Genomic DNA, 72,089 nt, shown 5'->3' on the forward strand with positions numbered 1-72,089 from the left:
AACAGATGCACCTATTCAAACTGAAGATTTCTGTGTATTTCAACATGATTTGTATTGATGAAGCTGCAATGTCAGATACATGAGAACATATAATCAGAGATAGTGTAAGGGAATATTGACAGTACAGATGCTGATCAAACATATCAGAATTATTACTAGTAACAACAGTATAATTAGTAAAACAATATCATGAGCGTATTTGATAATACATTAATAGCAGACATGTCAGAAATACTAGTACAGTGTGTCAAATCACAACCATCCTTATAAAGGCAACAGAATTACAATTGTTCAAACAGATCACTAGCTATTTCATTCACTATTTTTGTACTGCCAACCTTAAGATAGTATGTAGATTATTCTTAAGAAAGACATAGGATTATTGCAAGAATCAAGATCGAGGTTTTAACACAGCTTCTACAGGCGATTATCAATAACATCAAACTTATTCTTAAACAGCAGACTCAGGTTCAGTAGAAGTTACTTTGATAGGTTCAATCAATGAGACAAAACTCTGCATTTAAAAGTGCAGTAGACTGATTAAAGGAAGATAGAGGACTGACAGAAGGATGTCTCAACTGATAAAGTTCTCCTGCAGAACACTGCCTGGAAAGTTTGTCCTTAACAGTGCAACAATCAGAGTTAAATTCTACAACAACATTATTATCCTTAGTGACTTAGATATACTGAGCGATTTTTAGTGATTCTAGGTACACACAAACGTTTTTAAGTGTAAACATTTAGATTATAAAGAGCTAGGTAAGGAAGTAAAGCCAATGTGAGATATCAAGGACCTCACATGCTATCTGTAGCTGATCAGCTCCACCATAGTTTTTGTATAGTCAACTGATTGAGGTCAGAAATGACATGATCCGTAGCCTCGGAGTCCATATATCAAGCAGGATCTTGAGCAGTGGTAGGAATTTGATGCAACGGTATAGTGATGAAGGCTGTGAGTTAAATGGGGAAGGTGTGAGAGGCAAAGTAAGTTTGAGTTGGTGGTGTGATCTGCTGGCTTGGAACTGGGAGGTTTTGTGGTGGTGAGGTAAAGTGATGTGTTGATGGTTAAGACCACTATAGTTGCCATGTGGTTGTTGTATTGAAAGAGACAAAGCCAGGTTGTAATGGTGGTGGGATTGCTGTAAGAGATCTGTGTTGTTTGATTGTTTGGATTGGTAAAAGATCATTAAGTGCTCACTGGAGTTGAAGATCTATTCTCAATTAAGTGATTAGTAGACTGAACTGTGGAGATGCACCATTTACAAACACCTAGGGATGATTATTTGAGTTGTACTAAGGAGGGACACCATTGTAATTAGAATTGTACCTGATAACACTGCACAACAGTGTGTCCCATTTACTGCACAGTTGACAAATCGATCTGCCCCTACCATTTCCTCTACCTCTTCCTTGTCCAGAACTTATAAATCCCGTGGTTGATAGGAGACGATTGAAGCACTATAAGGATTTAAGATGCTGGTTGAAAAAAAAGGCCATAATGGACAGAGGGACATGGAGCAGGTAAGGACAATGTTGAGCAAAAGATGGACTGGATAAGTGTTTAGGGATGGAAGAAATTGATATGAGGAACTTGAAGTGTTTACAGGATCATTGTAGGATATTGGTGTTGATAAAGGTGGCTTAAGACCAGTATTACTCACAGTAGCAAAGTGGACAGAACTAGCAGAAAAATCAACAGAATTAAACTTTTCTAAACTCAGTTTACTTCTGCAACAAGAACTGTGCTCTTGAAGTGTCACTTATCAACTTGGATTCAAGCCGTGAAGTTCAAGTTAACCACTACTGCATCAAATTCAGGTCCAAACCGTCTAAACATACTGGAGTACTTCTTCACAGTGATAATGGACCACTAGCACTTAAACTTCTGCTATATTTTTTTCTTACATACTCACTAATGCTAAATTGCCTTTTTGTAGTTTGTAATAGGTTTTTCAAATGTAGAGCTCTGGCTTAGATCATTTAGGAATTTCGCTCAAGAGCAAACCAAATCTCATATGAGAGCTGACATTTGATATACAACTGAACATGCATTCAGAGATTGAAGCAAGTAACCAAGTAACTAAAAACTGTCAGTTCGTTCCAAGCAATATACGTGGATTGACTTTGTTTTGGTTAGGTTGTTTTTGACAGGCACTTTCTATTTCAGAGGAATTTTCACTTTCTGATGAAATAAAGGTTGAGGACACGGAATAAACATGTGAGGTGTTCTTCCAGCTCATGAGCTCCAACAATAGAAAGAGCTTGCACCTCCAAAATCGATAGTTATCTCGCGTCAACTTGGATAATCACTTGTAAGCTTGAAGAGAAGATTGAGGAGTGTGAATTAGTGGAATTTTGGGCTTATTATGCTATTTGCAGAGAGATAACACCAGAAAAATCAGCCATTGACGTGAGTCTAGGCTCTGATACCATGTGAAATTGAAAGAAAAGAAGATAAAACTTGATTCTAAGCTGAATAATTCTTTGTATTTGATGATTAACTTGTTACAAACATTGTGGCTGTCTATATACTTGAAGAAAACAAGTGAGAGAGAGAGTGAAGAAGAGTAAAGTTAAGCAGCTCACCACACTGAATAATCGTTTTGAGAGAAGAACTTTTACAAATAAAGTGAAACGAACGTTTGTGAAACTTCTAATCAGGTCCTCACATTGAGAACTTGCAGTTCAGCCATGAATCTTGGTCAACACACAGTCCAAATTATAATGAGTTATATTTCATTCAAATGTATTTAGCTAGCTAGTGGAAATGAAATTAAAGCATACACCCATCCGGGGTGTCCAAATGGTGGGGAGAATAGAGATAGTATGGATAGATGTATGATCTCAAGTTCGATTTTCATTTAAGCATCTACAATAGTAGGGGCTGTAGCGTGGATTGTTGCGTAGTCTCTCCCGATGATTGTCTGATGGATTGTTGTGTTAGTCTCTGTATTAGTCGAGGTATGTAGCTGGTCATGACACCTTTTGGTTGAAAAAAATAAAAATAGTATTTTATGTAGGATAAACAATCTGAAATGTATCATATTATAATGTTAGAATAAAATTTACATAGTACTTTAAACAGTACTAAAAAGATTTTTAGGCAACTAATAGTGGTCATATATAGTTGATGTGAAATTCTAATAAGTAATATCATTTTAATGAAAACGAAAGCATTTGCTTACATCTAATTAGATGTGATTGAATTGGGAAATTTTGAGCAAATACATATATATGATAACTTTATAATTGAAAAAAAAAATGAATGAAAATTTGGTAATGACCTTTATATTATACAAAAAGGATTCCGTCTCTCGAATTTGGGACCAGATTTTGACACTCAAATATATATATATATTGTATTTAAACAGAAAATACAAAAAATTTAATATATTCAATTATAGACAATTAAATTAGAAGATAGGTTGATTTTGAAAGCTTCATTAATTGATATGCTTCTTGCCTTTATGTTCGATATATTTTAGTTCAATGATAATGATCATGAAACCTATTTGCGGATCATAACACCTCCATTTTCTTGGGTGCCAATCAGTTCTTGATATATATATAATTATCACTAAGAATTCAGCCTATAAATGGTGCATAGATTTGTACATACATATAGAGACAAATATTGAGATCTCATTAACCCCACCATTGATTCTCTAAGCTATATGCATCAAAAACATCCATTCTGCTACAAAATATAATGCCAAAATGACAATGAATCAAGTACCATTTTTTAATGAACAGGGGTACCAAGCTAGCTTACGCATACCTAATAATTTCTCAGGATGCGAAATATTGTTGGGAGAAACTCCCGTACCTACCCTTGTTAGCAACCGATGAGAACTCAAACTGGAGATCATGTTAGACTCTCTTTAGAGACTATGTTAGATTCCCTCTTCTCTTCCTCAAGGGATCAACTGAAAGACATGTAAATTTCCTCTCTTTACATCAGGACCAATAGTGGTTAAGCTACATTGTTAATTGCACATTATATTATGTTTTCTATTGAATCTAAAAATTATAAGAAGCTGAACAACAAGTATATATCCATAACTAAAGAATTAATTGACCTCGAAATAAACAGCAAAAAAGGGTCTTAATTTTGCCCAAGCTTCCTGTTCTAGATTTCTCAGGAAAGACTTGGAGCCCGGAACACTACTTGGTTCAAAACGTGTAATGATGTTCGGCAAGCTCTTGAAGACTATGGCTGTTTCATAATGGAGTACAATAAACTTCCACCGAAACTTTGCGGTGAAGTTTTTGGTTGCTTAAAAGACTTGTTTGATCTCCCCACTGAACCCAAAGAAAAACAGATATGAAAAACCCTTAAATGGCTACGTCGGCCAAATTCTAAGCTTCCTCTCCATGAAGTATGGGCATCGATGGAACATTTTACAAGCAACTCAAAACTTTTCAAAATCATGTGGCCACAAGGAAATATCATTTCAGGTATCATTTCACTTACATTCTGCTTCTGATTATGTGTTCATAGGGATGGAGTCACAAGGGCTGAATGGGGGCTCAAGCTCCACGCTTGGAAAACTCAGTCAATTTCTTCTATTTTTGTTCTCAAGAAAAGGCCCCTTTTCTGAAAGTAGTAAGTCTTTATGCACAAATTTTCCGTGTTTCGATAATTTTTTCTTCATTCTAATATATATTAAGTTTGTTTTTTTTTTTCCTTTCTTGACCAGTAAAACGTGCATATGCAAAGCTGGCGGCGGAGGTTAGATCAAATGGTGACAAGAATGGTGTTTGAAAGCTATGGGGTGGAGAAGTACTATGATTTCTAAGAACTCAATCACTTACCTCTCGAGTCTTGAAAAATAGATCCCCAAGGGGGATGAACCTAATTGTGTTGTTACTCACACTGACAAGAGTTCACACCATTCTCATCAAAATCAAAATCAATGGTCTGGAGATTGATAAAGGGATGGCCAGAAAATTAATGTTGACTTTTCACCTTCACATTGTGGTCATTGCTGGGGATGCATTATGGTGAGTCAAAATAAAAAAAATAATTTGTATAATTTTTTTTAAGGATTCATGTTGTTTTTTTTTCTTGCATAGGCATGGAGCAATGACAGGACATTCTCCGAGCCATCGAGTGATAATGAAGGGGAAGTTGACAGTACTTCTTGCGTTGTTTCATTGGCAATGGAATTGTGGAAGTGTCCGAGGAGCTTGTTGATGATAAAACACCCTTTACAATACAAACCCTTTGAGCATCTCGGACTGCTGCGTTTCTTTCGCACAGGATGAAGGCTACAAAGCCAAGTGCCCCATCAAAGCCTATTGTGGTGTTAATATTTCAAATCTTCAGTAGTTATGTGATCAAACATGAACTCTGTTATGTATTTTTAAGACGGAATGACAAATACTAGCATTGTGTGGTACCCCGGTAACCTCAAAGGTCCTCTAAATTGGCCATATAATGATTTGAAAAAATAAAAATAAAAATAAAGGATTATGGCTCAGTTGCCAGGTGACTGTCCTACAATTTAATGTTAAATGAGTTTTCTAGATAATATTGGATTTGTTAAATATGTGGTTCCTCTTTGCGAAATATCAAAAACCATGGCTAATCTCTGTCATCCGTAATCAATTATCTGGTGAACCAGAAGATAGAAATATATAATGTTGGTCTTGTAAGATTAATATTTTCATTAATTAGAGGTCCCATATAAAAATAACACAACTATTCATGTGTGCTTGATGTGTGCATGCTTGCATAATTTAATAATTGTGAAGACACATGTTTGAGGCCAAACCTAGAGAAATGACTCCAAACATTGGCATGAATTTGACTAGTTTTCTGATTAATACTCCATCTGAATTCAGATTAGATTATGAACATGATGACTATATATCTTAAATGAATTTGTTTCTTTATTTATTTTTAAGTGATGAATGTAGTGTTGCACATTTGTGGCATTTGCAAATGGCCGTAAGACGAACTCAATAGTGGAGCTGTTGTTGGGCAGCGGAAGATCTTAATCGGTTCAATATTACCAATTTACGTTGAATGTACACTAAGATGTTTGACCTCAAAATTTAATATGTCTTGACAAAATCAGAATATGCAATGCTAAATGCACAATGTTGATGCAAGATTTACACTAACTAGAATGATTCGATTGACTTTTGTGCAATCGGAACGGGTGTGTGCGTGATTAAAGATAACCAGCAATTGAATGAATATGAATACAATAATGTAAAGAACACAAGAAGTTTTTAAAGTGGTTCGACAAGTTTGGATTTTGAGCCTACGTCCATTGTCTTGCTTATTTGCTTTGAGAGCTTACAAGAAAATAGTATAGTTCCTAGATTAATTTGCTAACCCCTTCTCCATCGTTGGAGGGGGTCTATATACAAGCTTCTTATAAAGGAAAGAGCAAAATTAAAGGGATTATAATTAAGATTGAATTTCAACTCTGATATTCTCGCGATTAAGCACTAAGATCACGCCATTATTGTTGTTGATCTGATCCCTTCCAAAATATCTGAGATTTATGCCTATCTGTGATCTGATTGAATAACTGTTAGGATTGGTTGTGACTAGCTTATGCTGGGTCGAGCTATATCTCGACGAGCTTATGCTGGGTCGGACAAGTGTTGACCCGAGTTGGTTATAAATCGGACTATAACGTCGTGTTCTCCGAGCTTAATGGAAAAATCATATACAAAATCTGCCCCCTAGTGTTCGATGCTCATATCAAGCTTCAAAGACTAATTGCTCGATTTGATATTAAGCTCGATCTTCACAAGTTGCGCGCTAAATGCAGATTTGATCAATCTTCATGAGTCGGTCTTAATTTCAGTTGATGTGATCAAGACTTAACAAATTTTCTGCTGTGTTATTCTCGATAAACTTGGAATTTGAATCAAGGGGCATGCGAGTAATTTTCATGTGGTCATGTCGCATTAAATACAGTCGGCTTTTGCAGTTACTTTTCATCACACGTGGGCCACTATAGCTGTCCACTTGCGAAGTCGAGGTGACATGCATCAATGGTTATGATTGTAGCAGTTTGATGGTTGATCGCCCCTCGCAGATGATCGACACGTGGCCACATCAAACAATTAAAATTGCTTGACGAATGGAGGGCTGAGATTTGTTGTAGATCGACGGTTATAGTCAAATCCCGCCTCTTCGTCTCCAATGTGCACCACTATAAAAGCGAGCATTCTTTGTTAGAACACTCACTTGCAATATGTTTGAAGCCTTGTTTTACTGCTTTTACTATGTCGTTGCTCTCTTGATTTCACGGCGTTTTTTCCAGCTAGTTCTCACCACTTTTACTTTTTGGTAAAGCTCATTTCTCCTCTTTTACTTGTTTTAATGTCTTTTGCTATTGAGAGTGGCCATTGTCATGGCCACATTAGGCTTTTTTAAGGAGTTTTTTTTAGTATTCCTATCGATTTTGGGTTTAAGAAGGGTATAGGAAGGTGGCCACTGGAATCCTGGTAGCTCGATTGTGTCTATTGATCGATGTGAACTACCTTGGGTGCTTGAACTAAAAGCAAAGTGTAAATAGGTTGCCGAATTTTTGAGCTCTAACACTTGATCGCTTCTGTTTCAGGTACCCAGAGGCAAGCTTCCATCATGTCCTCCTCCAACACCTACAACATAGATTGACTCTTCGATTCCCAAATGACCTTGGCCGTTCGCGGGGAAGTAGTATTTGAAGTTTCTGAGGACTTTATCATGAGGAGTTCGGACTCCGACGCTGTGGGCTCTTTCGACCATGCTTCTGTAGAGACTCTTCCACCGAGGGAGTCTCTGATTCATAGGCCTCGGAAGGAACCAAGTTCCTTGATTGGGGCCGAGGATATTGAGCACATAAAGGATGTTTATGTGACTCAAATTCCCTTGAGGGCTTCGAGAGACTTTTTCCCAAAAGAATCCCCTCGTAGGTTGGCTGGCAATTTCTAACACCCTCTCGAGGTGTGGGATGTCTATTCCCCCTCATTTTTTTATTACAAACATCTTGAATAGGTTTGGCATTGTTCCCTTTCAATTGACGGGAAACTCGTATATAATAATAGTAGTCATGTACGTAGCATACCTGATAGCTGATCTAGGTGAATTGTCTGTATAGGAGCTCATCCATTGTATAGACCGAAGAAAAGTCAGGACCAAATGTACTACCTCTCAAAGGCAAGGAAAATACTTTCCAACAGTCTGGTCGAAGTCCCCAAGAAGATTACACACTAGGACTCACAATATTTCTTCTACAAGTTTGGGGTGACTAGTACTTTTGCCTCGGAAGCTAGTAAGACTCCAATCTTCGTGTGACCTAAAGAATTTTTCCTAGTCTAGCAAGTGAACTAACTTGACATTCTTTTTTTGCAGTAAATTAATGTGAGCAAAACTTCCTCCCTAAAGCGAGCTTAGAACAACTTTAGAGTTTCAGAAATCTCCTTGACAGTGACTGCGAAGTTACCTAGCTCATCACGTTTTTTTCGATTGACAGCATATAGCTTTTGCATTGATGGAGCTAAATTTTACACCATTTTTTAAAAAGGTAAGTGCTTGATAGCTCGCTTTTTATTATCTTACTTTGTTAGGTCGCTAACCACTTGCTTTTCCTATATAGATATGTGGGCCAAAAAACCCAAGGGCTTGAAGAAGAAAGCACTAGCCCATGGGTCGCCAAGAAGCTGTTGATTATTCAGGTGAAGAAGCAACCCATGGACACTGTCGAGGTGGCTGGGCAAGGTTCCTCGCGACTAGTCCTTAAGCATAGCAGCGGTGAACTTGCCCAGGTGCCAAGAAGCCTGCAATTGCCTCTAAGGCAGTCTGGGAGAAGGGTGCCCCCAAGTCCCTAAAGGGTTTGGTAGAGAAAACTCCTGAGCAAGCTAGAGGTTTGGGGAAGAAGAAAATTTCCAAGCAACAATATGGCTCTGGCAAGAAGAAGATTCCTCAGTAGTAGGAAGGCTTAGGCAAGAAAAATTCAACTGAGCAACAGGGAGGTTTGGGAAAGCAGAAAGTTACTGAGCAACAGGACAGCTCGGGTAGGTTGGTGGCCCAAAAGGCAGTATGGCCAAGGGCTTGGCCAAAAAAAAGTCCATTCCCACGGGCAAAACCTTCATCCCCATGGGAAGTAGATCAAGCTCACCTCTGCAAGGAAGTAGAGGAAAGGTGGATGAGGCAGCTCGAGCCGTGCTCGATGCATTGATCGATGGGCTTCTAGAGCACATAGGTGTTGAAGCCTCAACGGCCAGGGAGGCCATCTCACTACAGACCTATGTGACGCTTAAAGACATCCCTCCTCATGATTAGCTTGCTCACACTTATGGTTACGTCACCAAGGTATTGATAATTCGCTTTTCTTTCTTTACTTAGAGGCTTTTTCCTTTTATTTTTTGCTAATTGCTTTTTCCTAACCATTTGGGGTGGCAAGAAGTAGAGAAGTTGCAAGAGGATGCCTTGGTTAGGACTGAAGTGGCGGAGAAATAAAGAAACTCATTGCAAGCTGAGCTTGAGCGACTGAAGAATGAGGCTGAGACCTTTGAGGTTAAAGAAAGAGAGTTCTCAATTCATGAATGGCCTATCGGATTGATCCCCCATATCATGAATGGCCTATCGGATTGATCCCCCATATCATGAATGGCCATGGACTTGTCAAAGTTGTCAATTCTTGGGGTGGATCTCGTAGAATATCTGCAAACCTCTGACATTTGTTGCACTTGCATACAAAGTCTGCCACTTCATTAAAGATTGATGGCTAATAATACCCCTGGCAGAGTACTTTATATGCCAGAGATCTGCTCCTTGCATGATTCCCACAAATACCTTTGTGGATTTCCTTCAAAATGTATTCTGCATCTTCATGATCAAATACATCGCAAGAGCAGAGAGTTGTATCCTCACTTATACAACTTGTTGTTGATAAGCGTATATCAAGCTGATTTTGCTCGAAGGATCTTGGCCTCATTTCTTCCTTCAGGCACTGTCCCATCTTTTAGGTATGCAATTATTGAATCCATCCAACTATATCACTATCCCGTTACCAAGACTGGTTCTTGTGATGTAAAGATGCTATGACTCGAAAGAAATTTGATAGGAATACACTTAGTTTCTTCTTTGCTCAAAGCTGAAGCTAGGTGAGCTAGATCATCGGTCATTGAGTTCTTTTCTCTTGCAATTTGCAAAATAGTAAAGGTTTTGAATTGCTTGAGCTCAAATTTTACCTACTAGAGATAGAACGTTATTTTGTCCTCTTTTGCCTGATATTCTCCAAAAATCTGATGGACAACAAGCTAGGAGTCACTATAGATCTTGATTGACTTGGCCCCTATTTCTTTATCAACTTCATCCTTTAGCGCTCTAGACCATTTAACATCCATAGATCTCCTCTTCTATCTTATTGGTCAAGCCCCTGATTCGATGTTCAATTTGTGGCACATTACCTCGGGGTTGATCCCCACCATGTTCGTATGTACCCAAGGGAGCACATCAAGGTTTTTCTTTAGGATCCTCACAAGACTATTTGACATCTCGTCTCTCAGAAAGCTACCAATCTTGAACACGCGAGTTTGGTCTTTCTTGCTAACCGGTACTTCTTGTAGCTCTTTGATTGGCCATACAACGGGCTTTTCTTTATGGATGCAGGGATCTATGGTATCTTCCAAAGGTCCAAGCTTTGGCTCGGACTTAGCTATGACGTTCTTGAGAGTGGCCATTTTTATGTAGCATGAATGACCCAATTATAACATTCCCAAGAATCTTTCCTACAACTCTTTATTTTTGCAACCCTGCTTGGAGTTGGAAATCTCATTGCTTGGCAATGCATCGAGGTGATTGTGCTCAGGTCATCCAAGATCTGCTTCTCGACAATGACATTATAGGTGGTCGAGCAGTCAACCACTAAGAACTCTACCATCACTGTCCTCATCTTTGGCTCTTCCGCAAGAGTCATAGGCAAGTTGATTGTTCTCTTGGGGACTAAGCTATCCCTGGTGAATCCATACAACGGTGATGAACATGCCCTCAAGTCTCGTTCGGTGAACCTCATTTCTCGGAAAGCTTCCAAGAAAGAGATGTTCACTATACAACAATTGTCGATCATTACCCTGAGTACTTTGACATTACCGATCCTTGATACGATTACAATTGCATTGTATTTGTGGCGAGAAGATTCTTCACACTCTTGCTTGGTGAATCCTATCATTTTGTTTTCTTGCTTGGGCCATTTTGGCAGCTTTTGCTCACTGTTCATTATTTAGGGGGCCAAGTTTGTCCTCGCTTCTCACGCATATTACTCGTGAGAATGCCTAGAGCTCCATGCAATATCAGGTCTCCCATAGATCATGCCTATTAGTACCTCATTGTTTGTCGGAGTTTGTTAGACCTGATTTTTCTGCTCCCTTGATTTTCACAAGTTGGTGCCTCCTTGACAAATTCTTTGAAGTGGCATCTTCTGATCAGATCTTCAATAGTGTCCTTTAGAGCCCGACACTCATTAGTGTTATGTCCAATATCTCAATGGTACTTGCAATATTTTTGATGATTTCTTCTACTAGGGGTCCCCCTCATCCTTTTTGGCATGGGCAATTTCTTAGCCTTGCGGGAGACCTCATGGATGTGAGCTACATCTTGGTCAGAGGGGTGTAATCTGCATACTATGGAAAAGGTTGTTTTTCCCTACGGTTTTCTATTTTTTGCCTTTTTTGGAACCTATTTCAGTCCCTATCATTGTGGTCTTGGCCCTTTCATTTATTTGTTAGGTGATCTTGTCGCTTGTCAAGGGCTCTTCTAGGTGAGCTTTTGGCTAAGGCCGCTAGCAAGCTTTCCACTCATTGATGTTTGATAGCCATTTGATAGAACTTGGCCAGATTCACATGATCTTCACTTTGGTGCTTTTTCCATAGCTCCGTCTTCTGGTGCATCCGCGACCTTTTCTTGTTCATTTTGGAACCTTGTTAAATACGAGGTCAGATTTTCGTCTCTCTCCTAATGAATATTGCTCAAATAGCTAAGCGGCATTGTTAGCTGTCTCCTGGCTTGGAATTGTTATAGGTGTAACGAGGAGAATTATTGCCAAGACTTTATAAGGTTCGCCTTAAGCCTCTTGTACCACCACTTGGCATCCCCTACTAAAGTGACCGCAAAACAGTGGCACTTTGCTAAGTCATAGATTTAATGCAGCTCCATCAGGTCGTTAAAAGAGTCAAGGTGGTCTTTGGGATCTCCTTTCCCATCGAACTTACTCTCTGGTACCCTAAATCCCTGGGGGAGTGGGCTTGACAAACTTTCTCCATGAATGGAGAACTCAATATCTCTTCTACCACATTGTTCCGACAGGCTCTTAGATCGTTGAGCATTTTTTGCACCTGATCTAAGTCCTCATCTAGAGGAGTACTATGGATGCAGGTTCTCTTCAGCCTTACTTCGAGCAAATGAGTTTGGAGATCAGTTACTTGTGAACCTCCCCTATCATGCGCATTAATGCACGAAGTATAGTCATGATGGCTAGGTTGGTAGGTGTCATCATTTTCATTAGTGTGCTACATGCGACGTTGGTTAAAACTGAAATGTTGGTCATTGCCAGATTGGCGCACATGACTTAACTCACGAGGTTTAAGCTCGCATTTGGCGTGGGTTAACACTGGCACGCTAGTGTTAGGGATATCATCGAGCAGGTTGAGTATCCCTTGGGCGATCATTGCCTTCATTCTCCCCTATAGGTTGTTTGCATGGTTGCCTCCTAAGGTTAGTTTGCATGTGGGACTCGCGTTCGTGAGTGAAATATACCCTATGGTATCAGGGGTGTCGGTCACTCCTTGGTGCCGATGAACCAGATTAGTTGTTGGCTGAGTTCCGACCTATTAGGGTAACATCCATGCAGTGTGACTGGTCGAGGTCCCGGGGGGCTAGTTGCTGATTTCTTAATTCAGCCACATTCTATTTCACCACCTGTGCAACCATTGTTCTTATCATTTCCACTAGCTAACCATTCTTGGGATTTGACATCCCATCCCTTGCTGATTCCTAGCCTGCTGCACTGGCGGCATTGATAGTCGACGCCAAGCGGCGTCTTAATGCACCTCATGGTGGGTGATTTCCATATTATTGTGGTTTCCTGTGGTGGTTTGGTTTTTGATTTGGTACGAATCGTTGTAAGCCTTAAGTGATCAGGTCGTTGAGATTGTTTGCTGGAAATTTTGAAAGTAGGTAGGGGCCCTCCTTCTAGTGTCAAAATGTTGATGCAAAATTTACACTAACTAGAGTGATCTAATTGATTTTGATGGAATTGAAATAGCTGTGTGCATGATTAAAGATAACCAACAATTGAATGAATATGAATGTAGTAATGTAAAGAACATAAGAGGTTTTTAAAGTGGTTCAACGAGTTTGGATCTTGAGCCTACGTCCACTGTCTTTCTTATTTGCTTTGAGAGCTTGGAAGAAAATAGTATAGTTCCTAGAATAATTTGCTAACCCCTTCTCCATCGTTGGAGAGGGTTTATACATAAGTTTCTTACAAAGGAAAGAGCAAAATTAAAGGGATTACAATTAAGATTGAATTGCAACTCCTATATTCTCGCGATTGAGCGCTAAGATTGCACCATTATTGTTGTTGATCTGATCCCTTCCGAAATATGTAGGATTTGAGCTTATCTATGACCTGATTGAACAACTGTCAGGATTAGTAGCTCATACTGGGTTGAGGTATATCTCAACGAGCTTATGCTGGGTTGGACAAGTGTTGAGCCGAGTTGATTATGAATCAGACTATAACCTCACGTTCTCCAAGCTTAATGGAAAAATCACACACAACACACAAGAATGGGAATCTAAAGGGTTTCACAATTTATCTGTATTTACTGGTAAATAAAATTGTGGGACAAGTTCTTGGCTTTCAGCATGCAATGAAATTCTATGAAATTTAAATTAAAAAAATAAAAATAAATAAAGGTTATATAAGCTTCAATTCATAATCCCGTTTTGGTTGTTCCATGCTCAAAATTAATTTGGGTTTACATCATTTCAATTAAAAATGGAAGCTATTATATAGGAGAAACAAAAAACTGTTACATCATTTTTTGATTAGGTGACCTCTCATGGTTGATAAGATAAGCCTATCATTAGAGATATTGATATTCCATTATTCAATTTCAGCGTGTTTGGTATGCATTTTGTAAAACCAATAACTTGAGACTTCCCAACTAATTGCATTTTTGTGTATAACAATGTGACGCAGCAAGTGAGCTTACTAGTATTAGACCAATTTCACGCAAGAGTTTGTCCTGTGATAGGTTGACCGCCTTTATAGACCTCTTTGTACCAGTCTCTACTTAATCTAACCGAAAATAATATTTGATTGAGATCATCTATCCTGATCTTAGCTTCATATGAACAAGTTGGTGATTGATAATTATTAAATATATATATTAAAAAAAATATATATATAATAGATGCTTTTTTGATACATAAAAAATGAAATAGATTACATTATATATATACCAATCAAATTACTTCACTACGGTAAGTCTCAATAAGTTTCAATCAAAATAGCTCGGTCTCTCAAATTTTCGATTGTGACTAAATGATTTTAACATATAGTGGTCCTATTTTGCATCAAAATAGTGGTCCTAGCTATGGATTTCAATCAGGCTACTGAGTTCCTTTTCATATGATCTCATAATATAATGCTTAAATCTTATTAGGTAGAATATGGATCAGAAAAAGGCCATCAGAAACATACAAAAAATTTATTATAAGATCACGGAATCGGCATATATTTTTCAATTCGGGTTTTTATATATGACTGCAGTTTGCACCGGTGGTTGTATAAATCTCATACAACAATGTAAACATATATCCCTCGAAGCCAGCTGAAATAAAACCAAGAAAATTCATAACAATCAAGATTATGGGATCGCAGTCACAGCCCAAGATCCCTGTTATAGATATGTCAAACGAAAGTTTGAAGCCAGGCATAAGCACCTGGCTCTCTACATGCAAAGAAATACGCCATGCATTTGAAGAGATCGGGTGTTTTGAAGCAATTTATCGTGAAGTTCCTTTGGAACTTCACAATAATGTCTTTGCCACAGCTGCAGAATTATTTGGTCTCCCAAATGAGATAAAAATGAAGAACAAAAGCACCAAGACATACTTCGATTACTTCGGACAATATGCTTCCCTCCCACTCTATGAATCCTTGGCCATTGATAATCCAACAAGTCTTGAATCAACTCAAAGTTTCACCACCCTCATGTGGCCTGCCGGATATGAAGGCTTTTGGTAAGATTTTTTCCACAAAGTCATGATAGCTTTGTACTAATGTAGGAAAAATTTCTCAGAGAATTTGGTTGATAATAATTGAATACAGAAATTTAGAATTTCACTAATCTCATCGGATGGCTTCTTTTTTGCTATTTTTTCTGTTTTTATTTCTTTGAGAATTTTCCTTTTATCCAAGTCTAATTCTTCTTCATTAGGATTACAAATTGTTTTTCTAGATATAATTCTAATAAAATGTTTTCTTGTTTTGAACTAGTGAAAGTGCTCATTCCTACGCGGAAATAGGGGCGGAGTTAGAAAAAATGGTGATGAGAATGCTGTGCGAAAGCTATGGACTTGATGATGAGCATTATGAATCTTACACTGAGTCAGCTAATTATCTTCTTCGTTACTTCAAATATAGAACTCCGAAGGCGAACGAGACAACGGTGGGCTTAAACCCCCACACAGATAAAACCTTGAGATCCACAATTCATCAAAGTCATATTAAAGGTTTGCAGATCAGAACCAAGGATGATGAATGGATCGATGTTGAGCCTTCGCCCACATCTTTTCTTGTCATGGCAGGCTATGTACTCACGGTGATTCTCAGCCTATCCACTCCTATTTCAGGATTAAGAATACTTATGAGCTTCTCTTCTTCACAATCTATTTGATATATAAAACTATACCCCAACACCAACACGGCGTCGACATTTTGCAAATATGCCAGCATCGTTAAACGGCGTTGGGGTGTTCTAGCCATAATGTATATCCCATTTCTAAACCCCACGCCAGAACGCATCAGCGTAAGGTAGAAATGGGATACCCAGCACAATCTGGGTAAGAAGTATATGGCCTGTTTGATATATTATTTAAAATAATATTATATTATGAATAGGACATGATAAGATTTAATCATATAAGATATGATTATGAGAATATGTTGGGTACATTTTTTAAAAACATTTAGATTATTTTTTAACCCTCTATATTTGTTAATTTAGCTAACACTCCCCACAATAAAAGTTTATAAATTAATAAAAACACCCCATCCATCCAACCGATTGCCAGCAATGGTCGCCGATCTGACCTTTTCTGGCTAGATAACCGTGTATCTAGCCGAAAACAGCTAAATCTACGGCCATAAACTGGTGGCCAGACCCATGGTGGATCTGGTCGGAAATGGCTAAATCGGTCAGATCCGACTGATCGTGCATCGTTCTGACAGTGTCGGCCAACAGTGGTTGCTTGCGGGCAACTATGGCTTGGGTGGGTGGAGGTATTTTTGTTAATTTATAAACTTTTATTGTGAAATATAATTGTTAAATGTTTTAAGTTAAAATATGATTAGATTTTAAATTGAGTAGTCAATATTAAAACAAACACATTTTTTACTGTTTAAGATAGGATAGTAAAATATAATAAAGTTTGAAAAGTTAAACAAATATCGGGATATTTATTGTCGTCAACAACTTAGTGTCGGCATAAAATGTTTATTTTGACGGCGGAGTCCGGCATACAAAAGTGGCCTTGGGGCATGAATGTTTTACTGTAATGTGTCAATACTTAATTAAAGATGATATAGATGCAGAATATAATAGCATATGAGTTTTAATTAAATTTATTTTTTGTTTTAGGCATGGAGTAATGACAGAATACGACCTTGTTGGCATAAAGTCAATATGACTGCAAGCGAAACGAGAATATCAATGGGATTATTCTCTTTCATCAGTGGAACTGTAAACATACCTGAAGAGTTTGCAGATGACACTTGGCCTTTGCGGTATAAGCCGTTTAACCATTTTAGGTACCTTCGTTTCAATTCTGAAGCAGAGCCTAAAGGATTGCCTTCTACTCTCAAAGACTATTGTGGCATGTGACAGACCTTTTTTTATTTAAAAGAACCAATAAGCTATGCTTATGAGGGCTGATAAAAATTTCAGCACAAGATTATTTGGTGCAAAGTTTGTAAAGTTTGTGAATTGATTATTAAAAGCTTCTTATCTAGAATAAAAGTCGTGTTGTGTAATTTGTATGCACATGAACATATAGAAAATTTACAGGCTTGTCACTATGTTTTAATATTATTTTTTCTGGTAATTAGGGTATTTTAACTAGCTTGAACGTACCTTAACTAATCTTTGAGATCTATTGAACCTACAAGCTTAACGAGTCAGGTAAATCATAAATGTGATAGGTAACCACTATATTTTAATATTCCTTGATTAATATGTTTAGGAGAATATTGTTCATACATAAATTGTTGCAAAAAACCGATATGGCCACTATTTATGGAATACATGCTTGGTGTTGGAAAGCTAACCTAAAATCCCAAACATTAAGCAATAATCTCCACAAACCCAAAATATAGAAAAATTAAATAATACAATAAGTAAACAAACAACACAATGTAATCAAATCGCCTACATGAATAAGTGATGACGTTGATTTCGCTACATAAGGAAAATTAAGTGTTAAGTTACTATATACTCTCACACTCCTCACAGTAGCCAAGTACTATAAGCTTGCTGAATCCCAACCCAAATTCAGTCGTACAGATATATTGAAGAACACAAACTTTAATCTCTTTCACAATAAGCCTCTCAAGTTTTACTTTGTTTCTCCATACTGTTAGCCAAAGCAAAGTGGCAAAGGATATAATATAGCCCTTTCAATAATGCTAAACAATCCGGAAGTTATCCCGAAATTCCTATACCAAGTAATGTATAATCTTATATATTGTTTAGATGTAAATGAAGTAGTGATTCTAATTAAAAGAGGGCCAGAGATAATATATAACATAAATTTGAGGCAATTTATAATTATAACCCTTTTCTAGATCTTATTCCCCTCCATTTGGTTAACAGTTAACAAAGTAGTTAAGTTTTGAAGATCAAAGTGTTACGGACAGAGTTGACAATATGAATGTATACTTTTTTCTTGGAATATATGTACATTGGCCGGCCACACGGCTCTTTCCATAGCAACCTTGTTTCAGTTGTAGAGTGAAATTGACAACAAATTTGGCTTTTCTCCGCATTTCCAAAGCATTAAGATTAGTACTGGAGAAAAAATATTAGAACTTACGGAAAAGAAAAAAGTTACCAGTTTCAAAATGCTTCCCAAAATTCCTGTTGTAGATTTATCAAAGGAAGACTTGAAGCCTGGAAGTGGTTCTTGGCTTTTAGCATGCAATCAAGTTTGTCATGCACTTGAAGAGTATGGCTGCTTTGTGGCAGTTAACAATAAATTTTCTGTTATGCTAAAAATTAGAACTCAATCTACCAAAACAAACATCAAACACATTCCAAAGAATCTAAATCATACACCAAAGAAGCAAGAACACACAATCAAGAACACCAAGGATTTTACCATGGTTCACTTATTTCAAAATTGAGAATAAGCCACATCCACGTTGAGCTCCAAAAACTTTTGGGGCTCACTGCACTAAGAGATTAGAAGTTTACAAATTACAAGAACAAATCAACTCCAAATCTTTACACACTCAATCAATCCCTAAATTCTAACTGTAACCTTTAATCACAAGAGAAATACAACCTAGCTTCTCTACCCTTGAAGGAAGCTTCACCTTCAACTCAAGATTACAGAAATCTAAAACTGATTACAAGAAAATTAGACTCAATTAGAAACCCTTGTAGAGTATTATTTTTTATCATAAAGAGAGAGCTGGAGAAAAGATGCAAATCTGGAATTTTTGATGTCTTTTATAGCTTTGACTTTCTTGGACAAATGGCAGCCATTAGATTTCTTTAACGAGCAAAGGCCAAGATTAAAACTTCTACTTCCTCAAACGTCACTGTTTTAAGCTTTATTTAACAATCTCCACCTTGAAACTCAAAACTCACCAACTTCAAAACCTTATCAGTGCAGCTAACCCATCCAAGTTCTCTTCATAGCTCAATTGCTGCTCTAATTTACAAATAGCATATTCAAGCAATGCTTGAACTTGGCAGTTGTCACCACCTTTGTCCCATATCTGCTAGATTATCCTCTGTTGCTATCTTCTTCAGATTTATCACTCCCTGCGCCACTAAATCCTTGACAAAATAAAACCTCACGTCCATGTGCTTGGTCCTCTCATGGTAGACTGAATTTTTACTTAGATATATTGCACTCTAACTGTCATAAAATACCATCATTGCCCCATCTATCAATTTCACCTCCGTTAGAAGTCCTTGTAGCCACAATGCTTCCTTGAATACTTTTGCCACTGCCACATATTCAGCTTCTATCGAAATAGGAAGTAGTTGACTTCCTTGAATCCTAGTCACCTACAAAATCAGAGTCTACAAAACCCACAAGATCAAGTGACTCACATCTTTTGGAATATTCTAAACCAACATGAGTTGTGCAATTTATATATTTTAGCAACCATTTTAGGGCAGACCAATGTCCTAACTCTGGGTTAGACATGAACCTACAAAGTAATGAGATGGAAAAAGTAAGGTCAGATCTTGTACTTATCATAGCATACATGACTGATCCTCTTACATTAGCATAGGGAACATTTTCCATTTTTAACAAATCAGAATCAGATTTAGGATATTGAGACTTACTTAGGATAAAATGACTGGCTAAAGGCAGATTTGCACTCTGAGACTGAGCCATACCAAATTTAGAAACTAGTTTTTGCAAACAAGCACTTTAATGTATTTTTAGCTCATTACACTTTCTATTTCTGGTTATAACTATCCCTAAAATCCTTTTAGCACACCCTAAGTCCTTCATATCAAACGCAGAATTGAGTTTTTTCTCTAATTCATCTGTTTTAGACTTAGACTTGCTAATTAGAAGCATATCATCCACATAAAAAAGAAGATACAAAGGCATGTTATCATTCAAGGCATAATAGAAACAATTATCATATTAACTCCTATTAAAACCAATACTCATGATAAAAGCATCAAATCTTTTGTACTATTGCCTAGGGGACTGTTTTAAACCATATATAAGGACTTGTGTAGCAAACATACATGATTTGGAAGTCTTTTATCTACAAAACCAACAGGCTGCCTCATGTAGAATTTTTCTTCTAAATTTCCATGTAAAAACGCAGTTTTTACATCAAGTTGTTCTAGTTCTAAATCATGGCATGCAAAAACAAACACATAAGTCTTATGGTCTTATATTTCACAACGAGAGAAAAGATATCATTAAAATCTATTCCTTCCCTTTGTGTGTAGCCTTTGGCTACCAATCTTGCCTTATATCTAGGAGGATCAGAGAGAGATATACCTTCTTTTACCTTGAATAACCATTAGTTTCTGGTCTTTGGGATTTGGAACCAATGATTGGGTTCCATTTATCTTTAGGGAGTGCATTTCCTCCTCCATTGTAGTCTGCCATTTGCTTTTGTCCTTGGATTTGATTGCCTTTTCATAGGTGACAGGTTCTTTCCTTTGCAATTCAGCCCCAGCCACCAAGGCTATATATATAAGCTTAGCATAAGAGAACCTCGCTGGTGGCCTGATCTCTTTTCTAGTTCTGTCTCGGGCCAATTGGTATTAGGCTAATGAATCATGTTGAGAAACCTCAGGATTTTCAACATGTTGTCATGATTCAGATCTGGTGCGACGATTACAGTTCCTGGATCTTCCTGTTCAAGTTGGGTTATTAGAGGCTCCACTCAATTTGAATATTCTCGGGTGGTTCTTGACTTATACGGTTACTGCTTGAGGTACTTGCGCCATTATCAACAGATTTGCAAGGAAAAAGATTCTCATTGAATATTACATCCCTACTAATTATAATCCTCACTTCAGGTTCACTCCTCTCCCATAACCTATACCCCCTGGTTTCCTATTGATAACCTAGAAACACACACCTCAATGATCTTGAGTCTAATTTTCCATTAGTGGTGTGAGCATATATTGCACATCCAAAAGCACTTAAGTGACCCAAGTTGGGTTTTCTATTTAATCACTTTTCTTTAGGGCACATAAATTCTATGGCACTTGAGGGACTCCTATTGACTAAGTATGCAACAGTGTTTAAGGCTTCCTCCCAAAAGATTTTAGGTACGCCAGATGTAAACAACAAACATCTAACCTTTTCTAATAAGGTTCTATTCATCCTCTCAGCAACTCCATTTTGCTGAGGAGTTTTCCTAACTGTTCTGTGTCTCAGAATACCCTAGTCACTATAGTAGTTATCAAACTCTAAATTGTAGAATTCTAACCCATTATCAGTCCTAAGGGCTTTGACCTTTCGGTCAATTTGATTCTCTAACAATAGTTTCTAACTCTAAAACCTGCCTAAAGCCTCATCCTTAGTCCTAAGCAAGTAAACCCACAATTTCCTACTGTAGTCATCAACTATAGAAAGGAAATAACTATTGCCCCCGTGTGATGTTATCCTTTCAAGCCCTCACAAATCAACATGCAAGTAATCTAAACAATTTTTAGCAAGGTGAGATCCCTTTTGGAAACTCAATTTATGTTGCTTACCCACTACACATGTTTAATAGAAGTTAAGAGTTTCAATGGAGTCCTTACCAAACAACCCCTATTTGCTTAGGATGTCTATGCCCATCTAACCCATGTGGCCCATCCTAGGGTGCCACTTCTCTGTAACAGTCAGGTTAGTAGAAAACAAAGCAGTATTATAACATTTAGAATCATGGTTCCCACAGAAAATATATAGTCCATTTCTTTTCACTCCCCTGAGGACTATGTTGTTATTCCTATAGACATTTAGGCACCCATTCTCAGCTTTATAACAACACCCATACTCATCTAGTGTTCCTAGAGAGATCAAATTCCTCTTTAAGTCTAGAATGTATCTAACCTTAGTCAATTTAATGTTTTTTTTCCATTTTCAAGCCTTAAGGTTATACTACCAATTCCCTGGACTTTGTAGGAATTATTGTTTCCCATAAACATAGTTTCTAGTTCATTAGCCTCAAAGTCTTGGAACCAGTTTTTATTATAGGACTCATGTGGAATGAGCATCTTGAACCTAGTACCCATTCATTTACATTATCTGATTTAGAGACAGTAAGGGCCTCTAACTCTTCGATATTGGTTTTAGTGGATGCTAGGTTGCTCTATGTATTTCCCTGCTTCTGTTTCTTAATCCAAGCAAAACAAAATTTCTTTAAGTGTCTTGTTTTATTACAAAAGAAACACTTTCTAGTCTCCCCTTTTGCTTTATGATTTTTTTTACCCTTCTTTTTATTCCTATGACCATTTTCAAACTGTGTGTTACTACCCAACATGCATGCTTGACTCCCTTTTTCCCTTCACAAATAGATTGTTACCACTCCTTTTTTGCACTCTAAGTTCTAGTTCCCTAGCTTTTAATCCTGAGATTATTAAATCTACAATAGGGACAGTTCCAGTGTATTGTAATGCATTTTTTACAACCTAATATTCCTCAGTTAGCGAATTTAACAATATCATGGCTAAACTGGAATCTCCAAGTTCTTTATCTATACCCTTAAGCACTAGGGTCATTTCCAAGAACTCATCAAGATTCTCATCAAGTGTCCTAGAACTATCCATCTTGTAAACAAATAAAACACCTTTAAGATCTTCAAGATTAGGTGCTGATTGCAAAGCATAAAGAGATTCAAGCTTACGCTAGAGTGTGATAGGTGTTTCAAAGCCATCTACCTTCCTAAAGACCCTGTCGAAGAGATTCATAATGATGAGGTTATAGGCTTCCTCATCCACCTCAGCTTTCTTTTTTAATTTTTCCTCTGTCCACTTTGTTGTGTCCTTCTCCAATGCAATTGCTACCTTATTGTGAGATAGCAATGCCTTCATTTTCTTCTTCCAGCTATTAAAATCGATATTCCCATCATATTGGGTGATCTCAACACGTATGGTAGTCATTCTAAAGACTCAGTGTTTGATTTAGGATTTTACTGAGAGAAACCGTAGAAATTGAAAACGATTTCTAACCCTTTTCAAGAGATTGAGACATTGATTTTAGGAATTTCTAACCCTGGGTTGCAATTGAGACTCACAAACCAAGAAGCCACAAAATTAACAAACCTTAGATTTCAAGAAACCCTAGACCTTGCTCTGATACCACTGTTATGCTAAAAATCAGAACTCAATCTACCAAAACAAACATCAAACACATTCCGAAGAATCTAAATCACACACCAAAGAAGCAAGAACACACAATCAAGAACATCAAGGATTTTACCATGGTTCACTTATTCCAAAATTGGGAATAAGCCACATCCACGTTGAGCTCCAAGAACTTTTAGGGCTCATAGCACTAAGAGATTAGAAGTTTACAGATTATAAGAACAAATCAACTCCAAATCTTAACACACTCAATCAATCCCCAAATTCTAACTATAACCTTTAATCACAAGAGAAATCACAACCTAGATTCTCTACCCTTGAAGGAAGCTCGACCTTCAACTCAAGATTACAGAAATCTAAAACTGATTACAAGAAAATTAGACTCAATCAGAAACTCTTGTAGAGTATTATTTTTATAATAAAGAGAAAGCTGGAGAAAAGATGCAAATCTAGAATTTTTGACGTCTTTTATAGCTTTGACTTTCTCGAACAAATGGAAGCTGTTAGATTTCTTTAACAAGCAAAGGCCAAGATTAAAATTTAATTCCTCAAACGCAACTGTTTTGAACTTCATTTAACATTTTATTTAGGATCTTGCAACAGAGTCTTTGAATCAACCAAAGAGTTGTTTGATCTTCCTTTAGAAATCAAAATACTAAACGATAACAAGAAGCCTTACCAAGGCTATATTGGGAAAAGCCCTCATTTTCCTCTTCATGAAGCTATGCGAATAGATAATGTAACCACTTTTGAAGAAACCCAAAAGCTTACAAAACTCATGTGGCCCAACGAAAACGATCCTTTCAGGTAAGCTTTTAATATACACTTCATTAGATTAATTTGTACCGTAAGTTCATATATCTGAATTTGAATATATAAATTTTTAATGGACCCTCTTAACCTGATCCAACAAATAAAGGTTTGTGATTAGTGAACCATTAGTAATAGGAGTCTTGCTCAGGATTAGGGTTACCAATGTGAATTTTTAAAGGGTGAATTTTTGTTTGTTGGCTTTGTTTTGGTGACGGTTGTCTTGTATATGGTTTGGAGATGGTCTTGTGTAGACTTTTGTTTTTGTCCTAACTCAGGGTTTGTCTTGTGGTAAGATGTGCATTGGGAGATAGTGTCATGTATAACTCTTTTGTCTTGTTTTTTATCCTCCCAGGGGCTTGTCCTGTTGTAGGTTGGTCGCCTTTCGAGACCTCTTTGTATATTCTTTTTCTTATTCTATTTAAAGCTTAATTACCCAAAAAAATAAAAGTTTGTGATTATTAATCACAAATAGGAATAAAATAGACAAATGGATTCTAATACCATAAATTAATAAATGACATTGCAGAAATTGCAAAAGATCTTTAAAAAACTCAAGAAAGCTTAGATCACCAGGAAACGATCCTAATTTCATAATTCTTTCCACTTGTCTGTCTAACATTTTTTTGTCTTTTTTGATCAGCAAAATTGTCCACTCGTACTCAAAGTTAGTGGAAGAGTTGAATGAGCTGGTAATATGAATGGTTTTTGAATGCTATGGTGTTGAGGAGTACTGTAATTCCCATATTAAATCAAAAAGTTACCATCTTAGATTATTGAAATATGAAGAGCCTAGGTGTACTTGTTGAATATTTTTGTCAAACTTATGGTGTTTGTGTGCATAGTTGTTGTGTGTGTGCACACTGAAGTTAGACATATGCATGCTGCATTTCATTTCGCATTTTACTTCGTGTGTGCACACACTCTTGTTTTGTGCTAACATCGCATGTTTTACTCACTTTGCACAAGTTGTGTTTTTTACTTGATAGCTAAGATATTTTCTTTGCATCTTTTATGCTGTCATTTGGACCATTTACAAGTGTCCCAATATCCTTAAGTGGTCCAAGGAAAACCAAACTTTTTCACTTTTTGATTGTGGTCCCAAAAGGTAGATGGAATCTTTTCCATTTTTAGACCAACATGTGTCAGCCTTTGTCTGCTGACTTGGCAAGGATTGGGGAGCACGAAATTGGCCTTTATCATTATTGCTCATTTGTAAAGCCAACCTTTGATATTCTATTTGTTTGTACTCTAATTCTTTTTGCACATGTGGCGTCTTTTTTATATTATCTTGCCCATCAAGATTTATCTCTTTCATGGTTTTTGTGTAAGTTTTCTCTTTATAGTTGTCTGCCTCTCCTCTTATGGCCCTGAAAAGTTGGTGAGTTTTTGTTTGTGGTCACAACAAAAGATGAAAGAGATTGTCTGCCATTTGTCTTAAAGAGATTGGTCAAGCAAGGATTATTTAAACCCATCTTCTTCTTCCTTGCATCTTCGAACCTGGTTTTTTCATTGTTTAGTTCTCTGAAGTTTTAGAAAGCATTTCAATCAGGTTCCCTTTGTTCATTCTTTGATGATCATATCTTAGCTTGTTGAGGAGTATTTATTTGGAACATAGTTCCTTTATTGTGAGCTAAAAGGAAGTTCATCTCCTTCCTTGTTTGTTTTCTTTTTGAACTTGGATATTATTTTGTTTGTGCTCTGAAATTTTCAGAGAGTTTATTCCTTGCTAGGTTTCATGTATGCTTTAATGCTTAAATCATTTTGTTCATCTTTGTTTATTGTTTATTGCTGCTGGAACTTGCATGGTTCCTACGCTAAGAGCTTGAAAAGAGTTCAAACCCTGGAACCTGGAGGTGTTCTTTGGCGAGTGAAGCTTGGGTGGAGCTCAAACATTGTCCGGGAGTGTTCTTGGTGTGCAGTGATCCTAGAAGCGATGAAGCAATAGAGATTCAGAGGGTGGTGTTTAGTGTAACATAGTACAGGGAATCTCTTTGTTGTAGCTAAAATTAACTCTAAGTGATATCTTATAATGTTTATTGTTATAGTGGATTAGCTTTGATCTGAACAAGGTCCCATGGATGTAGGCTAAGAGTGGTTTTAGCCGAACCATGTATATGCTTGTGTGCTTTATCTTAACCGCTTGTGGTTGTTGATTCATGCTTAACTTGATAACCATTAATCAACTTGGTAAAATTTTCTGCTGCACTTTAAAAATGGGTATCTAATGTTGAATAAAGTTCACCAACTCTAACAGTATTATAGTCAACTGGTTCTTCCTCCTCACGAAGATATAACTTTCACCAGCATATTACGTCAAAACCATGTTAAGGGTTTGGAGATAAAAACAAAAAATGGCGAGTGGATCGGTTCTGAGCCCCACCCTTCATCCTTTATTGTGATGGCCGGCGATGCATTCACGGTGAGACTTGTGAGAGGTACGAAGAAAACAGGGAAGAACAAAGAAAAAAGAGATCTGAAATTCTTCTATATTTTTAACTCATCAAAAGAGAAGTACAGTAACATGATACTTATAGTAAAAACAGAGCAAAAGACGTAAAACAGAAACAGAATACAAAACTGTTATAGAGACGTAAAACAGAACGTAAACAGACTACAAAACTGTTACAGCGGTAAAACTGACTTAACAACTTTTTAACAAACTTCTTAAACTGAATTAACAGCTTTAACAACTTCATTAATCAGTTTACTAACATCCTCCCTTAAACTAAACTATCTTAACTACCATTCAGTGTTTTACTGACATCCTTCTATAAACCAAGCCATCCTTTTTATCATGCATACTAACGTCTAATTCTGAACCATGTTAGCAGCAACAGTCTCATTAACCTGATGCAGCAGTTCTTTTAGTAAACTGATCTGATGAAGCTTCAGTATTAAACTAGGCTGATGCAGCACTAGCATTATCTTACAGATTCACCATACTAACTTGATTAGCAATAGCACTCTCATTAAACTGATCTAGCAACTCTTTTAGTAAACTGATGAAGCTCCCGTATTAGACTGATCTAACAGAAAAAAAAAAAAACACCAGTATTATCTTACAGAGTTAATAGAGTCAATTCTGAAACAGAGAGAGTTGATAACTCATATTTCTTGGTCAGGAGAGATGACTTTAGAATCTGAGGTTTCCTGTGGAAGAGAGGAAACAACCGTAAGTTTATATCTGAGAGCTTCAAATCTCGTAGTGGACAAGGATTTGGTAAAAATGTCTGCGGTTTGGTGCTCTGTAGGGACATAGCAGACTTTTAGCTATTTGGCTGCAATTTGTTCTCTGATGCAGTGCATATCTAACTCAATATGCTTGGTTCGAGCATGGAAAACTGGATTAGATGCAAGTGAGTTAGCACTCTGATTATCACACCATATAACAGGAACTTCAGGAAGATGCAGACCCATTTCAGTGAATAAATTATGAAACCAAGCTATTTTTGTTGCACCTTGAGCAAGAGCTTAATACTCAGCTTCAGTAGAAGATAGTGCCACTACTTTTTGTTTCCTGGAGCTCCATTGCAGCAAGTTAGATCCAAGGAATAGGCAGCAACCGCTGGTTGATCGTCTGTCCTGAATACTTCCTGCCCAGTCAGCATCAGTGAAGCATTCAAGATGAAATCTTTGTATTTTGGTGAACTTGACACCAAAATTTGAAGTGCCTTTAATATACCGAAGAAGTCTTTTGCAAGCTTGCCAATGAAGTTGAGTGGGAGCTTTTAGAAATTGACTTAATTTGTTGACAGAAAATGCAATCTCAGGCCGGGATAGTGTGAGATATTGTAGTGCACCAATAGTACTCCGGTAGAGAGATGGGTTGTCAAATGGCTCACTATCCTCAAATGTTAATTTGTTTCCTAATGCCATTGGAGTGGAGCACGGTTTGGAGTCTGACATTCCAGTTTTAATCAGTAAATCCCGTGCATATTTGTCTTGGCTCATATGTACTGCTGAACCTGTTCTTTGAACTTCAAATCCCAGAAAATACTTAAGAGAGCCCAAGGTTTTTAAGGCAAACTCAAGATTCAGTTTGCACACAATGTCTTGAACTAACTTATCATCACTTCCTGTCAATAATATGTCATCAACATATACAACACCATATATAACCTGATTGTTGTGTCTGTAAATAAATAGACTAGGATCAGCAACTGAACAGAGAAAACCCCACTGCAAGAAGGCATTTTTGAGCTTCTCAAACCATGCCCGAGGGGCCTGCTTAAGTCCATAGAGTGCCTTTACCAATTTACACACATGAAGAGGCTTTTTATCATCAATGAAACCTTGTGGCTGAGTCATAAAAACTGTCTCACTAAGCTCTCCATTGAGGAAAGCGTTATTTACATCAACTTGCTGAATATCCCAGCCATATGTGATAGCCAAGCTTAGAACAACTCGAATGGTAGAAGACTTTATAACGGGGCTGAAGGTTTCAAGATAATCAATCCCGGGGTTTTGTTGAAAACCTTTTTCAACAAGTCTAGCTTTGAACCTTTGAATAGACCCATCAGAATTTTGTTTTACTCGAAAAACCCATTTACATCCAACTATGTTCATGTGTGATTCAGCTGGAACAAGTTCCCAAGTATGGTTGGATATTAAGGCTTTGAACTCACTTTCCATGGCAGCTTTCCAGGATGGATGAGATAGAGCTTCAGCTACACTCTTTGGTTCACTTGTATCTAGGTGCGAACTAGAAGAAACTGACATGGATATAGGAATTTTAGCTTTAGACCGAGTAACCATGGGGTGAGTATTTAATGAATGGGAATTATGGACTGTGGTATCAATGGTGGCATGAGTGGACTGGTGTTTAGGAAAGGGAAGATCTACAACAAGATGAATGGATTCAGGAGAACTAGTAGAGTTGTCTGGTAATGTAGTGGGAGAGTTTGTAAGAGGCTGGACAAAGTGTTCAGTAGGTTCAAGAACTGACGTATGTACAGATTGTGGAGAAGACTCTATAAAAGGTGAATTTGGTATGTACTAGGGGAATGTGAGGAAGATTCTTCTAAAGGATCAGCAGTTAGTGTTTTATGTGAGGGAGATTGTACTAAGAAAGACGGTGGAGCTGAAGTATTAACAGATTTGGAAAGTGGACTCGACTTTGATAGTGGAGCTATAGATGACCTTTGCTGACCAATTGTAGGAAAAGGTGGTGAAGAAAAAGAAGACACGGGTGTAGTGGTCAAGGAAGGCATGACTCTAAATGAGCTTTTATCACAAGAGAGAAATTGTGGAGATTGATTTGTTTTAGGACAGAATGCAATAGTTTCGGTAGTTGCAAAAGGGAAATGGTTTTCATCAAATTTAGCACTTTGACATATATAAATCTTGCCTTTAGAATCCATGCATTTGTATCCTTTGTGATGCATGCTATATCCTACAAACGTGCATGTGGTGGTGTAAAAATCAAACTTGTGTGAGTTATAAGGTCTAAGGTAAGGATAGATTGCACAAACAAAGACTTTAATACACTTATAATCTGGAATTTGTTTAAACAAAATCTGAAATGGAGACAAACCAGATAGTACAGACGTGGGCAGCTTATTTGTAAGGTAAGCAGCGGTTTGGAAAGAAAGCCACCAAAATTTTAAAGGCATGCTAGCTTGAGCAAGAAGAGTTAGACCTTATTCTACTAATTATTCTATGTTTTCTTTCAACCCTTCCATTTTGTTGGTGGGTATAAGGACATGGATGCCTAAAAACAATCCCATGATCAAGAAAATATGGAACTAAACTCCTATATTCCCCTCCCCAATCTGTTTGAACACATTTTATGGTGAAGTTAAATTGTTTTTCTGCTAGAATATGAAACTGTTTGAAGATATGTTGAGTTTCTGATTTTTTTTTCAGTGGGAAAATCCAAGTGAATCGGCTATAGTCATTTAGGAATTGAATGTAATAACGAAAACCTTCAAGTGAGGGAATGGGAGAAGGTCCCCAAAGGTCTGAATGAATCAGTTATAGGGGTTGAGAGGCTCTTGAATTGGTTCTAGGAAAAACTGATTGGTGAAGTTTACCAAATTGACATGCAGTGCATAAATCAAAGGTGTGTGAAACAATATTGTTTAGTTTTAAAATATGCAGAATTTTGGAAAGAACATTTGCATTGGGGTGACCTAAACGTTTGTGCCACAACATTCCATTGGTTTTGACAGTAGCAAGTGATTGAAATGTGTGTGTATTATTATCACTAGTAGCATTTACACAAGAGGATACATTTGCAAGAGACTCTAAAGACTCATTATTAGAACTTAAAGTTGGTTCACAAAAATCTGAAATTACAGAAGAAGAAGGCTGGGTTTGGACAAACTGATCTTGATGCAGTGTTCTGGTTAAAGAGTTGAAGGTTATGGCTGTAGGTTTTGCAGAAACATCTGGCAAAGGGAATTTTGGAGTGGCTGCGGTTTGAAGTTGATAAAGGCCATCCTTAAGTCTTCCTTGAAGAAGAACTACCTTAGATTGTTTGTCCTTAACAACACAATGGTCAGCAAAGAATTCAACTATAACACCATTATCTTTAGTAAATCTAGATATGCTTAACAGATTTTTGGTGATTTTATGGACACACAAGACATGCTTAAGATAAAGAGACTTAGATTGACATGGTAAATAAGTGAAACCAGTATGAGATATAGGTAGAAGCTCACCATTTCCAACCTGGAGCTGCTCATTTCCAGTGTAATTAGAATTGACAGTGAGCTGAGAGAGATCAGCTGTTACATGATCTGTAGCTCCTGAGTCCATGTACCAGGAGACATCTTGGACAGTGGATGGTGCAGCGACATAATTGGCAACAGAGTTGGTATAGTTTGGTGACTGTGTTTGAGTTAAAAATGCTTGATTGGAGGAGGTATGTGGTATAGTTGTGGAGGATTCATCATTTGTTTGAATCTGCCCAGATGATCCTACGGGAAAGTGAGTTGATGTTGCATTATGAGCTGTAGAATTAGTGTAGAATGGGTGGACACCAGCTGATATGTTTGGATTATAGGTACGCTGAGATGTGCTCTGAGGGGAGTATGGTGAACCTTGATAAACAGCAGGTGGTTTGGGGTAATTAGGAACAAAATTCTGTCTGATCAGTGGATTGATATCTCCTGTATAATTTGTGTCAAACCTGTGATAACAATTGAGAGCCAAGTGTCAATTTTTTCCCCATACTTGGCATATAAATCTGCCTCTACCAAATCCACGCCCTCTTCCTCTGCCACCAAACTGTGGTGAGTAAAGCTGGTGCTGTGGAACTGAGTTAACAAGATGGTTAGATCCAGGAACAAAGTGACTAGATCCATGAGCAACTTGAGGAGTACTTGAATTGTGGGATGCAAAGCCAAGAGGTGGCATAGGTGTAAACCGAGACTGTTGAACATTAAAGGCGTGATTTTCAATATGATATTTTTTGTGATTCTCACCAGTTGTAAGATTGGCAAGATTAACAGACCCACCTTGGAATTCAGTGTTAACCATTGAGTTCATCACTAGATTAGCTTTTTCTAACCTCAACTCATACTTTTGTAGAATTATCTGTGCATCCTGGACAGAAAGTGATCAAGTCTAGACTCAAGTCTAGTGGTGATATTTACTACTGCAACGTCATATTCAGAAGTTAGGCCATCAAGAATGTAGTTTAACAATTCTTCATCAGTGACTGTTATACCACTGGAAGATAAAACTTCAGCAAATCCTTTCATTCTCATGAAGTAATCATGAATACTTAGATTATCTTTCCTTGTATTTGTAGTAAGTTCTTGATATGTAAGGTTTTACATCTAGATTCAATAAGGAACTCTTTTTCTAAAACAATCCACATTTCGGCAGAAAATTGACACTTTGACACAACAGAAAACATTGATTCATATATGGATCCAAGAAGCCAACTTACTAGTGATTTATCTGTCTTTTTCCACTAAACATAAGCTAGATTAGGTTTCTTTTTTGTAACTCCATCAGAACTTTCACTTTGGATCTTGATAAAGGGGGCTGGACATGAAATCAAACCGGTTAGATGTTCCTCCAGATCATGAGAACCTGCTGCAAATAGAATCTGTGATTTCCAGAATCTATAATTATCTCTGGTAAGTTTGGGAGAGATAACAGGTAGGGTTGAAGACGCCATGGCTAGAGATACTGAAGAACTTTCAGTTTCAGAAGTCAACTTGTGAGCTGAGGTATTTTGATTGAGAGAGATCAACCATTTATGACGTTTGTCTATGGCTCTGATACCATGTGAGAGGTACGAAGAAAACAGGGAAGAACAAAGGAAAAAGAGATATGAAATTCTTCTGTATTTTTAACTCATCAAAAGAGAAGTATAGTAACATGATACTTATAGTAAAAACAGAGCAAAAGATGTAAAACAGAAACAGAATACAAAACTGTTACAGAGACATAAAACAGAACGTAAACAGACTACAAAACTGTTACGATGGTAAAACTGACTTAACAACTTTTTAACAAACTTCTTAAGCTGAATTAACAGCTTTAACAACTTCATTAATCAGTTTACTAACAAGACTTAATCCGCTGCTTAAATTTGAAGTAAAAATATATAATTTACAAACTCATATATAACAACTGAGGAAATTTGTATTTTTTTTTTTTTTTTTATCAAGTTAATGTTTAAGGGATGAATTTTTATTGAAACAGGTGTGGAGCAATGACAGAATACGACCTCATCGGGTAATCATGGGTGGAAATGAAGACAGATATTCAATTGGGTTGTTTACTTTCCACGATGGGACAATAAATATTCCTGAAACGTTAGTGGATAATGAACATCCATTACAATATAAGCTATTTAATCATCTAGATTATGTTAATTACTATTATTCAAACAATGGTTCAAAACCAAACCAGTGCCATTATAAAGCCTACTGCTCCTCAACACAACTCCTCAAACTGGACTACTCTGCAAATGGTTGAAGCCTCTTGTTTTCTTCCAGCAACTTACAACATCAACTTCATTTTATAGCTTCAGAATTGCTTATACTCAGTACAGCTTCAAAAACTCAGTAAAGCTTCAAATCTGCACCAGAAAAAAAAAAAAAAAAAAAACTGCATTTCATTTTTCTGCATTTTTCTTATCAGATTTCTTCCAGCAACACAAACTGCATCTTTTCTGCATTTTTCTTATCAGATTTCAGATTTCTCCCAACAACACAAACTGCATTTTTCTGCATTTTTCTTATCAGATTTCCTTCAGCAACACAAACTGTATTTTTTCTGCATTTTTCCTATCAGATTTCATATTTCTTCCAGCAATACAAACTCCATTTTTTTTTTTTTCAGCAACACAAACGGCATTTTTCTTATCATATTTCTTTTAGCAACACAAACTGATCCAACCACAACACAAACTCTTCCAACTAAACTTCACAAATCTGTAAACTCATAAATCTGCAACTACTCAACACAAACTTCACCAACTACACAAATCTGCAAACTGCACTTTACACAAACAATTCTGCATCTGCAAACTCACAAATCTNTACTTGTTTAGTTTGAATATTTGTCTTGTAGAGATAAATTGAAATGTGTTGGTGGTTGGTTAGTTTGGGTGATTTTGCAGTAGATTGGGGTTTTGAAAATTTGATTTTTATGCTGCTTGTTGCATGTGCATGTATACGGTGTTCATAAGGAATTAAAGGTTGCTGAAAATGATTAATTGAGGTGTGATTGATAACATAGAGAGGAGTTGGTTTCGGCTGACTTGAAGAGTGGGAAGTTTTCAGTAATAAGTAAACAAAAATATATGTAGATTTTTATGTTATGGGGAAGATTGAGGTTGGTCTGTTCATTGTCAAATAATTTAACTTTCCTTTTATCTATATACATATAGGTGAGTATAGCATCATACATTAGTACTGACCCCGACCCAAAATGCATTGTATTTTATTTTTTATGATTTTTCAAAGTTTTAATCTTCAAAAAATCATTAAAAATAATCCGCTCGTTCGAATCGATCCATTCTTGTTGCCTTTCGTTCCTTTAATTATTCCCCACCACCGACCAAAAAATCAGATTAAAACGACAACCCCCGAAAAGATCGTCCCTCGATGTCTCGAACGCTCCTGCCGTGCATGAAAGCAAGGTTGCCGCTCCATGCCAAATGCGTGCACCCCAACTCTGCACACCACAATTCAAATGAGGATTTTAGAATCGCAACGCAACTGACCCCGACCCAAAATGCATTGTATTTTACGATTTTCCAAAGTTTTAATCTTCGAAAAATCATTAAAAACAATCCGCTTGTTCGAATCGATCCGTTCTTGTTGCCTTTCGTTCCTTTAATTTTTCCACACCACTGTGAAAAAAATCAGATCAAAATGACAATCCCCGAAGAGATCGTCCCTCGATGTCCCGAACGCCCCTGCCGTGCGCGGAAGCAAGGTTGCCGCTCCACGCCAAATGCGTGCACCCCAACTCTGCACACCACAATTCAAATAAGGATTTTAGAAACGCAACGCAACTGGCCCCGACCCAAACTGCATTGTAATTTACGATTTTTCAAAGTTTTAATCTTCGAAAAATCATTAAAAATAATCTGCTCGTCCGAATCGATCCGTTCTTGTTGCCTTTCGTTCCTTTAATTTTTCCACACCACCGTGCAAAAAATCTGATCAAAACGACAATCCCCGAAGAGATCATTCCTCAATGTCCCGAACACCCTTGCCGTGCGCGAAAGCAAGGTTGCCGCTCCACACAACTGACCCCAACCCAAAAAGCATTGTATTTTATTTTTTTACGATTTTCCAAAGTTTTAATTTACGAAAAATCATTCAAAATAATCCGCTCGTCCGAATCGATCTGTTCTTGTTGGCTTTCGTTCCTCTAATTTTTCCCTATTGCCATACAAAAAATCAGATCAAAACGACAACCTTCGAAAAGATCGTCCCTCGATGTCCCGAACGCCCTTGCTGTGCGCGAAAGCAAGGTTGCCGCTCCACGCCAAATGCGTGCACCCCAACTCTGCATGCCAAAATTCAAATGAGGATTTTAGAAGCGCAACGCAACTAACCCCGACCCAAAATGCATTGTATTTTATTTTTACGATTTTCCAAAGTTTTAATATTCAAAAAATCATTAAAAATTATCCGCTTGTCCGAATCGATCCGTTCTTGTTGCCTTTCGTTCCTTTAATTTTTCCCCACCGTTGTGTAAAAAATCAGATCAAAACGACAACCCCCGAAAAGATCGTCCCTCGATGTCCCGAACGCCCCTCCCATGCACGAAAGCAAGGTTGCCACTTCACGCCAAATGCGTGCACCCAACTCTACACACCACAAGTCAAATGAGGATTTTAGAAGCGCAACGCAACTGACGTCGACCCAAAATGAGTTGTATTTTATTTTTTACGATTTTCCAAAATTTTAATATTCGAAAAATCATTAAAAATAATCTGCTCATCCGAATCAATCTGTTCTTTTGCCTTTTGTTCCTTTAATTTTTCCCCATTGCCGTACAAAAAATCAGATCAAAACGACAACCCTCGAAAAGATCGTCCCCCGATGTCCCGAAAGCCCCTACCATACGCGAAAGCACAGTTGCCGCTCCACGCCAAATGCGTGCACCCCAAATCTATACACCACGATTCAAATGAGGATTTTAGAAGCGCAACACAACTGACCCCGACCCAAAATGCATTATATTTTATTTTTTACGATTTTCCAAAGTTTTAATTTTGGAAAAATCATTAAAAATAATCCTTCGTCCGAATAGATACGTTCTTGTTTCCTTTTGTTCCTTTAATTTTTCCCCACCGCCGTGTAAAAAATCTGATCAAAACGACAACCCACGAAAAGATCGTCCCTCGATATCCCGAAAGCCCCTATCGTGCGCGAAAGCACGGTTGCCGCTCCACGCCAAATGTGTGAACCCAAAATCTATACACCACAATTCAAATGAGGATTTTAGAAGCGCAACACAACTGACCCCGACCCAAAATGCATTGTATTTTATTTTTTACGATTTTCCAAATTTTTAATTTTTGAAAAATCATTAAAAATAATCCACTTGTCCGAATCAATCCATTCTTATTGCCTTTTGTTCCTTTAATTTTTCCCCACCGTCGTGCAAAAAATCAGATCAAAATGACAACCCCCAAAAAGATCGTCCCTTGATGTCCCTAACGCCCTTGCCGTGTGCGAAAGCAAGGTTGCCGCTCAACGCCAAATGCGTGCACCCCAAATCTTCACACCAAAATTCAAATGAGGATTTTAGAAGCACAACGCAACTAGCCTCGACCCAAACTGCATTGTATTTTATTTTTTACGATTTTCCAAAGTGTTAATCTTCGAAAAATCATTAAAAATAGTCCGCTCGTCCGAATCGATCCTTTACTTAATTTTTCCAGAAATTCGGGTCAATCATTGACCCATGAAATATTGACCCAACCCAATCATAAAAACCTTATTAAGTGATCCCATTTATTTTTTTCAAATCCATTAAGTATAACCCATAAAGAAGCCCAAACCTATAACCCATTAAGAAGCCCAACCCTTTTTGGTCAAACGGGTCAACCCAAACAGGTTTAAATGGGCTGACCCGAATCAGAAAAATGGGTCAAACCGACCCAGTTAGGATCCGAAAAGGTGATCCAAACCGGTCAACGGATTAAACCGGTTCAGACCGTTGACTGAGCCGGTCAATGGTTAAAGTTAACGGTCTCAGTCAACGGTCAACCGTCAAAGTTAATGGTGATAATCAAAATTAACAATGAGGGTCGAATCACTGGATTAGATGCAAGTGAGTTAGCACTCTGATTATCACACCATATAACATGAACTTCAGGAAGATGCAGACCCATTTCAGTGAATAAACTATGAAACCAGGCTATTTCTGTTGCACCTTGAGCAAGAGCTCTATACTTAGCTTCAGTAGAAGATAGGGCCACTACTTTTGTTTCCTAGAGCTCCATTGCAGCAAGTTAGATCAAGGAATAGGCAGCAACCGCTGGTTGATCGTCTGTCCTGAATACTTCCGCCAGTCAGCGTTAGTGAAACATCAAGATGAAATCTTTGTATTTTGGTTAACTTGACACCAAAATTTGAAGTGCCTTTATATATCGAAGAAGTCTTTGCAAGCTTGCCAATGAAGTTGAGTGAGAGCTTTTAGAAATTGACTTAATTTGTTGACAGAAAATGCAATCTCAGGCCGGATAGTGTGAGATATTGTAGTGCACCAATGGTACTCCCGTAGAGAGATGGGTTGTCAAATGGCTCACTATCCTCAAAGTTAATTTGTTTCCTAATGCCATTGGAGTGGAGCACGGTTTGGGTCTGACATTCCATTTTAATCAGTAAATCCCGTCATATTTATCTTGACTCATATGTACTGCTGAATCTGTTCTTTGAACTTCAAATCCAAAAAAATACTAAGAAAGCCCAAGGTTTTTAAGGCAAACTCAAGATTCAGTTTGCACACAATATCTTGAACTAACTTATCATCACTTCCTGTCAATATATGTCATCAACATATACAACACCATAATAACCTGATTATTGTGTCTGTAAAATAACAGACTAGGATCAGCAACTAACAGAGAAAACCCACTGCAAGAAGGCATTTTTGACTTCTCAAACCATGCCCGAGGGGCCTGCTTAAGTCCATAGAGTGCCTTTACCAATTTACACACATGAAGAGGCTTTTTATCACATGAACCTTGTGGCTGAGTCATAAAACTGTCTCACTAAGCTCTCCATTGAGGAAAGCATTATTTACATCAACTTGCTGAATATCCCAGCATATGTGATAGCCAAGCTTAGAACAACTCGAATGGTAAGTCTTTATAACGGGGCTGAAGTTTCAAGATAATCAATCCCGGGTTTTGTTGAAACCTTTTGCAACAAGTCTAGCTTTGAACCTTTGAATAGACCCATCAATTTTGTTTTTACTCGAAAAACCCATTTACATCCAACTATGTTCATGTGTGATTCGCTGGAACAAGTTCCCAAGTATGGTTGGATATTAAGGCTTTGAACTCCTTTCCATGGCAACTTTCCAGGATGGATGAGATAGAGCTTCAGCTACACTCTTTGGTTCACTTGTATCTAGGTGCGAACTAGAAGAAACTAACACGGATATAGGAATTTTAGCTTTAGATCGAGTAACCATGGGGTGATTATTTAGAATGTGAATTATGGACAGTGGTATCAAGGGTGGCATGAGTGGACTGTTGTTTAGGAAAGGGAAGATCTACACACAGATGAATGGATTTAGGAGAACTAGTAGAGTTGTCTGGTAATTAGTGGAGAGTTTGTAGGAGGCTGACAAAGTGTTCAGTAGTTCAAGAACTGATGTATGTACGCTTGTGAAAGACTCTATAAAGTGTTTTAACAGATTGGAAAGTGGACTGGACTTGATAGTGGAGCTATAGATGACCTTTGCTGACCAATTGTAGGAACAGTGGTGAAGAAGAAGACAGGGTGCAGTGGTCAAGGAAGGTATGACTCTAAATGAGCTTTTATCACAAGAGAGAAACTGTGGAGATTGATTTGTTTTAGGACAGAATGCACAGTTTCAGTGGTTGCAAAAGGAAAATGGTTTTCATCAAATTTACACTTTGACATATATAAATCTTGCCTTTAAATCCATGCATTTGTATCCTTTGTGATGCATGCTATATCCTACAAACTGCATGTGGTGGTGTGAAAATCAAACTTGTGTGAGTTATAAGGTCTAAGGTAAGATAGACTGCACACCAAGACTTTAATACACTTATAATCTGAATTTGTTTAAACAAAATCTGAAATGGAGACAAACCAGATAATGCAGAACGTGGCCAGCCTATTGTAAGGTAAGCAGCGGTTTGGAAAAAGCCCCAAATTTTAAAGGCATGTTAGCTTGAGCAAGAAGAGTTAAACCTTGTTCTACTAATTGTCTATGTTTTCTTTCAACCCTTCCATTTTGTTGGTGGGTATAAGGACATGGATGCCTAAAAACAATCCCATGATCAGAAAATATGGAACTAAACTCCTATATTCCCCTCCCCAATCTGTTTGAAACACTTTTATGGTGAAGTTAAATTGTTTTCTGCTAGAATATGAAACGTTTGAAGATATGTTGAGTTTCTGATTTGTTTTTCAGTGGGAAAATCCAAGTGAATCGGCTATAGTCATCTAGGAATTGAATGTAATAACGAAAACCTTTAGGTGAGGGAATGGGAGAAGGTCCCCAAAGGTCTGAATGAATCAGTTCTAGGGGTTGAGAGGCTCTTGAATTGGTTCTAGGAAAAACTGATTGGTGAAGTTTACCAAATTGACATGCAGTGCAGAAATCAAAGGTTGTGAAACAATTTTTAGTTTTTAAAATATCAAATTTTGGAAAGAACATTTGCTTGGGGTGACCTAAATGTTTGTGCCACAACATTCCATTGGTTTTGACAGTAGCAAGTGATTGAAATGTGTGTGTATTATTATCACTAGTACATTTACACAAGAGGATCATTTGCAAGAGACTCTAAAGACTCATTATTAGAACTTAAAGTTGGTTCCAAAAATCTGAAATTACAGAAAAGAAGGCTGGTTTGGATAGACTGATCTTGGTGCAGTGTTCTGGTTGAGGAGTTGAAGACTGTGGCTGTAGGTTTTGCAGAGACATCCGGCAAAGGGAATTTTGGAGTGGCTGCAGTTTGAAGTTGGTAAAGCCATCCTTAAGTCTTCCTTGAAAAGAATACCTTGGATTGTTTGTCCTAACAACACAATGGTCAGCAAAGAATTCAACTATAACACCATTATTTTTAGTAAATCTAGATATACTTAACAGATTTTTGGTGATGCTAGGGACACACAAGACATGCTTAAGATAAAGAGACTTAGATTGACATGGTAAATAATGAAACCAGTATGAGATATAGTTAGAAGCTCACCATTTCCAACCTGGAGCTGCTCATTTCCAGTGTAATTAGAATTGACAGTGAGCTGAGAGAGATCAGCTGTTACATGATCTGTAGCTCCTGAGTCCTGTACTAGGAGACATCTTGGACAGTGGATGGTGCAGCAACATAATTGGCAACAGATTGGTATAGTTTGTGACTGTGTTTGAGTTAAAAATGCTTGATTGAGGAGGTATGTGGTATAGTTTGTGGAGGATTCATCATTTGTTTGAATCTGCCCAGATATCCACGGGAAAGTGAGCTGATGTTGCATTATGAGCTGTAGAATTAGTGTAGAATGGGTGGACACCAGCTGATATGTTTGGATTATAGGTAGGCTGAGATATGCCTGAGGGGATTATGGTGAACCTTGATAAACAGCAGGTGGTCTGGAGTATTAGGACAAAAATTCTATCTGATCAGTGGATTGATATCTCCTGTATAACTTGTGTCAAACCTGTGATAACATTGAGAGCCAGTGTCCATTTTTTCCACATACTGGCATATAAATCTGCCTCTACCAGATCCACGCCCTCTCCCTCTGCCACCAAACTGTGGTGAGTAAAGCTGGTGCTGTGGAACTGAGTTAACAAGATGGTTATTCTAGGAACAAAGTGACTAGATCCATGGCAACTTGAGGGTACTTGAATTGTGGTGCAAAGCCAAGGGGTGGCATAGGTGTAAACCGGACTGTTGACCATTGAAGGCGTGATTTTCACTATGATATTTTTGTGATTCTCACCAGTTGTAAGATTGGCAGACACAGACCCACCTTGGAATTCAGTGTAACCATTGAGTTCATCACTAGATTAGCTTTTTCTAACCTCAACTCATACTTTGTAGAATTATCTGTGCTTCCTGGACAGAAAGTGGATCAAGTCTAGACTCAAGTCTAGTGGTGATATTTACTACTGCAGCGTCATATTCAGAAGTTAGGCCATTAAGAATGTAGTTTAACAATTCTTCTTCAGTGACTGTTATACCACTGGAAGATAAAACTTCAGCAAATCCTTCATTCTCGAAGTAATCATGAATACTTAGATTATCTTTCCTTGTATTTTGTAGTAAGTTCTGATATGTAAGGTTTTAGATCTAGATTCAGTAAGAAACTCTTTTTCTAAAACAATCCACATTTCGGCAGAAAATTGACACTTTGACACAACAGAAAACATTAATTCAGATATGGATCCAAGAAGCCAACTTACTAGTGATTTATCTGTCTTTTTCCACTGAACATAATTGGATTAGGTTTCTTTTCTGTAACTCCATCAGAACTTTCACTTTGGATCTTGATAAAGGGGGCTGGACACGAAACAAACCGGTGAGATGTTCCTCCAGATCATGAGAACCTGCTGCAAATAGAATCTGTGATTTCCAGAATCTATAATATCTCTGGTAAGTTTGGGAGAGTAACAGTAGGGTTGAAGACCCATGGCTGGAGATACTGAGAACTTTCGGTTTCAGAAGTCAACTTGTGAGTTGAGGTTATTTTGATTGAGAGAGAATTGAGAGAGATCAACCATTTAGACGTTTGTCTATGGCTCTGATACCATGTGAGAGGTACGAAAAACAGGAAGAACAAAGAAAAGAGATCTGAAATTCTTCTGTATATTTCTCTTCTAAGAGAAGTACAGTACATGATATTTATAGTAAAAACAGAGCAAAGACGTAAAATAGAAACAGAATACAAAACTGTTACAGAGACGTAAAACACTACAAAGCTGTTACAACGATAAACTGACTTAACAACTTTTTTCAACTTCTTAAACTGATTAACAGCTTTAACAACTGATTAACAGCTTTAACAACTTCATTAATTAGTTTACTAACACACAGAAACATAAAACAGATTTTGATTGTTAATGTTATATTATATGTTCATCTATTTATAAATCCCTGCTATTCAATTATTTATATTAAGGGGTGCTCAAAAAAAAAAAAAAAAAAATCATGGGTTGTTGTGGTGTCAAGTTAGAAGTGTTAGAATGCGTTTAAGGAGTGCCAATTTTGAGGTGGCGTGTTGAATTTTCCAAAATATGAGGGGTGGTGGTGAAAATGTGTCAAATAGGGTCCATGATATTTTGTCAGGTGTGATTCGTACTTAGCAAAGTTGTATTATATGTTTTGGCCACCAATTGTGACAACTGAACCTTTATGGTACATAAATATTTACATATTCAGGTGGACTAAAGGGACAAATGCAGAGTTGTAGGCTGGCACCATGGTTTCAGCGAAGTTTATGACCAAAATTTTTAGTAAAAGGGAAAGGGAAAAAGAAGGGGGAGAGAGAGAAAAGAGGAAAGAGTTTTGCTCATCTTAGCTCTTCATTTGCAAATTTGAAGAAAGCAAGTTGAGAATTGAGAGGGGAGTGCCGAGAGGTTTTTAGAGGAGAGATAAGAAAAATTGATTCTTTGGAAGAGGCAAGTTGGGATTTCATGCATACATTCATTTCCCAAGCTTTTTTTTTTATACTTATTCTTTCTTTCCTCGAGAATTTGCTGATATTTTGCCAAAAAAAAAAAAGAAAAGAAATAATTAGGTGAAGGAGAGAAGGAACCCGAGCCTTAATTTGATCAAGTAAGGAGAAGGTTTTGTGGGTGAGTGGAATATATATTAAATGATTTTCAAACGTATTTCATTCCTTACTTTCCTTCATTTGTGCATGTATACAAATTAATTAAATTAAAATTGTAATGTATATTGCATGTGCATTTCGGTTGCTGGAAAGTTGTATTAATGGTATAATTTTGTTAATTGCTGGCGGTGTGCTTGGCAAGTGTTGGTGAGTTATTGCCAACTATTGGTTTTTGGTTGTGATACTTGTTTAGTTTGAATATTTGTCTTGTAGAGATAAATTGAAATGTGTTGGTGGTTGGTTAGTTTGGGTGATTTTGCAGTAGATTGGGGTTTTGAAAATTTGATTTTTATGCTGCTTGTTGCATGTGCATGTATACGGTGTTTCATAAGGAATTAAAGGTTGCTGAAAATGATTAATTGAGGTGTGATTGATAACATAGAGAGGAGTTGGTTTCGGCTGACTTGAAGAGTGGGAAGTTTTCAGTAAGTAAACAAAAATATATGTAGATTTTTATGTTATGGGGAGATGGAGGTTGGTCTGTTCATTGTCAAATATTTAACTTTCCTTTTATCTATATACATAATGGTGAGTATAGCATCATACATAGTACTGACCCCGACCCAAAATGCATTGTATTTATTTTTTATGATTTTTCAAAGTTTAATCTTCAAAAAATCATAAAAATAATCCGCTCGTTCGAATCGATCCATTCTTGTTGCCTTTCGTTCCTTTAATTATTCCCCACCACCGACCAAAAAATCATTAAAACACAACCCCCGAAAAGATCGTCCCTCGATGTCTCGAACGCTCCTGCCGTGCATGAAAGAAGGTTGCCGCTCCATGCCAAATGCTTGCACCCCAACTCTGCACACCACAATTCAAATGAGGATTTTGAATCGCAACGCAACTGACCCGACCCAAAATGCATTGTATTTTACGATTTTCCAAAGTTTTAATCTTCGAAAATCATTAACATTTTTAACCTTGTAATTTTCAGGTTTTTTGAAACTATTAACTTCTTAGTAAATCACACAAACCATTAACTTTTATTACTTTTCCAAAATCTTATCAATTTATATTGTTGTTATAGATACTTGCACTAATAAATGATTTAATCTTATCAATTTACAGTGTCAGGAACTTTCCCCTTGTGGAAGGCAACTATGCTTTACATGTAGATATACTATATCTATAAGTGTTTCATGTAAAAATTTTCTTGCATTTTATATAATTCTTATATGGTTTATTTTATTTTTAAAATTGAGTGTTAACATGCGAGATTTTAAGTACAATTGCACCACAATTGCTAAACAATGGTTAAATAAATGCTTCAGGTTATTGGTAATATGCTTTTTATAAGCTTACCTTCCCAATGCTATTCATAAATTATCTCACCAACCAAACCTTAACTTTGAACTTAAAACTTCTTCTCTCTATTTCTTCGTTTAATTGTTGGGTTATTTTGCTAATTTCAGACAATTCAGAAAATTAGTAGTTGTGGAGCAAAGAGAAGCAATCTGGTATTTTCTTTTTTACCATTTCAGAAAATTAGTCCTTTGGTGATTTACTCGTCAAAACTTATATAATTTTTTATTTCTGCCATTTGTTTTCAGTTTATTTCAGTAGTAGGTTTTGTTTTTATGCCTTTTCATTTTGGGTACATTTTCCCCTAATCTCAAACAATGGTTAAATAAATGCTCAGGTTATAAGTAATATGCTTGTTGTGTGCCTGGTGCATCTTTCTTTTGGCTTCAGATTATAAGTAATATACACAACATTTTCGAGTTTGCATTTTCATGGCGGGTTTTGTTTATCGCAAAACATTCTTCTTTGAGTTCTCAACCTCTCTTCCCTTGTGTTTATTGTGTAATTTTGAGATGATGGGTTCATCTCTGTTCTGGAGAAAGTATGGCCTTTATAAAATTTTCCCTTTTGTTTATTATGGCCTTTAAAATTGCTTAAAGGGAAAAATCGTATTTGATTAAATTTTCACAGTGTGAGAGGTACGAAGAAAACAGGGAAGAACAAAGAAAAAGAGATCTGAAATTCTTCTGTATATTTCTCTTCTAAGAGAAGTACAGTAACATGATATTTATAGTAAAAACAGAGCAAAAGACGTAAAATAGAAACAGAATACAAAACTGTTACAGAGACGTAAAACAGACTACAAAGCTGTTACAACGGTAAAACTGACTTAACAACTTTTTTAACAAACTTCTTAAACTGATTAACAGCTTAACAACTGATTAACAGCTTTAACAAACTTCTTAAACTGATTAACAGCTTTAACAACTGATTAACAGCTTTAACAACTTCATTAATTAGTTTACTAACATCCTCCCTTAAACTAAACAATCTTAACCACCATTCAGTGTTTTACTGACATCCTTCCGTAAACCAAGCCATCCTTTTTGTCATGCATACTAACGTCTAATTCTGAACCATGTTAGCAACAACACTCTCATTAACTTGATGCAGCAGTTCTTTTTGTAAACTGATCTGATGAAGCTTCAGTATTAAACTAGGCTGATGCAGCACCAGTATTATCTTACAGATTTACCATTCTAACTTGATTAGCAACATCACTCTCATTAAACTGACCTAGCAGCTCTTTTAGTAAACTGATGAAGCTCCCGTATTAGACTGATCTAACGAAAAAAAAAGCAGTATTATCTTACAGAGTTAACAGAGTCAATTCTGAAACAGAGAGAGTTAATAACTCAGATTTCTTGGTCAGGAGAGATGACTTTAGAATCTGAGGTTTCCTGTGAAAGAGAGGAAACAACCGTAAGTTTATATCTGAGAGCTTCAAATCTCGTAGTGGACAAGGATTTGGTAAAAATGTCTGCGGTTTGGTGCTCTGTAGGGACATAGCAGACTTTTAGCTTTTTGGCTGCAATTTGTTCTCTGATGTAGTGCATATCTAACTCAATATGCTTGGTTCAAGCATGGAAAACTGGATTAGATGCAAGTGAGTTAGCACTCTGATTATCACACCATATAACATGAACTTCAGGAAGATGCAGACCCATTTCAGTGAATAAACTATGAAACCAGGCTATTTCTGTTGCACCTTGAGCAAGAGTCTACTTAGCTTCAGTAGAGAATAGGGCCACTACTTTTGTTTCTAGAGCATCCATTGCAGCAAGTTAGATCCAAGGAATAGGCAGCAAGCTGGTTGATGTCTGTCCTGAATACTTCCTGCCCAGTCAGCGTTATGAGACATTCAAGATGAATCTTGTATTTTGGTTAACTTGACACCAAAATTTGAAGTGCCTTAATATATAGAAGAAGTCTTTTGCAAGCTTGCCAATGAAGTTGAGTGAGAGCTTTTAGAAATTGACTTAATTTGTTGACGAAAATGCAATCTCAGGCGGGATAGTGTGAGATATTGTAGTGCACCAATGGTACTCCCGTAGAGAGATGGGTGTCAAAAGCTCACTATCCTCAAATGTTAATTTGTTTCCTAATGCCATTGAGTGGGGAACGGTTTGGGTCGACATTCCAGTTTTAATCAGTAAATCCCGTGCATATTTATCTTGACTCATATGTACTGCTGAATCTGTTCTTTGAACTTCAAATCCCAAAAAATACTTAAGAAAGCCAAGGTTTTTAAGGCAAACTCAAGATTCGTTTGCACACAATATCTGAACTAACTTATCATCACTTCCTGTCAATAATATGTCATCAACATATACAACACCAATATAACCTGATTATTGTGTCGAAATAAACAGACTAGGTCAGCAACTGAACAGAGAAAACCCCACTGCAAGAAGGCATTTTGAGCTTCTCAAACCATGCCCGAGGGGCCTGCTTAAGTCCATAGAGTGCCTTTACCAATTTACACACACATGAAGAGGCTTTTATCATCAATGAAAACTGGGCTGAGTCATAAAAACTGTCTCACTAAGCTCTCCATTGAGGAAAGCATTATTTACATAACTTGCTATGATCCCAGCATATGTGATAGCCAAGCTTAGAACAACTGAATGGTAGAAGTCTTTATAACGGGGCTGAAGGTTTCAAGATAATCAATCCGGGGTTTTGTTGAAAACCTTTTGCAACAGTCTAGCTTTGAACCTTTGAATAGACCATCAGAATTGTTTTTACTCGAAAAACCCATTACATCCAACTATGTTCATGTGTGATTCAGCTGGAACAAGTTCCCAAGTATGGTTGGATATTAAGGCTTTGAACTCACTTTCCATGGCAACTTTCAGGATGGATGAGATAGAGCTTCAGCTACACTCTTTGGTTCACTTGTATCTAGGTGCGAACTAGAAGAAACTAACACGGATATAGGAAATTAGCTTTAGATCGAGAACCATGGGGTGAGTATTTAATGAATGTGAATTATGGACAGTGGTATCAATGGTGGCATGAGTGGACTGGTGTTTAGGAAAGGGAAGATTACAACAAGATGAATGGATTTAGGAGAACTAGTAGAGTTGTCTGGTAATGTAGTGGGAGAGTTTGTAAGAGGCTGGACAAAGTGTTCAGTAGGTTCAAGAACTGAGTATGTACAGCTGTGTGAAAAGACTCTATAAAAGTGTTTAACAGATTTGGAAAGTGGACTGGACTTTGATATGTGGAGTCTAGATGACCTTTGCTGACCAATTGTAGGAACAGGTGGTGAAGAAAAAGAAGACAGGGTGCAGTGGTCAAGGAAGGTATGACTCTAAATGAGCTTTTATCACAAGAGAGAAACTGTGGAGATGATTTGTTTTAGGACAGAATGCAACAGTTTCAGTGGTTGCAAAAGGAAAATGGTTTTCATAATTTAGCACTTTGAATATATAAATCTTGCCTTTAGAACCATGATTTGTATCCCTTGTGATGCATGCTATATCCTACAAACGTGCATGTGGTGGTGTGAAAATCAAACTTGTGTGAGTTATAAGGTCAGGTAAGGATAGACTGCACAACCAAGACTTTAACTACTTATAATCTGGAATTTGTTTAAACAAAATCTGAAATGGAGACAAACCAGATAATGCAGACGTGGCCAGCCTATTTGTAAGGTAAGCAGCGGTTTGGAAAGAAAGCCACCAAAATTTTAAAGGCATGTTAGCTTGAGCAAGAAGAGTTAACCTTGTTCTACTAATTGTCTATGTTTTTTTCAACCCTTCCATTTTGTTGGTGGGTATAGACATGGATGCCTAAAAACACTCCATGATCAAGAAAATATGGAACTAAACTCCTATATTTCCCTCCCAATCTGTTTGACACACATTTATGGTGAAGTTAAATGTTTTTGCTAGAATATGAAACTGTTTGAAGATATGTTGAGTTTCTGATTTGTTTCGTGGGAAAATCCAAGTGAATCGGCTTAAGTCATTAGGAATTGAATGTAATAACGAAAACCTTTAGGTGAGGGAATGGGAGAAGGTCCCCAAAGGTCTGAATGAATCAGTTCTAGGGGTTGAGAGGCTCTTGAATTGGTTCTAGGAAAAACTGATTGGAAGTTTACCAAATTGACATGCAGGTGCAGAATCAAAGGTGTGTGAAACAATATTGTTGTTTTAAATATGCAGAATTTGGAAAGAACAATTTGCATTGGGGTGACCTAAAGTTTGTGCCACAACTTCCATGGTTTTGACAGTAGCAAGTGATTGAAATGTGTGGTATTATTATCACTAGTAGCATTTACACAAGAGGATACATTTGCAAGAGACTCTAAAGACTCATTATTAGAACTTAAAGTTGGTTCACAAAAATCTGAAATTACAGAAGAAGAAGGCTGGGTTGGATAGACTGATCTTGGTGCAGTGTTCTGGTTGAGGAGTTGAAGAATGTGGTGTAGGTTTTGCAGAGACATCCGGCAAAGGGAATTTTGGAGTGGCTGCAGTTTGAAGTTGGTAAAGGCCATCCTTAAGTCTTCCTTGAAGAAGAACTACCTTGGAGTGTTGTCCTTAAAAACACAAGGTGCAGCAAAGAATTCAACTATAACACCATTATTTTTAGTAAATCTAGATATATTAACAGATTTTGGTGATGCTAGGGCACACAAGACATGCTTAAGATAAAGAGACTTAGATTGACCTGGTAAATAAGTGAAACCAGTATGAGATATAGGTAGAAGCTCACCATTTCCAACCTGGAGCGTCATTTCCAGTGTAATTAGAATTGACAGTGAGTGAGAGAGAGATCAGCTGTTACATGATCTGTAGCTCCTGAGTCCATGTACTAGGAGACATCTTGGACAGTGGATGTGGCAGCAACATAATTGGCAACAGAGTTGGTATAGTTTGGTGACTGTGTTTGAGTTAAAAATGCTTGATTGGAGGAGGTATGTGGTATAGTTGTGGAGGATTCATCATTTGTTTGAATCTGCCCAGATGATCCTACGGGAAAGTGAGCTGATGTTGCATTATGAGCGTAGAATAGTGTAGAATGGTGGACACCAGCTGATTGTTTGGATTATAGGTAGGCTGAGATATGCTCTGAGGGGAGTATGGTGAACCTTGATAAACAGCAGGTGGTCTGGAGTAATTAGGAACAAAATTCTATCTGATCAGTGGATGATATCTCGTTATAACTTGTGTCAAACCTGTGATAACAATTGAGAGCCAAGTGTCCATTTTTCCACTACTGGCAATAAATCCTCTACCAGATCCAGCCTCTCCTCTGCACCAAACGTGGTGAGTAAAGCTGGTGCTGTGGAACTGAGTAACAAGATGGTGTAGATTAGGAACAAAGTGACTAGATCCATGAGCAACTTGAGGAGTACTTGAATTGTGGGATGCAAGCCAAGGGGTGGCATAGGTGTAAACCGAGACTGTTGACCATGAAGGCGTGATTTTCACTATGATATTTTTTGTGACTCACCAGTTGTAAGATTGGCAAGACTAACAGACCCACCTTGGAATTCAGTGTTAACCATTGAGTATCACTAGATTAGCTTTTTAACCTCAACTCATACTTTTGTAGAATTATCTGTGCTTCGGACAGAAAGTGGATCAAGTCTAGACTCAAGTCTAGTGGGTGATATTACTACTGCAGCGTCATATTCAGAAGTTAGGCCATTAAGAAGTAGTTTAACAATTCTTCTTCAGTGACTGTTATACCACTGGAAGATAAAACTTCAGCAAATCCTTCATTTCATGAAGTAATCATGATACTTAGATTATCTTTCCTTGTATTTTGTAGTAAGTTCTTGATATGTAAGGTTTTAGATCTAGATTCAGTAAGAAACTCTTTTTCTAAAACAATCCACATTTCGGCAGAAAATTGACACTTTGACACAACAGAAAAACATTAATTCAGATATGGATCCAAGAAGCCAACTTACTAGTGATTATCTGTCTTTTCCACTGAACATAAGTTGGATTAGGTTTCTTTTCTGTAACTCCATCAGAACTTTCACTTTGGATCTTGATAAAGGGGGCTGGACACGAAATCAAACGGGTGAGATGTCTCAGATCATGAGAACTGCTGCAAATAGAATCTGTGATTTCCAGAATATAATTATCTCTGGTAAGTTTGGGAGAGGTAACAGGTAGGGTTGAAGACGCCATGGCTGGAGATACTGAAGAACTTCGGTTTCAGAAGTCAACTTGTGAGTTGAGGTATTTTGATTGAGAGAGAATTGAGAGAGATCAACCATTTATGACGTTTGTCTAGGCTCTGATACCATGTGAGGGTACGAAGAAAACAGGGAAGAACAAAGAAAAAGAGATCTGAATTCTTCGTATATTTCTCTTCTAAGAGAAGTACAGTAACATGATTATTATAGTAAAAACAGAGCAAAAGACGTAAAATGAAACAGAATACAAAACTGACAGAGACGTAAAACAGACTACAAAGTGTTACACGATAAAAATGACTTAACAACTTTTTAACAAACTTCTTAAACTGATTAACCGCTTTAACAACTGATTAACAGCTTTAACAACTTCATTAATAGTTACTAACACACAGAAACATTAACAGATTTTTGATTGTTTAAGTTAATATTATATGTTCACTATTTATAAAAATCCCTGCTATTCAATTATTATATTAAGGGGGTAGCTCAAAAAAAAAAAAAAAAAAATCATGGGTGTTGTGGTGTCAAGTTAGAAGTGTTAGAATGCGTTTAAGGAGTGCCAATTTTGAGGTGGGCGTGTGAATTTTCCAAAATATGAGGGGTGGTGGTGAAAATTGGTCAAATAGGGTCCATGTATTTTGTCAGGGTGTGATTCGTACTTTAGCAAAGTTGTATTTATGATTTTGGGGCACCAATTGTGACAACTGAAACCTTATGGTACATAAATATTTACCATATTCAGGTGGACTAAAGGGACAAATGCAGAGGTGGGTGGCACGCCATGGTTTCAGCGAGTTTATGACCAAAATTTTTAGTAAAAGGGAAAGGGAAAAAGAGAGGGGAGAGAGAGAGAAAGAGGAAAGAGTTTTGCTCATCTTAGCTCTCATTTGCAAATTTGAGAAAAAGCAAGTTGGAGAATGAGAGGGGAGTGCCGAGAGGTTTTTAGAGGAGAGATAAGAAAAATTGATTCTTGGTAGGAAGAGGCAAGTTGGGATTTCATGCATACATTCATTTCCCAAGCTTTTTTTTATATCTTATTCTTCTTTCCTCGAGAATTTGCTGATATTTTGCCAAAAAAAAAAAAGAAAAGAAATAATTAGGTGAAGGAGAGAAGGAACCGAGCCTTAATTTGATCAAGTAAAGGAGAAGGTTTTGGGGTGAGTGGAATATATATTAAAATGATTTTCAAACGTATTTCATTCCTTACTTTCCTTCATTTGTGCATGTATACAAATTAATTATTAAATTAAAATTGTGAATGGTATATTGCATGTGCATCGGTTGCTGGAAAGTTGTATTAATGGTATAATTTTGTTTAATTGCTGGCGGTGTGCTTGGCAAGTGTTGGGTTGAGTTATTGCCAACTATTGGTTTTTGGTTTGATACTTGTTAGTTTGAATATTTGTCTTGTAGAGATAAATTGAAATGTGTTGGTTTGGTTAGTTTGGGTGATTTTGCAGTAGATTGGGGTTTTGAAAATTTGATTTTATGCTGCTGTTGCATGGCATGTATACGGTGTTCATAAGGAATTAAAGGTTGCTGAAAATGATTAATTGAGGTGTGATTGATAACATAGAGAGGAGTGGTTCGGCTGACTTGAAGAGTGGGAAGTTTTCAGTAATAAGTAAACAAAAATATATGTAGATTTTTATGTTATGGGGAAGATTGAGGTTGGTCTGTTCATTGTCAAATAATTTAACTTTCCTTTTATCATATACATATAGGGGAGGATAGCATCATACATTAGTACTGACCCCGACCCAAAATGCATTGTATTTTATTTTATGATTTTTCAAAGTTTTAATCTTCAAAAAATCATTAAAAAAAAGCTCGTTCGAATCGATCCATTCTTGTTGCCTTTCGTTCCTTTAATTATTCCCCACACCGACCCAAAAATCAGATTAAAACGACAAACCCCGAAAAGATCGTCCCTCGATGTCTCGAACGCTCTGCGTGCATGAAAGCAAGGTTGCCGCTCATGCCAAATGCGTGCACCCCAACTCTGCAAACCACAATTCAAATGAGGATTAGAATCGCAACGCAACTGACCCCGACCCAAAATGCATTGTATTTTACGATTTTCCAAAGTTTTAATCTTCGAAAAATCATTAAAAACAATCCGCTGTGTCGAATCGATCCGTTCTTGTTGCCTCGTTCCTTTAATTTTCCACACCACTGTGAAAAAATCAGATCAAAATGACAATCCCCGAAGAGATCGTCCCTCGATGTCCCGAAGCCCCTGCCGTGCGCGGAAGCAAGGTTGCCGCTCCACGCCAAATGCGTGCACCCAACTTGCACACCACAATTCAAATAAGGATTTTAGAAAAGCAACGCAACGGCCCCGACCCAAACTGCATTGTAATTTACGATTTTCAAAGTTTTAATCTTCGAAAAATCATTAAAATAATCTGCTCGTCCGATCGATCCGTTCTTGTTGCCTTTCGTTCCTTTAATTTCCACACCACCGTGCAAAAAATCTGATCAAAACGACAATCCCCGAAGAGATCATTCCTCATGTGCGAACACCTTGCGTGCGCGAAAGCAAGGTTGCCGCTCCACACAACTGACCCCAACCCAAAAAGCATTGTATTTTATTTTTTTACGATTTTCCAAAGTTTTAATTTACGAAAAATCATTCAAAATAATCCGCTCGTCCGAACGATCTGTTCTTGTTGGCTTCGTTCCTCTAATTTTTCCCTATTGCCATACAAAAAATCAGATCAAAACGACAACCTTCGAAAAGATCGTCCCTCGATGTCCCGAACGCCTGCTGTGCGCGAAGCAAGGTTGCCGCTCCAGCCAAATGCGTGCACCCCAACTCTGCATGCCAAAATTCAAATGAGGATTTTAGAAGCGCAACGCAACTAACCCCGACCCAAAATGCATTGTATTTATTTTTACGATTTTCCAAAGTTTAATATTCAAAAATCATTAAAAAATTATCCGCTTGTCCGAATCGATCCGTTCTTGTTGCCTTGTTCCTTTAATTTTTCCCCACCGTTGTGTAAAAATCAGATCAAAACGACAACCCCGAAAAGATCGTCCCCGATGTCCCGAACGCCCCCATGACGAAAGCAAGGTTGCCACTTCACGCCAAATGCGTGCACCCAACTACACACCACAAGTCAAATGAGGATTTTAGAAGCGCAACGCAACTGACGTCGACCCCAAATGAGTTGTATTTTATTTTTTACGATTTTCCAAAATTTTAAATTCGAAAAATCATTAAAAATAATCTGCTCATCCGAATCAATCTGTTCTTTTGCCTTTTGTTCCTTTAATTTTTCCCCATTGCGTACAAAAACAGATCAAAACGACAACCCTCGAAAAGATGTCCCCCGATGTCCCGAAAGCCCTACCATACGCGAAAGCACAGTTGCCGCTCCACGCCAAATGCGTGCACCCCAAATCTATACACCACGATTCAAATGAGATTTTAGAAGCGCAACACAACTGACCCCGACCCAAAATGCATTATATTTTATTTTTACGATTTTCCAAAGTTTTAATTTTGGAAAAATCATTAAAAATAATCCTTCGTCCGAATAGATACGTTCTTGTTTCTTTTGTTCTTTAATTTTTCCCCCACGCCGTTAAAAAATCTGATCAAAACGACAACCCACGAAAAGATCGTCCCTCGATATCCCGAAAGCCCCTATCGTGCGCGAAAGCACGGTTGCCGCTCCACGCCAAAGTGTGAACCCAAAATCTATACACCACAATTCAAATGAGGATTTTAGAAGCGCAACACAACTGACCCCGACCCAAAATGCATGTATTTTATTTTTTACGATTTTCCAAATTTTAATTTTTGAAAAATCATTAAAAAATAATCCACTTGTCCGAATCAATCCATTCTTATTGCCTTTTGTTCCTTTAATTTTTCCCCCGTCGTGCAAAAAATCAGATCAAAATGACAAACCCCCAAAAAGATCGTCCCTTGATGTCCCTAACGCCCTTGCCGTGGGCGAAAGCAAGGTTGCCGCTCAACGCCAAATGCGTGCACCCCAATCTTCACACCAAAATTCAAATGAGGATTTAGAAGCACAACGCAACTAGCCTGACCCAAACTGCATTGTATTTTATTTTTACGATTTTCCAAAGGTTAATCTTCGAAAATCATTAAAATAGTCCGCTCGTCCGAATCGATCTTTACTAAATTTTCCAGAAATTGGGTCAATCATTGACCCATGAAATATTGACCCAACCCAATCATAAAAAACATTAAGTGATCCCATTTATTTTTTCAAATCCATTAAGTATAACCCATAAAGAGCCCAAACCTATAACCCATTAAGAAGCAACCTTTTTGGTCAAACGGGTCAACCCAAACAGGTTTAAATGGGCTGACCCGAATCAGAAAAATGGGTCAACAGACCCAGTTAGGATCCGAAAAGGTGATCCAAACCGGTCAACGGATTAAACCGGTTCAGACCGTTGACTGAGCCGTCAATGGTTAAAGTTAACGGTCTCAGTCAACGGTCAAACGTCAAAGTTAATGGTGATAATCAAAATTAACAATGAGGGTCGAATCAACCCAATTTTGTCCTTAATGTGTGTTTAGGCACGTGAAAGTGTTAAATTTAAAGTATAAGTTTCTTTTGAGAAAGATAAGTATGACAACCTTATAGTTATTATTTAAGTTTGATAACATATTATGTATAATTTGTTAGTCACCAAAGTGGCCAAATTAAAATGTTTATCCCATGGATATCAAACTAAATAAGATAATTACTCATGTCATTAGATGCTTTAATGAGATGAATAATGTATGGACATGAGTAATTTGAAGTTATATGTTATAGGATAGTTAAGGATCGCCCAAAGGTAGATAGTTAATCCTATAATTATGAACATAATCGTGGTTAATTAATGTACTTGATTAGGTGTGTTTCGTATATCCAAAAATAACAAACATGTCTAACTAAGTACATTTAATTACCGATTAAGAAAATTTATAAAAGATTGCATCAATTAAGTTTAATTATGTATATTGCTATATCTTCCATAGGAGATTTTCAATTATATTTATGTTTAATAATAATAAATTTTAATATCTGAACTGAATTATGTATAAGGTATAAAACTCGAAGCATTAATATGTAAGCATAATTTTTGGTTTTTGCAGCATTTGCTCTTCACGCCTCATATGTTATTAAGTTTAATGGGTTCAATTATAATGAATGAGTGAACAAGTCGAGTATTACTTGGGTGTTCAAAATCTCGACCTGGCACTCATGACAGAGAAACCAGCTGATCTCGCTGAGAACAGCACTGATGAAGAAAGGTTTCCATAAGGAAGGGAGAGATCGAATAGATTGAGCCTGAATATTTACAGATGACAGTGGTGAGCGAAATCAAGACCTCACTTCCTACCACAGAATATGCTAGGGAATTTATGAGATTAGCCAAAGAGACTTCTCCGTCTGAGGCGCTGACAAGTCCTACACGAGGGCATTAAGAGTAGGCTGACCACCATGAAATTAGATGGTCTCGTAGCATGTATGAACATGTGACTGAGATGTCAAATATAGCAGCAAGAATTAGAAACATGGGAATGTTGTGGGACGAAAGTTCTTGTTCAGTTTGTCATTAACTCTTTACCTCTCAGTTTAGTCTATTTCAAATTATTTATAACACAATTAAAGATAAATGGAATATGACTGAGCTTCAAACTAAGTTAGTTCAAGAGGAGGAAAGATTGAAGAAACAAGGAGTTCATTTTGTTAATCTTGTGGGCTCGTCTGGAGTTAAGAACAAATCCAACAAGAAGTATGGAAAGGGCAAAAGGCCATTGAAGATTAACGAGTCTTCTGCCCAAGTCCATAAGAAGGATAAGACTAAAGAAAAGTGTCATTTCTGTAAGAAAGTTGGACACTACATGAGGGACTGCCTGAAACGTAAGGCATGGTTCGAAAAGAAAGGGATTCCTTATGACCCAGATCATAAACGACAATGAAAGATTTGTGTACATGGGGAATCGAGTCAAAGCACGAGTTGAAGCCATTGGATCCTATTATTTAATTTTAAATACTGGACATCATTTAGATTTGTTTAATAATCTTTATGTACAGGAGTTATCCCGTAATTTAATATCTTTATCTAAACTTGATTTAGAAGGATATTCTTTTAAGTTCGAGAATGGATGTTTCAGTTTATTTAAATATAATTGTTTAATTGGTTCTAGTGTGCTTTGTGATGGATTGTAAAAATTACATCTTGATAGTTTGTTTGCTAAGACATTATTGACCTTGCATCATAGTATAGGAACAAAACGTGCTTCTGTTGATAAGAAATCTGCTTATTTATGGCATAAGCGTTTATGCCATATCTCAAGAGAAATGATGCAAAGATTAGTAAATGATAAAGTTTTACCTGATTTGGACTTTACTGATCTTGGTGTCTGTGTGGATTGTATCAAAGGAAAATAAACCACATCCACAATTAAGAAAGCAGCCACAAGAAGCATAGAACTCCTTGAATTAATACACACCGATATATGTGGTCCTTTTTATGTGCCTTCTTTTAGTGGAGAAAGATATTTCATCACTTTTATAGATGATTTTTCACGTTATGGATATATCTATTTTGCATGAAAAATCTCAATATGTTGATATCATAGAGGTATTCATTAATGAAGTTGAGAGGCAATTAGATAGAAAAGTGAAAGTAGTACGATCAGATAGAGGTGGTGAATATTATGGTAAATACAATGAATCTGGACAATGTCCAGTCCATTTGCTAAATTCCTGGAAAGTCAAAGCATATGTGCCCAATACACAGTGCCGGGAACACCGCAACAGAATGGTGTTGCAGAAAGGCGTAACCGAACGTTAATGGATATGGTTAGGAGTATGTTAAGCCATTCCTCATTACCCTCATCTTTGTGGATATATGCATTAAAGACTGCTGTACATTTATTAAATAGGGTTCCTAGTAAGGCAGTTCCAAAGACTCCTTCTGAACTGTGGACAGGAAGGAAACCTAGTTTAAGGCACTTGCATGTTTGGGGTTGCCCAGCAGAAGTCAAGATTTATAATCCACATGAAAAGAAACTGGACTCAAGAACGACCAGTGGTTTTTTCATTGGTTATCCAGAAAAATCTAAAGGGTATCGTTTTTACTGTCCTAGCCATAGTACGAGAATAGTTGAGACTGGCAATGCAATGTTTATTGAGAATGGTAAAACCAGTGGGAGTGTTGAACCACGTAAAGTGGATATTTAAGAAGTCAAGGTACAGGTCCCTACGCCTATGACTTCTACAAAGGTTGTGGTTCCTAAAGTTGTCAGACGTTCTGATAACAATCAGAAACAACAAATAATTGAGCAAACACTACCTGATAATTTAGTAATCAATGAACCTGTGGTTGGTGAGCCACATGAAGTAGTAAGTGAACCAAAGAAATAGCATTAAGAAGATCTTAAAGACAAAGGAGATCTGCCATTTCTAATGATTATGTGGTTTACCTACAAGAGTCTGAAATTGACTTAGGAATGGAAGCAGATCCAGTTTCGTTTTCACAAGCCCTTAAAAGTGATAATGCTGTAAAATGGTTAGACGTCATGAAAGAAGAGTTAAAATCAATGGAATACAATGAAGTCTGGGATCTAGTAGTATTGCCTGAAGGTTGTAGAAAAGTCGGGTGTAAATGGGCCTTTAAGACCAAGCACGATTCTAATGGCAATATTGAACGGTACAAGGCCAGACTTGTTGCTAAAGGTTTTACTCAGAAAGACGGTATTGATTACAATGAGACCTTTTCGCCAGTTTCCTCAAAGGACTCGTTTAGAATTATTATGGCAATGGTAGCTCATTATGATCTAGAGCTTCATCAAATGGATGTGAAAACTGCCTTTCTGAATGGGGATTTATAAGAAGAAGTGTACATGGAACAACCTGATGGTTTTCCAATTGAAGGGAAGGAACACATCGTGTGTAAATTAAAGAAATCTATATACAAATTAAAACAAGCTTCCAGACAGTGGTACCTCAAGTTCAATGATACCATTACTACTTTCGAATTTAAAGAAAACACTGTTGATCGGTGTATATCTCTGAAGGTCAATGGGAGCGCATTTGTAATTTTAGTCCTGTATGTTGATGACATTTTGCTTGCTACTAATAATCTTGGCATGATGTATGAAACCAAGAAGTTTCTCTCTAAGAACTTTGAGATGAAGGATATGGGCGAGGCATCCTATTTGATTGGAATTGAAATTATCCGTGATAGATCACAAGGACTGTTGGGATTGTCTCAAAAAGCTTATATCAACAAAGTTTTGGAGAGATACAAAATGGATAAGTGCTCTGTGAGTCCAGTTCCAATTCAGAAAGGTGACAAGTTGAGCCTTAAGCAATGCCCACAGATTGAATTGGAACGTAAGCAAATGGAGCATATTCCTTATGCATCAATTGTCGGAAGTTTAATGTATGCTCAAACATGTACCAAACCAGACATTAGTTTTGCGGTCGGTTTGTTAGGTAGATATCAAAGTAATCCTGGAATGGATCATTAGCGAGCTGCAAAGAAAGTGTTAAGATATTTATAAGGGACAAAGGATCATATGCTTACCTATAAGAGATCCGATTATCTTGAGGTAGTTGGATATTCATATTCAGATTTCGCTAGTTGTTTAGACACCAGGAAATCCACTTTTGGCTGCGTATTTATGTTAGCTGGAGGAGCAGTTTCATGGAAAAGTGTGAAGCAGTCTGTCATTGCTGCTTCCACTATGGAGGCTGAGTTTGTGGCATACTTTGAGGCCACAGTTCAGGGATTATGGCTGCAGAATTTTATTTCAGGACTTGGGATTGTCGATAGTATTGCCAAGCCGCTGAAAATTTATTGTGATAATGTCGCAGCAGTCTTTTTTTCTAAAAACGACAAATATTCAAAAGGTGCTAAACATATGGAATTAAAATACTTTGCCGTTAAAGAAGTTCAGAAACAAAGAGTGACTATTGAGTATATTAGCACCAATTTTATGATAGCGGATCCGCTAACTAAAGGGCTATCACCTAAGACCTTTAGTGAGCACGTTGAAAGGATAGGTATTATTGCCCATCATAATTGATTTATAATGTATTGTATATGTTCCTTGACATTATGTTGTTATTATGTACATAAAGCTCTTTATGTTTAGTCACTCTGAGCTCTTGATGTATTGTTTCTGATTGATATAAGTTATTCTGTTGTATGTTTCTTTATATTATGTTGTTTTGTATACATGAATGATAAAGATGACATAATTTGTCCTTGGTAAGGGCATTATTGTTGGACCATTAAGAATTATTATAGATTGTTCTAAGTATAGAATTTGTAAAGTGATACATGGAAGGGAATATGTTGATTTAATAACACATGACCAGCATGATCCTTATAGGTTCCTACTTTATAATGTTTATATCTTGACCATTTAAGATATGACCTTTAATTAATTATTATTGTGTACACATTATGTTTAATTACTAAGCTGTAAAGTTTTATTTTTATGACACATGGACCAAGTGGGAGAATGTTAGAATTATTTATAATTCTTGTAAAGTGGTCCATGTGAATTAAATATAATATAAGGTTTAGTAATAATTAATTTAATTGAAGGGCATATTGGTCTTTAGCCTTTGATGGAAGGGTGTGGTGTCTGCAGTGAATTAAATAACTACAATATAAAAGGTGGGTCCTCTTTCTATTCTCATATATGCTAAAATTTTTCTCTGCCCATCAAGAGAGTTTGTGATTACAGAAGAGAAGAAAGGGAGAGAAACGCTGCCTATTTTTGATTCAGTCAAGATTCAAGTTTTAATTTTCATACTATGGAATCAGGTATGTATTTCTTTTATATATATGAGAAAGTTCATCAAGTTTCAAGATCCTGTAACTTTATATTTGTGCAACTTAGGGCATAGAAACATGAATTGATTATTGATTCTTTGCCTTTGATGAGTTTGCTTTTAAGTTGACATTTCATGTTTATTAAGACATTTGTTTTCTTTGAACTTACTGAAACCAGGCATCAGATTCCAGTAGCAGAACTCTATATCATGCTGGAAAAATTTGTCCTTCTATTATACTAATGCTGGAAACGTCAAAACCCCACTTTCTTTACATCAATTTTCTGATCATTTTTAAGTGCTTTCATTTCTTTTATACTAAGGCATGTAATATTCTATTTATGGTTTCAAATTTCATCAAAAATATTTATTGTCTGATCTGTGCAGCATTTTGCATTATGGAAAAGATGAAGAGTGGCATTAGGAGAGTGGTTGAAAGAACTCAGTCTCAGTTGATGGTTTGTTCTGTTTTGTCACTATTCTCTATCCTTTCTTCATTTCATAATATTTAAACAGAAAGCTCATCACAGCCTCGGTTTTCTGATTTTGTTTAATGCGCAGAATTGATTAACTAGTTGTCTACCTAGACTAAGATTTTCCAAATTGTGTAACTGATTTGCTGAGGAAATACACGAGGGAAAAGCAATGAATTAACGACCAATAAAAATTATCGTTCAATGTTAGAAATTTCTCTGGGACACTTGTAACAGAATGCAAATTTGCCCGATGGAACCAGTGCTACATCTTTTGGATTTCACATTTTCTTGGTCAGTACATCTGATGTATATATCTATCTCCTACTTGCTTCTTGAAAAGAACAAGTTGTTATTGATAATACCCAAGTTGTTTTTAAGTATTAGCATCATCTCAGTTGTATTCCTGTAAATAATAGTTGAATTTTCATGTCATATTGTGCTTTTGCATTAAATGTTCATGGAATGATGAATTAGTCCAGATTTAATACAAGGAATTAAGAGTTTAAATGGAAGATTTAATCATATTCTTGTTAACTGCTCTCTTGTTTTGAAATTTCTAGAGATAATGTGTTTAAGAAATTAACTTTTATCTACACACACATACACACTTTATATTCTACTTTCATCCAGTGACATGTTAAGATTTAAGAGGGTGCATTTTAAATCTAGACAGTGAGAAAAACACATCTAGTAATGGTTTTCAAAAACTAATATTGAGAAAAACACAGCAAGTAACAATTCATTTTTTGATTGATGTTGAACAGGTTTGTTAAATAACTGTCAATGCCTTTCTCGTATGCCAAGGAGCTTTTTCAATTGCACTGAATTCCCCATTTGAATTACTTCTATGGTTCATTGAGGTTTGTTTTCTGAATTTTTATGCATCAAGCATGTTGAAAATTTAAAATGCCGTTTACTTATGAAGAAAACTTGACCTTTATATGTTAGTTATGATGCAGTAAATTATATGACAGATGTTGGCAGAATGAGGTTTTTTTTTGCATTTCCTTTGAGGGCTTAAAAGTTATTGAAACAAGGCATCAAATTTCAGCTACAAAACTTTCTATCATCCTGTATATATCTTCTATCAGTTGTTTCAACTATTTTTTGTGATACAATTTTTAAAGACAGAACATTGTTCTTCAAATTAAATCAGTGTTTGAAGAGAATGGTATCAGCCTTACAAAATTTAATTGTCTTTTGTTTTTCAAATTCATTTGTTGAAAACAAGTTATAAAATGATGTTAAACAAGGCGACGAATTTATCGGGACGAGGAAGTCAAACATAATGGTACAAGTATGCTAGATGAGATAAAATATAAATCATTTTGAAGGTTATTGTGACAATACAACTAAATTCAATGGGAAGGTCTCAACACCACATTAGCATGGTGTATTCAAGTTGACAGGCCTGGAAAAATCTTGGATAACCTATGTACTTCTTAAAGGTCATAACCCCACTTTCGTTAAATCAGTTTTCTGATAGTGTTTAAGTTCTTTTTTCTTGGTACTAAGGCATGTAAGTTTATATTCATAGTTGCAAGTTTCATCAAATGTTTATTGTCTCAGTGCCGTATTTTGTGTTGTGGAAGAAAGGAATAATGGCATTTAGAGAGTAGTTGAAGAATTCTGATAAATATATCAAAGTTAATACATGGTTGTTTATGCATTCTCAATACTAATGTTTGTTCTTTCTTCATTCTTGATGTTTAAACAGAAGCACATCACATCATCCTCTTTCTGAATCTACTATTTCTTTAATGTGTAGAACTGATTTCCTCACCACAGGGAATGCTCAAGGCAGAGCAATGGCAGAAACTTCATTGATGCACTTGTAGAACTAAAGGCAAATTTGCCTTATGAAACAAGTACTGAATCTTTTGGTTTTCACATTTTTTTGGGTGAGTTGGCCTCTGATCTATATTTCTGTCTCTTACTTGCTTCTTAAATAGAACAATTTACTACCCTTTTTTAGAATTAACACCATCACTGTAATTTGTAATCCTATAAATAACTGATGCATTTTTCATATGTCACAGTGAGCTTTTGGCATCAAATATTCTTGGAACAATGAATCGATCAAGACAAGAAATTCAAACATGATTAATAAATCAAGCAACTTATTGATCAGTTTTGAGATGAAAATTTTCATCTATTTACAGTTGTTTGAGATAGTAAATACAGGGTACCAGTTTTTTACAAATCTTTTTAAAGACCTAAATGTTAATATGCATTTGGTCTCTGAAGCATGTAAAGGAATTTGTTGTTTCTAAAAGTTGTATAAACATTATCTGTAAACCAAAATTATTGGACAGTTAGCTTTGAAGATTTAATCATTTTTTAGTTTGTTCTGGTATGATTTTCTTCTTAAGCTCTCTATTTTATTATGATTTCTGGTCTGGTTATCAATTTCTGGGAAGCTTATGATTTATCTACATAGACACTTTGTTTTCTTTTATAATTAACTGAAACAATTAATTTTGTGAAGGATTTTCAAGGCTATTGTGATTAGTTAAAAGAGAGCAACACTACATGACCAGCTTTCGCCCCACCTAAAACTCTGTTCTACGTTGGAGATAATAACTGCTTGTTTATAGAAATGAGAAATGTTGAACAATTGCACTTCAACCAAATGAAATTGAGATTGTTCGAGTTCTGATTTGCAGTTATTGCAATCCCTAAATTAACTTAATAACAAATTGATTTATGACCACATACGTCATATGACTTACAGTACTTTTGCCTTGTTCATCTTGATCCTTTCCATTTCTGTGGAGCTGAGTATAAATATTCACATCGTTCATGGGATGATGGGAGGTTCACCTAAGAGTTTTGACTTACAGTTCTGCCTTATTCAATTTGTTAATTAGGTTTAGTAGGGTGGTAATGCACTATGGCTTTGCATGTTCTACATGATTAAAAGGTTCTCCTGTAATGCTAAAGCAATCATTGAGGCTCTAAAAGGTTTTTCAAATTTAAGTGAATTGGAATCGCTTCTTCAACGTATTAGTAGATCTGTTGTTGTGAAGAAATTACTCCTTCTTCAAAGTTGGTATTCATTTGTAGTTGTGGTAAATATTCATTGCACTTTTTATCTTATGCTCATATTCATTCTTTATTGTTTGTCAATTTGTCAATTTGCCGAGCTGTCTCATAGCTTCCTTCGTAAGATGAAAAGCTTTATTGCCTATGGGGAAGGTTTTGTGAAAGTGTTATTAGCTAATGAGCTAGTCGTAGTTCTTAAACTATTTTAGACAGCATCATGCTACTTGCCTTTGGAATATGATTTTTTATGCTCTCTTGTGTTTATCTCTAGTCGTTTCCTTGTTGGGAGCTATGACTGGTAATCTAGATAAAAAGAAACATCAACAAGAGCCAACAGTGATGTTTGCTGGAACGACTCTTCTCAATGTTCAAGTCAGCAAAATTAAAGAACGAATAGAAAAGTTTAATTTTTTTAATGTTGTCTTACTATATTTTGGGTCGGTATATGTCATTTTCTTTTTGTTGGATGATGGCTTGAAACGTTACCGTATTGACACTTAAGTGGAACGACGTCGCTTTGCTCCAACTGACAGAATCAATCCTGAGCGTTGATGAAAAAGGGAGATCCAACGGGTGACATTTAACCCTAATGTTCCCATATAAAAGCAGAATTATTTTTGGCAATAGAGGCAACAGAGATTAGTCTTTCGTTTTTCGATTACTCTCTCTTCTTCGGTAAAACACCATTGTTAAACCTTTAGGGTTTCTACAGTTTAGGTTTAGTGTTTCCTGTAACTTGGGTTTTGAGTGACTGGTTAGGTCATTTCTGGGTGTATTGTATACACTGTTCTTAGGGATTCGAAGGGTGTAATCTCTAGGGTTTGGTTACGGGTTGAAGAAGGGGTTTTGAGTGACTTGTGTTGCTTATTGTGTAATCTGTAAACTTGACAGTTTTAGTGCAGCGAGCTCGTGTGATTCTCGAGTTCAACGTGGACGTAGCTTGCTCAATCTTAGAGCAAGTGAACCACGGTAAATCTGTTGGTATTGTGTTTGATTCTTGATCTTGATTTGTTGCTTGTGTTGGTTGATTCTTTCTTTGAGTAGTTATAACAGTGGTATCAGAGCCATCTTTTGGAAGATTAGGGTTTCGTGTTGTGAAATTAGGGTTTCGCGAAATTAGGGTTTCGTGAAATTAGGGTTTCAAAAATTAGGGCTTCTGAAATTTGGGGTTTTTTCTCGAATCTGTGCAAAGGTATATAGGCTGGAAACCAGTAACAGCCTTAAAAACTGCTTGACAGCAATTGGCGAATTCTGGTGTAACAAAGCCACGTACCTTCAAAGATTCTTTGTTGTTTTACTTTCTTTATTTCTTATTATAACTGTGCAAAGGTATATAGGCTGGAAACCAGTAACAGCCTTAAAAACTGCTTGGCAGCAATTGGCGAATTCTGGTGTAACAACGCCACGTACCTTCAAAGATTCCTTGTTGTTTTTCTTTCCTGTATTCTTTCATTATATTGTAATGAGTACCACTCGTATGGAGATCTCCCAATATGATGGGAAGATCGATTTTGGGAGTTGGAAGAAAAAGATGAAAGCACTGCTGTCCCACAACAAGGTTGCCATTGCACTGGAAGAGGACTCCGAGAAATGGCCAGAGGAGAAGTTGAAAAAGAAAGAGGAGATCAATGAGGAGGCATACAATCTGATAATCATGAACTTGTCTGACAGCGTCCTCCGGAAGGTAGATGGAATTGAATCACCGATTGAACTCTGGGGTAAACTCACTACCTTGTATGCTTTGCAATCTGCCCCCAACCTAGCTTTTCTAAAGGGGGCTCTATTCTCTTATAAAATGGATAGTGCTAAGAGTATAGAGGAAAACTTAGATGATTTTCTGAAAATGACTTTGGTTCTAAAAGGGACAGATCAAGCCTTAGGAGAAACTAGCCTAGCTATGATTCTATTGAATTCCCTGACTGAAGACTACCAAGTAGTCAAGAATGCCTTACAGTACTCTGGTACTGTACCAAACCTTGACCTAATAACAGCAGGACTTAGGGCTAGAGAACTAGAACTGAAAACTCAGAAACGGAATGGCACTAATCTGTTTGTTAAGAGTAGACCAGAACCTAGTCACACTGGGAAAGGAAATCAGAACAATCAGGGGGCTAGAAATAAGAAAAAATGGAAGGGCAGTAACAAGAATAGAGGTGAATCCAGGAAATGCTTCTTTTGTAATAAAACAGGGCATATTAAAAAGAACTGTTTTGAGTGGATTAAAAAGCAAAAGCAAGGGAATACTGAGAATAACCTAGCTACTACTAGAAACCTAGTAGAGGAGCCTGAAGTCCTTACTGTGTCAATGAATGACACTGGTGAAGAGTGGGTGCTGGACTCAGGCTGTTCCTTTCACATGAGCCCTAGGAGAGACTGGTTCCAGGACTTTGAAAGTGTTGAAAATGAAACTGTGTATATGGGAAACAATAATGCTTGCAGAGTAAAAGGGGTAGGTACTGTGACCCTAAGGGTTAACACAGGAAAAGTGGTAAGATTAACTAGGGTCAGATACATACCTGAACTTAAAAGAAACTTAATTTCCCTAGGCACCTTAGATGAATCAGGATGTTGTTACAAAGCAGAACATGGATGCTTGAACATATATAGGGGTAACAACCTTATTCTGACAGGAGAGAAAAGAAATGGCCTCTATATCCTTTGTGGAAATTGTCCCCAAAACTGTTTTAACTCTGTGGTTACCTCCACTAACTTGTCCAATACAGAAAAGTGGCACCTTAGGTTAGGCCACATGAGTCAAAGGGGCATGGACATTCTGAAGAATAAAGGGCAGTTTGGGAAGGACAAGACTACTTCCCTTGAATTCTGTGAGAATTGTGTTCTAGGGAAACAGCATAGAAATAGCTTCACCAGAGGGACACACCTAGCAACCAGTCCACTAGAATACATCCACTCTGATCTGTGGGGACCTGGAAAAGTAAAGTCTCATGGAGGAAATAATTACTTCATGTCTTTGGTGGATGACTATAGCCGCAAGGTCTGGGTATACTTGTTGAAAACAAAAGATTAGGCACTAGCCAGGTTTAAGGATTGGAAAACCCTAGTAGAAAACCAAATGGGAAAAAAGGTGAAGGTCCTCAGAACAGACAATGGGCTAGAATTCTGCAATCAAGATTTTGACAAGTTTTGTAGTGACCAAGGGGTCTTAAGACACAGAACAGTGACATATACCCCACAACAACAGAACTACAAATAGAAGTAATACAAGGATTTGTTAATAGTAATAGCTGATGGGTCGTTCAACTTATCATGTGTTCTTTCTTCTTTCTCATATTTTACTTCTTTGCTTGGCTCAATCGGAAAAGAGGTTGAATCCTAGATGTCCAAGTTTCCATTGTGGTTTCCTGGGTGATGTCGGATTCCCCTACTCAAATCGAACTCATCCGGATTGTGGGTTGCTGATTGTAGATAACTGCACTAAAGGTGTTCAGAAGATTCAGTTGGGGAAGGGTGGGCCCTGGTTTAGTGTCAGTGCCATCTCTCAGGATATTATGCTTAATCTTAAAGAAGGAGATTTAGAACAATCGAAGATCTGTAGCCCCAAATCCTTCAAAACATTTATTCTTCCCATCTCTCCTTTTCTCTCTTTTAATTTGCCCTACAATCAATCAGCGTTCCAATGCCCCCCCGGTTACAGGCTCCCCGAACATTTCGCTTCTGTTTGCAATAACTCCAAAGGCTCCGTTATCGTGTACAAAAACCCAACAGATCATTTTCCAAGTTCTCCACCTCTCTGTACACCTTTTAACTACCGAGTGAATATGACTCGGAAAAGTGTTGAATATTCTGATTTGTTTATGGGTTTTTTCTCTCTGAAAGTGAATGTAACGGATGAATGTTATGATTGTTTTTTTGCGGGAGGGCAATGTCAAACTGATAGCAAGGGAAACTTTAGATGTTTTGTGACGGGAAGAACAAACTCCAATATATCTTACACTCAAAGAACACACATCACAAATAACGGTGAAGTGCTACGATTTTGTCTTGGTTAAATACACGCCTTGCTTTCCATGTTTTACCTATTGTTTTTCTCTATCTTATTTGCAGCTTTACATAGATCTATATAACTTGCGTTAATTCTAGTTCCATAACAAACAAATTTATCATGACTTTTGTTACATTCATAATCTTGAGAAGAACTTGGATGATGATAAGTTGATCAAATCACTCCAGTGTTTATTGTTTAAACTAAAACCACTTATTTGTAACTTGTTGCAGGGGATGGGAAAATGAAATCAGGAATGAAGCTAGGCATCGGACTTGGTAAGATACCCTTTTAACCAAATATCTTTGTGGCCATCTTTTCTGCTTATTCTTTTCTTCTAGTTTTCCAGAAAGCCTGAAATCATCTAGGCAATTGATTTTAAGGGCATTCACTGTATTTAACTCAGAAGTCTAGAATTTATCTGAATCAGCTGTTGAAAACAAAACAGAGGATCCTTCTAATAACCATTAAAAATTGTCTTAACAATTTGTCATCTTTATCTTCTGATGACTCCTTTCAAAATAGTATTAAGGTCTCTATTCGTGTTAAAGACTTATCAAAAGTTGCAGCAAAAATATAGCCATCAAGTCCCTTTTCTTAGAACTATATAAGTTAGTCTTGCAAGAGATTCTTTCTGCACATATACAAATATTTGTGGCATTGACACCCTCCAAATTAACCATTCCAAATTGTCTTAACGATTTGCCATCATTGTATTCTGCTGATTCATTTCTTCAATTAATTACAGCCGTAGCAACCATTGCGACTGGTATATTGATAGTTCTGGCCTTTTGCTCTTGAAGAAAATTGTCACCACATAATGTCATGGTCGTCTTCATGAAGAAAACTAAGAATTACCAAAACATTGAGGCATTTTTAAGGAATCATGGATCACTTCCTCTTAAAAGATATAGTTATTCAGATATTAAGAAAATGACCAATTCATTTAGACACAAGCTTGGCCAAGGAGGATATGGAGGTGTTTATAAAGGTAGGCTACTTGATGGTTGCTATGTAGCGGTGAAGAATTTAATTGATTCTGAAGGTAATGGTGAAGAATTTATCAACGAGGTTGCTAGCATTAGTAGGACTTCTCATGTCAATATTGTCACTCTTTTAGGTTTTTGTTTTGAGGGTCTTACAAGAGCTCTCATCTACGAGTATATGTCCAATGGTTCTCTTGAGAAGTTCATATGTGAAAAAGATCAATCCCAAACAAATCATTCACTGAAGTGGGAAACACTATACCAGATTGCAATAGGCATAGCTCGAGGATTAGAATACTTGCACCGTGGTTGCAGCACACGAATTTTACATTTTGACATAAAACCTCATAACATTCTCTTAGATGAAGATTTTTGTCCTAAGATCTCTGATTTTGGTCTTGCCAAAATTTGCCCCAAGAGAGAGAGTATTGTATCAATGATAGGTGTACGGGAGACAATTGGTTATATTGCTCCAAAAGTATTTTCTAGAAACTTTGGAACAGTCTCTCACAAATCAGATGTTTATAGCTATGGAATGATGGTTATAGAAATGACAAGAGGAAGACAGAGTAACAATGTTGGAGTTGACAATAGTAGTGAATTATATTTTACGCAATGGGTTTACGAGCGTCTCGAAGTAGATGAAGAACTTGGACTGCAAGGCATTTCAAATGAAGAAGATAAAGAACGTGTAAGGAAGATGATTATAGTGAGCTTGTGGTGCATACAAACTAATCCTTCAGACCGGCCAATAATGAGTAGAGAAGTGGAGATGTTGGAAGGGAGCATCAATTCCTTGCAAATTCCACCCAAGCCTTTCCTATCTTCACCGAGATCAGCCCCAAGAGATTCTTCAATTAACCTACTAAGTTAAATAGTTTCGGAAATGATGTATTAATCAACATTCGTATCTTCATACTGAGAACTGTGATTTTAGATTCATTAGTACATTTTCAAATTTATCTATTATTAATACCTCTACTTTTTAACTCTGTTCTAGTAACTACTTTATTCATAGGCACTAAATGATCACTGGCTTGCTTTGCTCCTCCATTTACACCTCAACCCAAAACCGCTAAGAAAACTACATATTAGTTCATATATAAATCAGCTCTAGATCAACAAAAAACTACATTACTATGAGCATTATGTAACCTATTGAAAAGTGTCTGACAATTTAACAAATACGGTTAATGATCTCTCATATTTTATATTTATTTCCTTCACATTTATTGTAAGACCTGGGAAAGCAGTGTAGCATATAAGAATCTAGCACATTTTCAAGGTAGCATAGAATGGTTTGAACAAAAAGACATTGATGCATCTCCATATAAAAACAAAGTAAAGAATTGATGGGAAACGGGGAAAAATTGGTGGGTGTGACTCGTGTGTACACATGCATCACACACCGCCAAAATCGAAACGTGGCTCTAAATAAGAGGATAATAGAAAAGAACAAGTATTCTTGTGAAAGGTGACGTGGTGGCCCGCTTTGTGTGCTAGTTGTTGTGGTTTTGAAGGAATCATGTACGTGAGTTATACAAGGGTGCCTTTGGTTAGGATCCGTTACTCTAATAATACTATCTTATATTATTGTTCATTATCATATTTGGTTAGTAAATAATAAAAAATTTTAGTCTTAATACCATCATTTCTTATATATTCTAAGATTACTTGATAACTTTAATTTTGTTACAATTTTATCCATAACTAATAAAATATTTGGACATTATTATCCTTGTAGTTTGACCAAATTAAATCCCCAAATTGATTTTTCACCAAATCCATTATATATCTAATCTAACCAGTTAATAATATAATATAATAATAATATTAATGATATAATATTAAAAAAGAAGAGCAATTCAAGGGAAAGTTTCTTCCAAAATTCTTTTATTTCTACCAATCAAACATATTAGTTATTTATATTTGTCAATTTATTTCAATCTAACCAAACATGTTTAATATAACATTTTCAATAATCTTCAAGTTAATTTATTTTTCCTTTAATATAATATTCCGGATAATGAATAAGGAGCAACGTGATAAACAAGTTGGCCCATGCAAATGATTTAAAATACTGAACATGTGCATAGGTCTAGACGTGTCAAATAAGTTGAAGAATCCTCTCCTTTATTTCCAGTCAACTGGCGTGTTTTGCTTTTGAAGGAGAAGCGACTCTGCTTCTATATTGAGAGGAACTGTGAAGAAACGTTAAGAGATAAAGAAGTTTGGAAAAATGGCTCGTTTGTCTTGTCTTGTGTGTTTGTTGTCTTTCATCTCTTACTTCTTGGCTTGGCTCAAGAAGAAAAGAGAATCAATCCAAAAGGTCCACCTTTCTCTTGTGGTTTACTTGACGAGATCGGCTTCCCCTTCTCCAATGGAACGCATCCCAAGTGTGGCTTATGCATAGTGGATGACTATGACAAAACGTTTTAGAAGATTCAGTTGGGGAATCATGTGGGGCCATAGTTTTATGTTTCACGCTTCGTGACCAAGAATTGCCGAATCAGTTCGACAACAGCAGCTGCGGATATTAGAGGGTCTTCCGATTCCCTCTCATAAATTGTTGTAACTGCTTCTGTTTGTTTAATTTGTATTTTAAGTTACAGCTGTACACTTATCTTTAGGGATACGTTTCCAATCTGTTACAATCCTTTGTATTTATATATGCTACTTTAATGTGAAGCCGTGTGGCATATTTCCTCTCCTCTGTTGCTCTGTTTCTCTCATTGATTATATGGTATCAGAGCATTTAATTGCTGCTGCTCTCTTCTCCAGCCACTAGTACCATGACAACAACCAATAATTCTAACTCTCCACCTGTTATTCAAAACACAAATGAACTAAACACATCTCTCATCTTCATCAATATCTCTGCCCAAGCCCCACTCAAACTCACCACGACCAATTACATCTCCTGGAAACTTCAATTCCACACTGTCTTTGTCGACTATGACCTCTTAGGATATATAGATGGATCCAAACCTTGTCCACCCTCCACTATTACTCAAAACAACACCACTGTACCAAATCCTGCTCAGAATGCCTGGATTAGACAAGACCAACTGATCCTTAATGTTTTAATTGGATCTCTTTCTCCCACAATTATCCCGTTCATCGCTAGAGCCAAAACATCAGAAGAAGCTTGGTTGATCCTGGCAAACACATATGCCAAGCCATCTCGAAGGTGCATCAAGCAGGTAAAGAATCAAATTAAAAATCTAACCAAGGGGTCTCAAATTGTTACAGAGTTTCTTCAATTGGTGAAGTGTGGGGCTGATGAACTTGCTATTCTTGGGGCACCAATGGATGAAGATGACCTCACAGACAAAATTCTTGATGGTCTTGGGGATGACTATAAAGAGCTTATATGTACAGTTCAAGCCCGCGATACCATGATCAAGTTTGATGAGTTCCACGAAAAGCTTCTAAATTTTGAAGCGTCTCTTCAAGGTGCAAAATCTGAACCCTCTCATTTTCCAGCCTCAGCAAATCCTGCAAATCGTAAGACTACAAGTTGGCGTCCCTCTTTCAACTCTGGTAACACCAACAATAATTGGAGTCCATCAACACACTCTGGTAACAACAGTACAAGTTGGCGTCCCTTACCTAATACCAATAATCGCTCCCC

General features: G+C 36.9%; 3 protein-coding genes across 3 annotated transcripts; all 3 read left to right on the forward strand.

The window, feature by feature from the left end:
* The first annotated feature begins 14,868 nt into the window (after window positions 1-14,868).
* LOC116112364 (probable inactive 2-oxoglutarate-dependent dioxygenase AOP2) lies at window positions 14,869-17,300 on the forward strand. Its single transcript, XM_031398504.1, has 3 exons — window positions 14,869-15,262; window positions 15,519-15,843; window positions 16,882-17,300. The coding sequence occupies exons 1-3, from the start codon at window positions 14,889-14,891 to the stop codon at window positions 17,122-17,124; spliced, it is 942 nt and encodes a 313-aa protein (XP_031254364.1). The 5' UTR covers window positions 14,869-14,888; the 3' UTR covers window positions 17,125-17,300.
* A 1,059-nt stretch (window positions 17,301-18,359) lies between these two features.
* LOC116112320 (2-oxoglutarate-dependent dioxygenase AOP2-like) lies at window positions 18,360-33,054 on the forward strand. Its single transcript, XM_031398473.1, has 6 exons — window positions 18,360-18,463; window positions 19,533-19,549; window positions 23,910-24,111; window positions 24,758-24,806; window positions 26,372-26,536; window positions 32,779-33,054. The coding sequence occupies exons 1-6, from the start codon at window positions 18,360-18,362 to the stop codon at window positions 33,052-33,054; spliced, it is 813 nt and encodes a 270-aa protein (XP_031254333.1).
* A 35,240-nt stretch (window positions 33,055-68,294) lies between these two features.
* On the forward strand, window positions 68,295-69,329 carry LOC116112321 (PR5-like receptor kinase). Its single transcript, XM_031398475.1, has 2 exons — window positions 68,295-68,766; window positions 68,845-69,329. The coding sequence occupies exons 1-2, from the start codon at window positions 68,295-68,297 to the stop codon at window positions 69,327-69,329; spliced, it is 957 nt and encodes a 318-aa protein (XP_031254335.1).
* Window positions 69,330-72,089: the final 2,760 nt, after the last annotated feature.

The sequence above is a fragment of the Pistacia vera genome, unplaced genomic scaffold (genome assembly GCF_008641045.1).
Source record: "Pistacia vera cultivar Batoury unplaced genomic scaffold, PisVer_v2 Contig660, whole genome shotgun sequence".
Classification (NCBI taxonomy): Eukaryota; Viridiplantae; Streptophyta; class Magnoliopsida; order Sapindales; family Anacardiaceae; genus Pistacia; species Pistacia vera.

What these genes read in the sequence shown, in the direction of transcription:
- LOC116112320 (XM_031398473.1), top strand. Translation starts at nt 18,360, where the DNA reads ATGCTTCCCAAAATTCCTGTTGTAGATTTATCAAAGGAAGACTTGAAG. An exon ending in AACGAAAACGATCCTTTCAG is followed by an intron (nt 24,112 to 24,757) that starts GTAAGCTTTTAA and finishes TTTTTTGATCAG; the next exon opens with CAAAATTGTCCACTCGTACT. An exon ending in TGGCCGGCGATGCATTCACG is followed by an intron (nt 26,537 to 32,778) that starts GTGAGACTTGTG and finishes TTATTGAAACAG; the next exon opens with GTGTGGAGCAATGACAGAAT.
- LOC116112364 (XM_031398504.1), top strand. Translation starts at nt 14,889, where the DNA reads ATGGGATCGCAGTCACAGCCCAAGATCCCTGTTATAGATATGTCAAAC. An exon ending in GCCGGATATGAAGGCTTTTG is followed by an intron (nt 15,263 to 15,518) that starts GTAAGATTTTTT and finishes GTTTTGAACTAG; the next exon opens with TGAAAGTGCTCATTCCTACG. An exon ending in TGGCAGGCTATGTACTCACG is followed by an intron (nt 15,844 to 16,881) that starts GTGATTCTCAGC and finishes TTTTTGTTTTAG; the next exon opens with GCATGGAGTAATGACAGAAT.
- LOC116112321 (XM_031398475.1), top strand. Translation starts at nt 68,295, where the DNA reads ATGGTCGTCTTCATGAAGAAAACTAAGAATTACCAAAACATTGAGGCA. An exon ending in AGAATACTTGCACCGTGGTT is followed by an intron (nt 68,767 to 68,844) that starts GCAGCACACGAA and finishes CTAAGATCTCTG; the next exon opens with ATTTTGGTCTTGCCAAAATT.